General features: G+C 41.3%; 1 long non-coding RNA gene across 2 annotated transcripts; it reads left to right on the top strand.

The window, feature by feature from the left end:
- The first annotated feature begins 8940 nt into the window (after positions 1 to 8940).
- Positions 8941 to 15303, top strand: LOC118885271. Of its 2 annotated transcripts, none has more exons than XR_005017478.1 (3): positions 8941 to 9127; positions 12902 to 12976; positions 15267 to 15303. It is a non-coding gene; the product is annotated as an uncharacterized LOC118885271 (long non-coding RNA). The 2 variants fall into 2 exon arrangements; XR_005017477.1 differs by lacking the exon at positions 15267 to 15303 and adding an exon at positions 15155 to 15264.
- Positions 15304 to 69053: the final 53750 nt, after the last annotated feature.

The following is a 69053-nucleotide window of genomic DNA, read 5'->3' as shown; positions in this document are numbered from 1 at the left end:
GGACCAGCCTAGTTGGAACCCCGAGCTCCACTGCCCACAGGATTCCCATTTACGTTGAGGAATCTTAGGAGAAGTTGACTCTCATTGTTACCGAGTCCAAGCTCGTTCTGCTCGCCGCATGACAGGCTAATAAATCAAGAGAGGAGGTGTTGGGGCAAGGAATAACAACTTTATTTGGAAAGCTGGGAGTCTGAGAAGATGGCAGACTAGGGTCCTAGAGAACCGTCTTGCAAGGGGTCTGGATGCTAGTTTCTTCTTTTTTTTTTTTAATTTATTTATTTTTGGCTGAGTTGGGTCTTTGTTGCTGCGCGCGGGCGGGCTTTCTCTAGTTGTGGCGAGCGGGGGCTACTCTACCTTGCAGTGCTTGGGCTTCTCATTGCAGTGGCTTCTCTTGTGGCGGAGCATGGGCTCTAGGCGTGCGGGCTCAGTAGTTGTGGCTCGCGGGCTCTAAAGCGCAGGCTCAGTAGTTGTGGCGCATGGGCTTAGTTGCTCCGCGGCATGTGGGATCTTCCCAGACCAGGGCTTGAACCCGTGTCCCCTGCATTGGCAGGCGGATTCTTAACCACTGCGTCACCAGGGAAGCCTTGGATGCTAGTTTCTTTCATAGAACAGAGAGGGAGTTAAGTGAAGAGGTAAAGTAAAATGCCCATACGTTTTGCAAATATCTTCTGGTTTCACCAGACTCAAGGAGGGGATATGTTAATTTCTTCTTTCCTGCAGTCATTCACAGGTGGCTTGGGTCAGGATGTTTCCCTGTGAGCTGAAAAAAGGTATTTTAGTTTAACATTCAGGCAGAGGGGGCAGGGTTACCTGAGACGGGCCATTATGTATGCTTCAAGCTATAGGCAACATCCTTTTAGTGATTAACTTGTAACAAAAGCAACAGAAATCAAAGGTTAAAGTAAAAGAAACAGATCTAATATGGAGTCAGATTTGTTATTCCCTATTACAATTCCCCACTGTCAATGGCCATTCCACAATCTTATGGGAAAAGGGGCAATGACCCCCCCTGGCTACTTCCTGCTAAATAGGGGTGATGTGGGTGATTGTAGAATGGAATTGATCACCCTTGGGCTGATAAGAATATTCTATTCTAGTCTAAGAATAGTCCTTAGAATCTTTGGTAGATAGGACAATTCTCAATTATTTGAACCCGATGAAATCCCTCAGTCCTTCTGTTGTCTAATTTGTAATTGGACTTGGGGGTTTTGGTTCCAGTTTCTATACATATCTATTAATTTTGACTTTCCGACTGTGTCATAATTACACTAGATTGCTGTGTTGTTCAGTTGAACAAGATTAAACTAGTAGGTTGACCCACCCTTCTCCAGCTATAATGAAATTGCAATCTCAATATTTATCTTTTTTGAAGAGCAAACTTAAGTCTTCTAAGGGTTCACAAACCCATTGCTCTCTAGGCCTTTCAGGAGTTGGGCCATTTTCTGATGACAGTGGTGCTGCTTTAATCCGAGTGTGATAAATCCGTGGCTTTTCTCCAGCTAACTTGACAGATGAATGCATGGTAAGTAATACCATACGTGGTCCTGTCCACCTTGCAGTCAGCTGAGCTTCAGGCCCTTGTTCTCTTCAGGTTTTAAGGAAGACTCAGACTCTGGGTCAGAAAGGATGTAAGGCTACTTCAGTTGGATAGGCAGACCTGTTGGAGGCAAACTCATGAAGAGAGGTCAGTATAGTGCCCAAAGTTTTAACCTAATTAGCAACAGCTAGGTCTTTCAGAGCGTTTACAGATTCCCTGGTCCAGGTAGACACCTGTAATGGCCTACCATAAAATATTTCAAAGGGGCTTAATTTAAGCCTGCTTCTGGGAGCCTCTGATCCGTAGCAGGGCAGTTGGCAGAGCCTTATCCCCAGTTGAATTATTCTCTTGACCTACTTTAGCAATGCTTCTTTTTAATGTATGATTCATTTTCTCATTTTTTTCCTGTTGATTGTGGTCCCAGGATGAATGTAACTGCCCATTAATTTGTTGTGCTTTAGACGTCTATTTGTTGGATTATGCTAGAGACAAAAGCATATCCTGTTATCACTTTGAAGGGTGTTAGGCAGTCCAAACCCGGGGATAATTTCCTTAAGGAGGGCTTGAACCACTTCAGAGACTTTTCCTGTCCTGGTGGGTTATGCTTCCACCCATCCTGAAAAAGTGTCCACAAACACTAGCAGATATCTGAAATTTCCTGCAGCTCAAGGCATTTGAGTTAAGTTTATTTGCCTGTCCTCAGTGGGGCAGGTTCCTCTGTGTTGGGTTCCCATCCGGGGAGGCCTGACAGCAGCCTTTGGATTATTTTTAGCCCAAATCATGCAATTCTAAGTGACTCACTGGATGGTTTTTTGTAGGTTAGGCCCCATTATATACTTTTGAATCCATCGTAAGGTGGCATCTCTCCCGTGATGGGTACTATTATGAATGTGCTACAGCACAGTGTCCAGGAGTATCTCAAGAATCAGAACAATTCCTTGTGCACTACATTTCCAGCCAGGTGATGTGTGGTCAAGAGTGAAACCCCACTCTTCGGCCCTCTCCTTGTCCTCTTCTGAAAACACTGCCTGGTATTTTGACAAGTCAGTCTGTGGGAGAAGTGATCCTATCATGGCTTGATTGTTGCCTTCTTTGCAGCTTGGTCAGCTAACCAGTTGCCCTCTATTATATGAGTTTCACCCTTTTGGTGGCCTGGGCAGTGCATTATGGCCAACTGGGAGGGCTTATGGACTGCTTCTAACAGTGAAACCACTAGGTGGCCTTTTGGGGGGCTCCAAGGAGCTCCGGTTCTTTATGTCTCAGCACAGAAAGAATTAAGCGAGAGGCAAAGAGATAAGAAGTGATTTATTAGAATAGGACACTTGTGAGGCTTACAAGTGGGTGGGTGAGAGGGTGCTGGACCCTGAGAACTTAGTGGGCTACAGTTTTATAATCAGAGGAAAAGTGGGGAGGGGGAGAAGACCACCTTCTTCCTCATTCTTGAGTAGACGTCACGGTTCCATTATCAGGTCATCCTCCAGGTTGGGCAGGGGAGTTTTGTTGTCCCTACATGGTCAAGCCAGGACTGTCATGGCACTATGGAAAAATGATTTCAGCTCTCAGTACAATGAGGGTCTTTCACTTTGAAATGTCACCTTTCCATAAATTATTGTTTTTTATGTGTGCAGAGAGCATGTCCTAGGGGTCATTAACTTACTGAGCTCACTGGGCAGGATATGGGTCTCATGCCACCATTGTTTTATTGTTTTGGGGCATTTCTCATGCTTCTGTTCCATGGTTTTATTGCTAAGCAAGCCTGCTTGGTTTTGTGGTTAAGCAAACCTGCTTTCTGGAGTGATCATTAACTTACAGGGGTCTCCCACCCCTTTTTCTTTACCTACAATACCCTAGTGGGATTAACTATTTAATTACCTACTTTGTCCCTTTACTCTGTCTCTATCAATAGTGACGGGATTTCAGAAGAATGTTTTATGTCTTTATTGTTCGAAGTAAGGAGCCCCTTTTCCTTCCAGATTGCCCCGTGAGCATGCACCACGGAGAACACATAGCCAAGAGTCTGTGTATATATTTACTCCCTTGCCTTCAGTGGGAGTAGGGCTCTTGTCAGTGCAATGATTTCCGCCTTCTGAGCTGAGCTCCCTGGGGGGCAGGGCTTTTGCTTCAACAATCTTTTTAAGGTTTACCACCACATACCCAGCGTGTCGGCTACCTTGGTCCATGCAGCTGCTTCCATTGGTGAACAGTTCCATATCTGGCTGAGCTGAGGGTTGGTCCGTTAAGTCTGGTCTGCTAGAGTACACTAGCTCAATGAAGTGTAGGCAGTTTTGCTGGATTGTGCAGCATCAGTCGGGAGCAGTGTGGCTGGATTTAGGGCTGAAGTGACCTGAAGTCTTACGTCGGAATTGTCTAAGAGAATGGCTTGGTACTTTCCCATTCTCCCAGAACTCAGCCAATAGCCCCCTTTTTGTTCCAGTAAAGAAAGGACATGGCGAGGGACATACACAGTGGTGGGTTGCCCCAGGGTAAACTTCTCAGCTTCCTGAAGTCTGTCACATGTAGTGGCTACAGCTTGAAGGCAAGGTGGCCATCCCTTAACAGTCTCTTCTAGTTATTTTGAGAAGTAGGCAGTGGGTGGAGGGATATTCCCCAGAGCTTGAATTAACACCCCAAGACTTATGCCTTGTCTTTCATGGACATACAATTTGAAAGGTTTCTTTCAGTCTGGTAATCCCAAAGTCGGGGCTGAGACTAACTTTGTTTTTATTGTTTCAAAGGCTGTTTGGCACTCTTCAGTCCAAGTAAGGGGCTCAAGATCATGTCCCTTTAAAGCCTCATAGAGGGGTTTTCCTGTGAGATCCAAATCCGACAGAACCCTGCCATTCCCAGGAACCCTTTCAGTTGCCTGTGGGTCTTGGGTATCCCCAAGCCTGCAATTGCCTGTTTTCTATCAGGCAAAAGATCCCGCTGTCCTTGGGAGAGGAAAAAGCCCAGATAGGTGACTTGCTTACATATCTGGGCCTCTTTCTGGGAGACCTTATATCCACAATTGGCCAAATAGTTCAGGGTTCTGATGGTATTTTATAGACATTTATCGTATGTAGGACTTGCTATGAGCAAATTGTCCACATATTGGAGTTAAAGTCCTTCGGCCAATATTACGTTTCTGAGGTCCCTAGCCAACATTTCCCCAAACAAAGTAGCGTCGCCGAATGAATCAGGTCCTGCTGCTCGCAGCTCACAAAATCAATACTCACAAATGTTGGTAGAAAGAAAAGGTGCCTTTAATCAGAATGCCAGCAATCTGGGAAGATGGTGGACTCAGCCCAAAACCACCTCCAAAGATTCTGCTCAGCCATCAAAGTTCTGGAAGGGAAATAGAGAAGTAATCTGAGTTAATCACTGAGATGGGGGTCAGAGTCATGGCCATCCCCCACTGTGTGCAGGCTTGTCGACTCCTCCTGGTCTTACTCTAGACATTATCTTGTTCACACAGTTTGGTCACACAGTTTGTTCCAGAGATTACTGAAGGGGAAGCTAGGGAAGAGATCTGGTCATCTGTTAATTACTTATTCTTCATTTTTACTGCTTTGATCTATGGAAAGAACCGAAAAGTTAGGTAAGGTATTGTTTGATTAAAAGATTTGAAAGGTGTGCTTGGGTCAGATATGAGTAGAGCATGGGGCTGCTTGGTTTAAAAGTTAGTTACAATATAGCCTTGCTAAAGTGACAAGGAAAGGGGCTTCCTGCTGAGGGCGGTTTCCTCAAAGAGCAGCTTACAGTAGGGGAATTCTTAAATCCTTGAGGCAGGACAATCCAACAATACTGTTGGACTACCTGTGTTTCTGGGTCCTGCCATGTAAAAGCAAATAGCCGCTGTGATTCTTCTGCAATAGGAATGCAGAAAAAAGCATCTTTCAAGTCCCAAACCGAGAACCAGCCGTATTCTCCAGCAATAGTTGTGAGCAGAGTGTATGGATTAGGTACCACAGGGTGCAAATCTTGGACTGTTTCATTAATAGGCCTCAAGTCTTGGACAAAGCAATACTCTGCTGAGTTTGGCTTTGACCGGGAGAATAGGGGTGTTGTTCAGGGACTTGCAAGGTTTAATCAGTCCTGTTTTCAAAAACTTTTCGAGAATTGGCTGAATTCCCTTTTGGGCCTCTTGACTCAGAGGGTATTGTTTTAGATTAGGTGTCCCAGCATTCCTTTTTTTTTTTTTTTTTTTAATTTAATAGCTACTCTTTTTATTTATTTATTTATTTTTAGCTGTGTTAGGTCTTCGTTTCGTGCGAGGGCTTTCTCTAGTTGCGGCAAGCGGGGGCCACTCTTCATCGTGGTGCGGGAGCCACGCTTCATCGCGGTGCGCGGGCCTCTCACTAACGCAGCCCCTCCCGTTGCGGGGCACAGGCTCCAGACGCGCAGGCTCAGCAGTTGTGGCTCACGGGCCCAGTTGCTCCGCGGCATGTGGGATCCTCCCAGACCAGGGCTCGAACCCGTGTCCCCTGCATTAGCAGGCAGATTCTCAACCACTGCGCCACCAGGGAAGCCCCCCAGCATTCCTTTTTAATGGGATTCATATTGGCCATGCATTTTTGGCTTTCCCTGGGGTGCTGTCAGCCTACACTTCTGGCCTTACCTTTTCGTAGACTTCAGGGGGAAAAGAGCTCTGTCTCCTTTTCTGGGGTTTCCATGAGCCCCATCTGTAGGCTCAAAGCGTGCTCTGGTGGGTCCTTGATGTCAAGCTATTCTGTCAAAAATGTTACTTGAGCTTTTAATTTACAAAGGAGGTCCTGTCCCAAAAGAGGGATTGGACACTCTGGCATATATAAGAAAATGTGTTTCAGGGTGAGGTCCCCTAGTTGACATTCTAGAGGTTGTAAGAACGAACGATTTTGTCCTTCTCCAGAGACTCCCATGACCGGGATGGATTGAGATGTTTTCTGTGCCACCTTGGTGTTTACCACAGAATATGTTGCACCCATATCTATTACAAAGTCAATCAACTTGTTCTGCACTGTCAAAGTTGCCCGGGACTCCTGTGGGGAGATTGGAATTTGATGCATCAAGTCCAAGGGAGCCCCCGGACCTCTTCATTTACCATGAGCGTTCCTCTCTTTGTACCATACAAGAGAGCCTCCCTGCTTCCTTGTATGGTTTTTGTTCCTATGCTTTAGCCTAGGGCAATCTTTTTTCTAGTGCCCTTCCTCCTTACAGTAAGCGTATCGTTCTTTCCCCAGTGGTAGCTTACCTCTCTTTGGGTTACTCACCTTCTGGGAATCCAGTGCTGCTGCCAGGAAAGTGGTGTTCTGTTTTGCATCTTCTTTCTTCTGTCGTCATTCCCTGTTGTTGAACACGTTAAAAGCAACACCTACCAATTGAGAAGGGTCCATTCCAAATGCACCATCTAACTTTTATACTTTTCTTCTTACATCTGGGGCGCTTTGCCCAATGAAGGTCATATTTGCCATCCTTATATTCTCAGGGGCCTCAGGATCTGCATCCCTGTAGCGCCTATGAGCTTGATAAATTCTATAAACTCTGATGGATTCTCATTGGGTTTTTGTTCTGTCTCCTGAATTTTGTTTAAGCTCCCTTGCCTAGGTACCCCCTTTTGAAGACCCGCTACACTTTCTATGGATATAATGCTCTAGGTGTGGCATGCGTCCATTTTTAGGATTCCAATTAGGCTCAGCAATAGGAACTGCCAGATTTGCTTCTGGAGCTTCACCTGGATCCGCTAGATGGAGCTGGTGTGCTTCCTGTCTAGCCTTGTCAACAACCTCCTTTCATCCCCAGTAAGCATCCTATTCATAAAAGTGTGAATGTCCGCCCAAGTGGGACGGTGAGTGGCAAAGACAGAAATAAAAAGTTCAGTCATGCAGAGGGGGTCCTCTCGGTAAGCAAGGTTATGGTCTTTCCAGTTAAGCAAATATGAAGTTGAGAATGGATTGTGCATCCATAGAAACCTAGCTGGTTGGCCATTTGCATTAAAGCCTCCTATGGGATATCAGCACAAGGGAAATTTCCCAGCCCTGGAAGTGGCTCCAGGTCCAAACTGAGTGCCCTGTTGGGTTTTAAATGGTGATACCAAACCAGGTCTCCGTGCCCCAGCGGTTAACATAGAAACTTCTACTTGATCCCCATTAAGTAGGGGAAACAGGAGGCGGTAAAAGGGGTGAATATATTGGCTGCATGGGGACGGTCAGCACAGCTGCTGGTACAGTTGGCTCTGCCGGTGGGGGAAGCGGATAGGGTAGAGTTCCAGGGTAAGTTTTGAAATAACACGTCCCCGCTCCCATTTCCTCTCTCTCCCTCTTGTAGAACAGGTTTTCCCTTGGGTTCCTTTTAGACCGATGCACCATAAGGCGTTAGCCCTCTGACTCCTTTTCCTCCTGATGTAATAGTCTAAATGCTTCACTGTGTGGCATCTTGTCATTTTCCTTTGCTCTTTCACAAAACAATTCTAACTGCAGGATCATATAATAATTGAGTGAGTTATTCTGGGGCCATCGCTCTTCTGATCCTAACATATATTGTGGCCACACACTATTACAATAGAATATCATCTCTTTCTTAGTTCTAGGCTTGTTATCGAGTCCAAGCTCATTCTCCTTGACGCGTGACAGGCCAATAAATCGGGAGCGAAGGTGTTGGGGCATGGAATGACCACTTTGGAATGCCGGGAGTCCGAGTAAATGGCAGACCAGTGTCCTAGAGAAGCATCTTACTAGGGTCTGGATGCTAGTTTCTTTTAGAGAACACATAAAGGGGGAGGTGAGGAGGTAAAATAAAAAGGCCATGAGTTGTTGCAAACATCTCCTGGCTTCATCCAGACTCCTGGAGGGGATGTGTTAATTTCTTGCCGCCTGCAGCCATTCACAGGTGGGCTGGGTCAGGATGTTTCCTGTGCGCTGAACAAAGGTATTTTAGTTTAACATTCAGGCATGGGGCTGGGGGTGCGGCAGGGTTCTCAGAGAAGACAGGCCATTATGGATATTTTAAGCTATAGGCAACATTCCTTGAGATTATCTTGTAGTAAAAATAGAAAACAAAAGTTAAAATAAAAAGAAAGATGTAATACGAAACCAGATTAGTTCTTCCCTATTACAGGGCCTGATGTAAGGCGGGGCACGTTACAGAAAGCCAGGCTCTTGACACAAAGCCAGACTCTTGACGAAAAGCAGGGTTAGGAAAGTTAAACCAGGATAAGACGGGTAAAGCCAGATCACCTGACGCAAAGCCTGAAAACCTGAGGTCACGTCAGGCAGGAGAAATGCCATAAAGCAGGGTCAGGTGAGGTAAAGCAAAGTCAGCTGATGTAAAGCCTGGAAGTGCCGTAAAGCATTGTCAAGTGACGTAAAACGGTACGGTGACGTAAAGCCTGGGAAATTAATGTAAACAAAGCCTGGTAGTGCCGTAAAGCATTGTCAACTGACGTAGAGCAGGGTAAAGTGTCAAAGCAGGGTCAGGTGACGTAAATGCCAGGAAACAGGTAAAGTCTGGGGACCCTTGTGTTTAGTTCCAGTTATGTTACGAAAGCTGAGCACATGACGTTCAGCCCGAGGACCAGACATAAAGAGGGAACGTGAAGTAAAGCTGTGGCACCAGCTATAAAGCCGGGAACCTGAGGTAAGGGTGGGCACGTGACGTACAGCCGGGGCACCTGACCTAAGGCCGGGGGATAAACGTCAGGAAGAAAACATCCTGGATTTCATCCTAGGCGTCTGCCTCCATTCTCTTTGATGCTGTGCCTTGTGGAAACTTGTCACAAGCCTCTAGTGTCTGTGTGTCATCCACATTATATTGACATAGTAGTGTTGGTGGTGATGTCAGCAAGGTTACTGATAATACACTCTTCATGAGTTCAACGTTAGGCAGGTATATCCTTCAATGTTTCCTCCTACTTGTAGCCCCAGAACCCTTCACCCCCCACCCCGCCCCCCACCCCAGTCTCCTGTAGCTGAGGGAGCCAGGTGGGTCTCAGGCCTCCAACAGGTCCTGTTGAAAGAACAAGACTCTGGCCCTTCATCCCACAGAAACTCTTCTGTCCCATGTCATTCCTTTTCTCCTCGTAGATGACCAAAAGCTTCGTGAGGACATTTGCTGTCTTCTAATTAGCTACGTCATTGATGCTGCGTGAGAACAGCCATGAGGCTGGAGTCCCAAGCAGAGATTTCCTCATGTGGGCTTCGTGACCCACGCCAATCTCCTTGCCCTGCACGATTCCCTGTAGCTGGGTCTCAGACACGGACCTGGCCACACAGAACCTCTCACGTAAGGTCTTCTGCCCTCTGAGTTGTTTCCAGGACACTGTGCTGCAGAACGGGGAGTCCTAGAGGATTCTTCAGCTGCATCAGCGTCCTCTGAGCTTCTGGAACTGACCCCTGTGAACCACAACGTGTCCTTTTATGGAGCTATCTGGACACATTTTTCTGGCTCTAATGTTGTACCGTGTGTTCCCTCAAAGTTATCTGTATAACAGGTTATCTGAGTCAGAATATTTGCCATACGGATTCCTGGATGGTGCTGCGTTTTGAGCAAAACCAGGTTTCCTGGTACACAGCAGGTGGGATGAAACGGCATCACAAGCAGCTGACCCTGCAGCTTGTTTTCCCTCCATGTTCCCTACTGCTTCTCCGTGTTCCTTGTTCTCTGCTTTTTCTTCTCCTTCCCTGCCTGCACTCACTGACCCTGCTCTCCTTCCTCCTCCCCAATGCCTGTCCCTGTTCCCAACTCCTTTACCACGTTCCCCGAGCCCTCTCTTCCTACCTTCTGATCCCGTTGCTGTTCTCCGTGTGAGCTGGTCTCTGTTTTTTCTCCCCGTTCCCTTCCCCCTCACTCTCAACCTGTCTCCATCGCTCTGCTCCGTGGCTTCACCAAGACTCCGTTTCCTCTTCTCAGATATTTGATTCACTTCTCTTCTCTAATTGGGGTAGACTGCAGTAATGGAGAGCAGACGGGGACTGACTTTGCTGTACTTTGAACGCTGTAGATAGATCTCGAAACAAATATGGGTTGATGCTTTCCTGAATTCCTGTCCCACGAAGAAGCCCCATTTGCATGAAAACATTGAGTTCAATCCACTTGTTGGTGACCGGCTCCTGATGCCCTCTCTGCTTGCTCACTGTCAATGAAACTACATAAATAAGAGCCTCCTGCATTTCACTACACCTCACCCAGTTGGTTAGTTGTCTTAATCTCTAAGCTCGTAAATCTCCCCAAGCCTGTCAATGTTCCCAAACACCTGAAGACTCCCAGGCTCACCAGTCATCCCAAACACACCTTTCTTGCTAATCCCATCACCCCTCCTCCAAGACCTCAAAGCTCACTAAGCACATGAATTCTTATCTGCATGTGGGCACTTGTTTTGTTTTGTAAGAGTTCACGGATTTGTACACTTATGATGTTCACACAACAGTATAATAGAATAAATAATTATACCCAAATTGTCATCTCCTCTCTGCGTCTTCATTCCGTGTACTTTGCTATTTGAATTCTTCCTCACCTGAAAGTCACTCCTGGCACTGTTTTTTCCTCAATCTCAAGTATAGTCTGCGTCTTTACCCCACTGAGAGTATAAAACCTCAAGCTAGAGAGGGTGCTAGATCCAGAGTGTTTTGGGGGTAAGAAAACTTCTTTCATCTTGTGAACCTCTCTTAAAGATCATGGAAGCCATGAGTCATCTGGGATAGGGAGACAGGGAGAACATCTGGCCTGTTTGGAGGGTTGAGTGTTACATTTGACTGGTAAATCCCACAAGGTCTTAGACACGCACAGGAGATGGTCTTGAGATGTGGGTGTAGTTTAAAGAGTAGGGCCGTGCCTCATGGATGCCATTGGCAGCTTGACCCTTTTCCTCTGATGAGCCTGGAAACCTGGCTCCCAGTCCAAGGCAGGGACAGGGCTCTGGCTCATGGGGTAAAGGACAGGTCTGTGGAAAAGGGCATGGTGCATGGGGAGAGGTTCCTGTGCTGCCTGTGACCTCCTCCTATCTACAGTCTGGTTTTCCTCTGAATCCCAGCGGCCCTATATCCCTCTTCCTGGTCTCTTGTTTTCAGAGGGTCTTTGGGGGACTACACGGCTCGAGGCAGGAAGCACTCACATTGGGAGTTCAGGCGTCATCATGGCAGGCTAGATGAGCTAGTCAAGGCCCATCCTGCCAAACCCTGTCTCCTCCATGATACCCTGGGGACTTGGAGAGGTCCAGAGTGTGCCTGATCAAATGGACTTAATTCTGAAGTGAGTGATCTCCTGCTGTTACAGAGAAGATCTTGGAGAATGGTTATGACCTGGGGTCACAGTCCAAGAGGAGAGCCCTGGAGGAGAACAGTGCCACCAGAGCCTGACCTGCCTGTGTCCTCTAGCCAAACACCTGCTTGGCCCTGGGCCTTGCCAGGACTGGGAAGGAGCTGATGGTCTGGTTACAGACCAGTGTGTATCCAGAATTTATGAAGGCATGGTGACTGCTTTCTGACCCGTAATTGCCCTCTCACTCAGTCCTTGATTCAATCTGCACATTTCCTTGCTTGACTTGTGCTCTCCTATGATTGCTGCACATAGGGTCTCCAGGGGTCAAGGAGACCTGAGACCTTTTAGGAAGTCAACAAGCTGTAGTGCAGACCAGATGAGCTGGTTGAGGCCTCAAAGACTTAGATAAGAGGAAGCCTGCTTCTCTCCCTGTGCCATAACGAGGCATGGACTGGCCTTAGTAATGGCTTGGGCATGGTCAGCCCTGTAGATTGGGGTGGGAGCCACGAGCATTGATTATTGACCTGTGCATCTCCTTCCACTGAGGGCCTGACAGGTCTTGGACATTCTTAGGCTGAAGATGAAGCCATTAATGTTGCATATAATTAGCCCAGTCTAGGACCTGGGAGCTTCATAACTGGCCTCAGATCTTTGTGTGACCTTCCACGAGATCTAGCCAGGGACTTCCCAGGGCCTAATGTATGGCTACATAAGTACTTGAGATCTCTGTTCCCTTCCATGAAATGGGATGATTCTAGTAATTTGCAAAAGGAAATACACCAGAGGTGTCTCACCCATATCTGGACCTGATCTAGATGATAAGATTCCAGATTTTTTAGCTTATACTTTAACGGGAATTTGGGAGTCCTTGGGAGGGGATGAGAGTATTTTGCCTGTGGAAGTGTTGTGAATTTTAGGTGCCAGAGGGTGAACTGCAGTAAACAGCCTCTAAGATATCCTTCGATTATTCCTGCCTCTTGTTGCTCATACTTGTGTGTAAACCCTTCCATCTGAGTGTGCACTCGATTTAATGACACAGTTCTGAGGCATAGAATGTTACAGAGTAATGGGATGCCATTTGCTGACTAGGTTATAAAGACTGCATCTTCCTTCTGGGACAAACTCTTTTGATCTCCCTTATCTCTCTTGCTCTAGGGGAAGCCAGCTGCCATGACATGAGGCAGGTGAAGAGGGTCTCAAGGCAAAAAACTGAGTTCTGCCAAGAGCCAAGTAAGTAACCTGAGAGGCATACCCTCCTACACTCGAGTCTTGAGATACCTGTGGTTCTGATTTTCATCTTGATCATAGTCTCACAAATCACCCTGAACCACAATCACCAAAGCTGAAAAAAGAACCTTTTGAAACACTGGACTTCATTAAACTTTAAATTATGCTAATTGAAAGATGTTGTTAAAAGAATAAAAGGCAAGCCACAGATTAGGGGAAAATCACATAGCTAATAAAGGACTGTATCTTGAATACATAAAGAACTCTCAAATTTCAACAAGAATATGAATAACCAAATACAAAATTGGCAAAAAATTGAACAACTACTTTACAAAAGAAGTTCTACATATGGTAAATAAACATATAAAAAGGGCTGAACTAATTAGTCATTGGAGAACTGCAAATTAAAATCACAAAGAGATACCACTGCATACTTAATAAAATGTCTAACATAAAAAAGTAATGAAATTTTTAAAAATCAAGAGGATAAACAATAGCATCAACACCACAAAACAGTTAGTGGGAATTTTAGCAAAATATGTGCAAGACCTGTATCCAGGTAACTACAGAATTTTGCTGCAAGAAACCAAGAAGATGTAAATACGTTGGGATGTATACTATGATCATTGATTGGAAAACTCCACAGAAGTTTCATTTTTTAATATAATAGTAATGAAAACCATAATGTGCATTTTTGAGGAAACTTATGAGATTATTTTAATATTTACATGAAAATGCAAATATTTCAGAGTAGTTAAAACCATTTAAAAAATGAGGGAAGACCTACACTAGCAGTTTTAATCACATACTCAGGTTATATTAAAGAAATATATATGATAGTGAGAAAGTTTACACATATAGATCAATGGACCAGACTAGAGAACTCATCCCCCGGACCCCCCACCTCTATGGTGCAACAAAAATGACAAGATAATTCAGTGGGGGAAATGATAGTCTTGCCAACAAATGGAGTTGGAACAGTAAATATTCATACAGAAAAAAAATAACCCTAAATTAACACCATACAATGAATTAATATAAAATACGTCAATCACCTAAGCATAAAAGTTAGAATTATACATTTCTAGAAGAAAACATAGAAGAAAAATTTTCTCAGTCTTGGGTTAGGAACGTTTTTTTCACTTATGTCTCCAAAAGCATCAATCATGCAAAAAAAAAAAAAAAAGATGAATTGGACTTCAAAATACACCACAAAAATAAAAACAACACAGACAGAGAGAGAGAATATGATAGATAGATAGATAGATAGATAGATAGATAGATAGATAGATAGATAGATAGATAGATAGGTAGGTAATTGACAAAGAAATTTTACCAAAGGAAGTGTGCATTTGGTAAATAAGCACATACAAGATGATCAACATCATTAAGGATTGGAGAAATGCAATTTAAAACCACAGTGAGATACCACTGCACATTTAAAAATTTTTAAATGTCTCAAATTCTCAGACAAAGAATTTATGGAAAGAACTCTTAATAAGAAGAATACAATCCAATAAAAATGAGCAAAGGATTTTAATAGATACTTTTTAAACTAAGGTATGCACATGACTAATCAGTACATGACAAATGCTGAATATCATAAACCAAACTGGGAATTCAGATTTAATCCAGAATTATCTGGTATTTGTGGCCAGTCCCCTCAGTGTCACTGCAGTCTCCACAGGAAAACAGATTGTCCTTCATTTTCAACCCCCATCAAATCTCCCAGATTGCACAGGCCCAGCGATTCATGTTAGGGGAGCCTGGGAAGGGTCTCTGCACACTTTCTCCTCCAAAGGTTTGGGTGTATGTGTAAGCATAAATTCTTTAGTCTCCTCATAGCAGGGAATTCCTGAATTGTAACTCCTTTCTTACCCTGGCCAGCCTCCTGTGTTAAATTCCAGCATCCTGGCCATATTAGCAGGAATATGCCTTTTCATGAAATCAACATTTAAACAAATGAACTTTTCCAACCTCCATGTCCCCACCAAAATACAAGGTCTTTAAAAACAGCTCTGGGTGAATGGGGTTGGGTGAATTCCTAGAGCCCAACAAATTCTCTTGAAATATTAGGACTCTGGATTCCCACAGATTCCCTTGTATTAATCACCTCTTGCTGCTTTAACAACTTATCACAACTTTAGTGGCTTAAAACAATACAAATGTGTCTTATTACAGTTCTATAGGTTAGAAACCCAACATGGATCTCACTCACCAGGCTAAAAATCAGGATGTCATTGGGGGGGCTTCCCTGATGGCGCAGTGGTTAAGAATCCGCCTGCCAATGCAGGGGACACGGGTTCGAGTCCTGGTCCGGGAAGATCCCACATGCCATGGAGCAACTAAGCCAGTGCGCCTCAACTACTGAGCCTACGCTCTAGAGCCTGTGAGCCACAACTGCTGAGCCCATGTGCCACAACTACTGAAGCCTGCAAGCCTAGAGCCTGTGCTCCACAACAAGAGAAGCCACCGCAATGAGAAGCCTGCGCACCACAACGAAGAGTAGCCCCCACTCGCCACAACTAGAGAAAGCCTGCACATAGCAACAAAAACCCAACTCAGCCAAAAAAACAAACAAATAAATAAATTAATTAATTAAAAAAAAAAGATCATTGGGGATGTGTTCTTTTCTGGAGGTGCTAGAGGAGAACCTGTTTCCTTGCTTTTTCTAGCTTCTACAATCTTCCTATATTCCTTGGGTCATGGTCTCCTGCCTTCATATCCAAAGCTGACAGTGTTGCATCTCTCCGACTACTCTTCTGTTGCCAAATTTACTTTTCTGACTGAGGACTAGGAAAGGTTCTCTACTTTTCAATATTCACACAATTAAATCGGGTCCACCCAGATAATCCAGAATAATGTCCCCAACTCAATGTCCTTAAATTTAATCAAGCCAACAAACTCCCTTTTGCTATGTAAGGTAACATAATCACAGGTTCTTGGGATTAATACACAGACATATTGGGGGGGGGCATTATTCTGCTATGGATTGAATTATGTCCACCCAAATCCATATGTTAAAGCCTTAACCCCCAGTGTGATAGTATTTGGAGAGAGGGCCTTTGGGAGGTAATTAGGTTTAGACAGCCATGAGGATGGGTCTTCATCATGGAATTAGTGGCCTTATAAGAAGAGACCAGAGAGCTTGCTTGCTCTCCACCATGTGAGAATACAGTAAGAAGGCAGTGATCTGCAAACCAGAAAGTGGGCCCTCACCAGAAACCAAATCTGTCATCACCTTGGTTTTAGACTTCCCAGGCTGCAGAACTGTGAGAAATAAATGTCTGTTGTTTAAGCCACCCAGTCTATGCTATTTTATTATAGCCGCTTAAGCTGACTAAAGCACTTCCATACTCTTCAGGCCCTTGCCACACTCCTATTTTTCATTACAGATGATCAAGGCAACTGAGAGAGTATTTTAGTTCATTTGTATAACTTCTAAGGAGGATAACTGTATTTACATCCAGAAGTGGACACTGCAGGAGAAGTTGAACTTCTCAGGAGGCGCTTACCTTGGTTCCTCATCTAGGCTAAGTTGACCATTGTCCAGACTTCTACCCCTAACCCTTGGTATGCGTTCCTGAAAAGTGTACCCAACCCATCTTCCCAGGGCAAAAGGTCCCACTCCCTGCACATTATTCTTCATGAGCCTCCCAGGACTGACCAGCCATGTCCATTCTATACCTGCCTCAGGGTGCCCTGAGTCTCTGGAACAGACTATTTGTAAACCACAACGTGTTCTTGTCTGTGGATATCTACACACACTGAGGTGGCTCCAGGCTATGACCTCTGTTCCCATGAGACTTTCTGAATCACAAGAAATTAAAACTGAATATATGCAGCAGGAATTACTAGGGAAGATTTCTAGCTGGGAGTAGCAGCAAGGCAAACTATGGGTCTACAAGGGAGAATGCAACTATGCTATTTTAGACTGTGTCTTGGGCTTGTTGAATATTATATGACATGGTTCCTTTTATTTATTTATTATTTATTATTTATTTATTTTATGGTGTTGCATTTGCTTTTTTTTCCTTCCAGTTGTATTGAGATGTAATTGACATACAGCACTGTATAAATTTAAGATGTACAGCATAATGATTTGACTTATATACATCATGAAATGATTACCACAATAACTTTAGCGAACATCCATCATTTTATATAGACAAAATTAAAGAAATAGAAAAAGATTTTTTTTCCTTGTGATTAGAACTCTTAAGGTTTACTCTTGTAACAACTTTAATATATAACATATATATGAGCACTGTATAAGATAGTGGTAATTATATTTGTTCATATCGTACATTACATCCCCGGTACTTATTTATCTTATAACTGGAAGTTTGTGCTTTTGGCAGCCTTCTTCCAATTTCCCCTTCCCCCAACGATTGCCTCAGGTAACCTGATCTCTCTTTCTATGAGTTTGTTTGTTTGTTTGTTTGTACATGGTTCCTTTGAAAATCTTCCATTTTAGTAAGTGATCAATCTGTTTTGGTTTGGAACGCATATTCTGGCCTGCTTTTATGGGCTGTAGCTCAGCTATGAATTTAGCTTTCAAAGCCTTTGCAGTGTGACTCTTGTCTCCCTCAAGTGTGTGCTACCCAGAGGCCAATTTTGAAACCTGTTTGGTTTTCTATATTGTAATTCACTTCTCAAGGCTTCTTCTGTATCGGTTATAGCCACTTTCATACATACATTTCTTAAGGGTTTACCAGGACATCAAATATGGATTTAGCGAATCCCTTTCTCCTCCATCATTTCCATAAAGCTCCCCATACTCTCTAGTTGGGATAGGGGAAAATGCCATCTTGTTATTGTAGGGAAGCAATGAGGATGTAGGAATGGAATTTCAAGCTCTAGGCAACAAGATGACAGCAGTCACACACACACTGAGGGAGAAGCAGACTCTACAGAATTAGTCCAGGGAAGTCACTAAACAGACAAATAAAAATCCATCAACTACAACCACCCACAAGGCAGCAACAGAATTTAAAGTTAGTATAATATACTATCTAAAATGCCAGTTTTTCAAGAATGCATGCAAAGAAGTAGGAAAGTGTGCCTTATACACAGGAAAAAGAAAATCTGTCAATAGAAATCTTTTCTGAGGGGGCTAAGATGTTGGACTTAGTAGAAAAGGACTTCAAAACAGGTATTATAAATATGGTTTAAAAACTAAAGAATTAAAGAAAATACAATTACATGACTCATAAAATTGATAACATGAATAAGTACATTGAAATCATACATATGAACCAGTAGGAATATCTGGAGTTAAATAAGTACAATAACTGGTATGGGTAATTCACTGGAGAGGTTCAACGGCAGATATGAGCTAGCAGAAGGAAAAATCCGCAAAACTGAAGATAGATCAATACAGATTGTCCAATTGATGGACATAAAAGAATGTATTCAAAGAAAAATAAGAGAATCTTAAGAGACCGTTGGGAAACCATTAAACATATTACATTAAACATGCACTGCTATCCCAGAGAGAGAAGGAAGGAAGAAGGAAAGGAGGAAGGGAGGGAGCGAGGAGGGAAGGAAGGAAGGAAGGAAGGGAGGAAGGGAGGGAGGGAGGAAGGAAGGGAGGGGTCAAAAAGAGACATTTAATGGCTGAAAGCTCAAATTTGAGGAAAAGTATTAATATGTGCGTTTAAGAAGTTCAACAAATTCAGAATAGGTTAAACACAAAGATATCTACACCTAGATGCTGTGGACGACATATACCTAGCCTAGGCCACTGTTCTAAAGTGCTGCCCCTTTGGCGTTCTTGGCTGAGACACTCCACAGAGTTTCTGCAGGGCTCTCAAGCTCCTTAGGAGATAAATAGTCAACTGTATTTTATTTTCGTCTTTTGGGCATACCTGTGAGAGAAATACAGGCTGTTGATGGGTTCACAAATCAATTGGAATCATTCTTCTTAGGTTACTTAATACAAGTCACCAACTCCACCTGCCCTAGACTCCTTTAGTTTATTTTGTTTATTCTTAGGAAGGGCCTTTTCACAATTTTGTTTTTATATTTTAAATTGTTAAATGAACTTTAATTTTGGAAATTTAGTATGGAGAGTTCCTGTATACCTTTCATCCGGTTTCCGCAAGGAAAGTACATAAAATGCATGGTATGCAACCATTGTACATTTGTTAAAACTATGAAATTAACATTGGTACAATATTATGAGCTAAACTATAAACTTTATTCATGTTTAATCAGTCTTGCCACCCACATCCTTTTTCACTTCCTTGGTCAAATTCTGGATAACAGATGACATTGACTCCTTAAGTGCCATTAGTCTTCTACAATATGTGGCAGTTTTCAACCTTTCCTAGTTTTTCATGACCGTGAGAGTTTTGAAGAGTACTAGTCAGGTATTTTATAGAATGTCCCTCATTGTTGTCTGTCTGGTGTTTTCTCTTGTTTAGATTTGGGTTATGTGTTTTCAAGAAGAATACCATAGAGGTGTATTCCCCTTCTCATTGTATCATGTCAGGTGATACATGATGTCAGTATGAATCATCACTGGTGATATTCACCTTGATCACTTGGTTGAAGGTGTCTGTCAGGTTTCTCCACTGTAAAGTTGCTAATTTTACCTTTCCATACTTTTTTCTTTGGAAGTGAGTGAGTCATTAAGTCCAGTCTGCACTCAAAGAAGGAATTGAAGTCCTCTAGGGCAGTGGTCCCCAACCCCCAGGCTGTGGACCTGTACCGGGCTGCGGCCTGTTAGGAACCAGGCCGCACAGCAGGAGGTGAGCGGCGGGCAAGGGAGCGAAGCTTCATCTGCTGCTCCCCATCGCTCCCCATCGCTCGCATTACCGCCTGAACCATCGCTTGCATTACCGCCTGATCTATTCCCCACCACTCCTCATCTGTGGAAAAATTGTCTCCCATAAAACCGGTCCCTGGTGCCAAAAAGTTGTGGACCACTGCTCTAGGGGTCTCTGCGTATGTTATTTGGAAAACTTTTGTAGGAAGGATTTGCCTCTTTTCCTCATTTATTTCTTTATTCAATCTTTAATTTATAGCCATATAGTTATTGATATTTATTTTGTTCTTTTTGGGCATAATCCTATACTATCACTATATATTTTGGGCAAATAATTCCAGCTTTAGCCATTGAGATCTCTTTGAGATCAACTCCTGTTTCCTTTTGGGATATCTGTAACTCTTACGTATTTATTTAAAAATTGTGCTTTCTTCTCGGCCATGGTCACCAAGGGGTGGAGAAAATGGAGGAGAGGTGGGTTCAAGGGTTACAGACTTTCAGTTATAAGATAAATAAGTTCTGGGGATTGAGGGTACAGCATGGTGCCATAGTTAATGATACTGTACTGTATACTTGAAACTTGCTAAGAGAGTATATTAAGGTTCTCATAGCACTGAAATAATTTTTTAAAGAAAATACAACTATATGAGATGATAGATGTATTAATTTAGCTTGACTGTGGTCATCATTTCACAACGTATACATATATCAAACCATCATGTTAACTACTTTAAATATATACAGTTTTATCAATTATACCTCAATAAATCTGGAAAAATCTGTACATAAAGCTGGAAAAATCTGTACATCCTTGATTTGTGGCACAAGATGATGCCCTGGGATCATTTTGCATTGTCCCTGCTTCCGTCCTGGAATCAGCCATTTCTCCCTGGTGCTGCACTCTTTGTCACATTCTACCAAATATTTTCCTAACTCAGAGCCTTCCAAGGGCTTCCCACTAAGTCAATACCTATGAAAAGGTCATAATGTATCCCAGTGAGGGACACGTCGAGCCTGCTAGGAAAATAGAGACAATATCTCAGTATAATGACAGTACATAGATGTCATGTACTGGCAAGAGCCATGGAGTGGACGTGGAACCAGACTCTGGGGTTGCTCTCCAGGTGGTATTGAAGATTCCATTTGGATTGTAGCACCAAGGATACAGGATTTAACACCAAGGCAGGAACTGTTTTAGGTGGTGTCAACCTGTCTCTAGGATGGCTCCTAGCAATGTGTAATAACTAAAGTACTTGATGGAGAAAAACCAGAAATGCCATAGCAGACAGAAAAAGTAGGTAACATAGACCCACAGAAGTAGGCGTGTTGGAGTGGATAAACTATTTTAAGACCAGAAAAACTATCAGACAACTCAGTTCTTTAAGAGGGCCCATGAGATAACCATTTATATCATCAATAAGTAATGCACTGGGGAGAAAGGCATCAGAATTATAGAAAGTTCTTTGGTGGCTTCCCTTGAAGCTCAGTACTGAAGATAGGAAATACCATTCAGATCTGAGATCGCTAATAGCATTGGAAATGGTAGGTAACCAAGAATATAGGTACTAAGTATAGGACTTAACCGTCAAAAGCCTGGTGACACAATTATCTTCATGAGCTACAAGGTGGGAATGGAAGACAAAGGGGCCTGAATGGCTGAAAGTAATCGAGATAAGTAATAGAAAAGAGTCCCCCTCAAGCAGAATAGATGGGCAGCCATCATGGTAGTTCTCAATCTGTACAATCAAATGAAGTCAAAGAGGGATGGGAGGCTCAGGGAAGCTGTCCAACTGAACACTTCCCCAGTCCTGAGCCACTGTCTTTACTGGGAACGCACGAAATGCTGGAGAGGATTGGTCCACAGAAGGGAAGACGCTATAACACCATGCAGTAAACATTTTCCTGGTCCTCCAATGGGACTATGGACCTTTGGTAACTATATACTGGGACAAGGAGTCTAACTGAGCATTTCCATCGTGGTTCGGCACAGGTCTGAGTTCACATTGCTTTGCAGAGAAACAAGTTTGATTGGGATCATATGAGATCCAGGTAATTAATAGAATCCTGGCCCAAATACAGCTCACTCTGAGTTGACCAGGTCCACATAGACTGTGCTTGCACTGGATCTTTCCCAGGTGACAACTTAGGATCCTCTCAGGTCTCTTCTGAGCATGTGCCTTGTCCTGGGCCTGTGCATAACCTTCTAACTTCCCTGTCTATGTGAGTGCTTTTGAATGCGTGATTTCCCAGAGAAACTCTTCCCAGATTTTGCTCTGAAGTTTTGCTCTCTGGCCTTAAGCAATCTATTGAATGTTTTGAAGGTAATATTTTTGCCCCAGGCATCTGAGGGTAGTTAATAGGCCTTGTAGTGTTTCTGAGGAATGCCTGTTACTTTTCTGCTCTGTTGTCCTGTGCTGGCTTCCAAGTTAGATGAAACAGAGATGAGGAACTTTTATTAGTTTTATAGGTAGCCCCCAGACAGATCTGAACAGATATACAGTAATTTGAAAAAAAGATCTACTCAGTTCCTTCCTGATCCAGGCAGCAGCGTTCCTTTCAGGGAATGCAGGTTGCTACTGCTTTAAAACTGCTGCTTGGCTGGGGAGAGAGGTGGAATAAGGGCAAATAAAATAACCACAAAACTTTTCTACAATTTTGAAGATTCATTTTTTTCTTGATTCAGCATTGGCTTGGTTGCTGTACATTGTTGATTGTTCTGGAGAGTTCTGATAAAATTGGTTCTGATATTTTCTGTTTTTTGATGTGTCTGTGGGGAGACAAGAGCTTAGAGCTGCCATTTTACTGACATTACTCCTCCAGATACTGGCTTTTAAATACCATTCTTTGATTTTAAAAAATATGGGGTTTGCAAATGGGTACAGAAGCCAACGTGAAATTGCCCCCAATAAGCAAAGCTGGAACAATTTGAGCAAATACGTAGATAATACTAGTACTGGATTATATAACCCAAGAAACTAAATATCCACGAGTCTATGATAATGTGAATGAATCATTGAATGCATAAATAGTTGGGGGGAAAGGAGGTCGATCTTCCTTACAGAACAATTTGAATTGATTCCAATTACTTTCCCTTCCCTGGAGTGTAGGCTGGACTTGTGGCTCACTTCCAAATGTTAGGGTATGGAGGGAATTCCCTGGAAGTCCAGTGGTTAGGACTCTGCACTTTCACCGCTGAGGGCACAGGTTCAATCCCTGGTTGGGGAACTGAGATCCCACAAGCCTTGCGGTGCGGTCAAAAAAAAAAAAAAGATAGGGTATGGAGAGGGAAAAGAAAAAGTGGCTTTACAGTGGAGAAGACGTGGTAGAAACCACCTTAACCAAATGATCACGATTAACATCATCAGAGATACCATGGGCATATAACGTACTCCTGTTATGATTTCATGAGAAGGGTACTTGCTCTTCGGGGATTTTTTCTCCCATAAAAAACATAACCTTAGTCTAATAATGAGAATACAGGAGACAGAAATCGAGGGATATAGTACAAAATACGTGATCAATACTCTACATTTTCTAAGTTGTACAAAAAAGGACTAAGAAACTGTCGCAGATCAGAGGAGACTAAGGAAACATGGTGACTAAATGCTGTGATGTTCTGGATTAGATCCTGGCACAGAAAACGACATTAGTGGGGAAACTGGTGAAATCTGAACAGAATCTGTCATTTAGTTAATAGTACTGTGCCCATATTAATTTTTCAGTTTTGACAAATATACCCTGGTTATGTAAGGTATTCTCCTTAGGGCAAACTAGGTTAAGGCTGTAAACAATTCTGTGTACCATCTTAGAATCTTTTCTGCAAATCTAAATGTATTCTAAAGTCTAAAAGTGAATAGAACAAAAAAAAAATAGAGAATGCGCTGTCTTTGAAGGACTCTAGAAAAGTTTGGTGTTGTGAAATTATGTTAAAAGGAGACATTTAATCAGTTCCCAAAATATGAACTGTTCAGACTCATATCTGCCATACATCTTCTACAACTCTAACTGTGTCTGCACCTTACTGTGTTGTCATAGTGTTGGCTGTGCTTTATTTTATTTTTGGAAACATGTTTTACTTAAAAGTAGTCAAACTTACTAACAATTTCCTGCATATTTTATGCCTTTTGTATCTTGAAGTCCTAAAGATATTCTCCTTTGTGTTATGATAAAATTTTAAAAGTTTTATTCTGTGGGAGCTAGAATACCCTCCCTTCTTTTGCCCAATGATTCTTGGGTTCAGCAAATCATCTAGGGAAGGTTCAGGGCATGTCAGGTGGAGTTTGACTCCAGATCCCTCTGGATCTATTTCTTTGTCCAGGCTGTGTTTTGCTTTGGATGGAGTGAGAAGATGGCAGGAATTTTGGAATGGGAAGGGTTAGGGTCAGGCATGAGTTTGCTGAATGAATAAGAGATAAAAGGTAAATGAAGAATACAGAGGATCAAGGGGATTTTTTATCAGCATGGAGTTTGTCATCCTGAGATTTATTTTCATAAATTTTATTAATGCATATGTTACTTATAGAAAGTAAACAAAACTTAAGGGTACAACTCAGTGAACTTTCACAAAATCACCCCAGCTTGTCCCCATTTCCCACATCAAGGAACCAAACATTATAACCCTACAGTGAGAGGACAGGCTGAAGTACTGCTTGGACTATTTCAAGTAGTTTAAATGAGCTGGAGGAGTTTTTGCATTCCATGTAGTTGTTAGTGGTCTGGATGGAAGGGTCATAGGATTAACAGTTGGATGAGCTGGTGGGGTCCCTGGGTGGAACGGTAGAGTTGTGTCCAGAAAAGTTATCATGTGTGCTGGGGAATTGTTGGGATTCAGGCTATAAGTGGGCAGGTGTACCTCAGGATTCTTCTTTGGAGGGGAAGGATTGGGCGCCACGTCAACTTGGGTCCATTCACAGCCACCAGTCATGGAGGGCACACACTTGGAGTGCAAGGACTGGTTTCCTACCCATAAGCGGCAGCCTACATCCAGTGACTGGTCTCGATGGGATATAAAAGTCCACAGACAACCCATTACTGAAAATATAAACCCCATTCTGTGAGCCCACAGATCGATACTCACTACCCCACATATGTCCATCAGCGTCTCAATACACCACCGTCATCAACCCCTAAAGCCCTGTCACTTATCCCACAAACCCAGTTCACACTCCACAGTTCCAGTGAGGTTTGTGGGCAAGGCCCCGGGTAGGCCAAGAAAGAAGAGAAGCATCAAGACCCTGCCATCTCTGCTCACATAAAGACTATGGTCCTTCTCAAAAATGACCAGTAGATGGCAGAAAAATATATGATTTGGATATGTAGACATGTGCTCCAAAAATTATGGAGCTTTGGCAGTCTAGAGTTTTTCTGAGGACACCAGCTCATCTGCCTGGTGAATACTGAGAATTACAGATCATTGTGATATCATCAAATTTTCCATCAAGACGTTTTGTTCTCAGCCCACCACTTATAACCCTGCCCACCCTACTTCTATGTCACTTGTCCAAATCTGTACCTGTCAGAAGAGTGTTGTGGTTAATCTCACCTTTCTCTTCATTAAAACCCATTAGGAGGAAATAATCTACTTTTTTTTTTTAAGGGATTTAAAAAATTTTTATTTATTTATTGTTTTGGTTGCGTTGGGTCTTCGTTGCTGTGCGCGGGCTTTCTCTAGTTGTGGTGAGCAGGGGCTACTCTTTGTTGCGGTGCGCGGGCTTCTCATTGCAGTGGCTTCTTTTGTTGTGGAGCCCGGGCTCTAGGTGCATGGGCTTCAGTAGTTGTGGCTCATGGGCTCTAGAGCACAGGCTCAGTAATTGTGGCGTGCAGGCTCAGTAGTTGTGGCTCACGGGCTTAGTTGCTCCGCAGCATGTGGGATCTTCCCAGACCAGGGATGGAACCTGGGCCTCCTTCATTGGGAGCGCGAGTCTTAACCACTGGACCGCCAGAGGAGTCCCATGACCCTCTTTTAGTATGATGGAGTGGTTAAATCACACATCCTAGCCGCCAAGGACCATCTTGAGTCTATCTTCTCCCTCCTGCACAGGCAGAACATCACTCAACTCTTCCCATCTGATGTGTTTCTCTGGTGGTCTAGTTTGATGCTCATAGGCTTTGTGGAACAGATCAGCCTCAGCACCCCTGGGACTGAGTGAGTTTTGTCAGAGGTGTGTTGTGTTGTGCCACGGTCCTGTGCCTAGAAAACAGCCTCCCTACTCACTGGCCCATCTCCTAACACTTGCTATAGTGGTTAGGATGCTGGGTTGAAAGTAAGAGAACCCAACTCTGGTGAGCTCATTAAATGTGAGGTAAGGAATCAGAGGGTAACTCATGGCACATTGGATGGAAAGCAGCTGAACTTCAGGAGGGATGGAATCAGAAACTGGAAATCCTGAGATTTCTTTCTCTGCCCTCTGCCTATACCTCTCTCCAAACATCCTTATACCTCTCTCCACACCTCTCTCTATGTCTTTGTTATTTACTTCTGAGCCCCCAGCTTTCCTTGTTTCTGAATAAAAATCCTAGCCGCACAAAGCTCTCAGATTCCCATGGTTTGTGTTCAGCCACATAGGAAAATCTGCCTTGTTGGCCCCAATTCCAAGTTCCTCAGCAAATATCTGATGAGTTCAGTTCCGAGACTTGCCTTTTACCAATCAGCTGTGGGTAGAGCAAGATCACGTGGTACACACATGGCTTCTGGGAGCCTGTCCCTACTGTGTGAGAGAGAGGGGCTCCAGATGGAGTGCACAGATCCACAAGGCTACAGCAGACAGAGAAGCGTCTCTCCATAGTTGTGCTTGGCTAGACCTTGCTCAGAACAGTAACGGGGTAGTGGATGGCGTATGAGGCCCCCTCTGGGGCGTTCTCTTAGGCCCTGGTGGATGATTGCCATATGATCACAGGTGTCTCTGGTCAGAGAACACTTTCGCTTGAGAGAGCTGTAGGGGCTGTGATTTCCCTCCCCTGTTTTCTGAAAGCGGTGCTCCTCTTCTCTTTTAGGAACTTCTCCTCCCTCACCCATGTGACCCTTTGGTCCATGAGTCACCTGGCCCCACCCTTCCCTGGACAGAGGAGCCAAGACTTGGGCCAAGCCTGTCCAATCGGAGTACCCCAGCCCAGACCTTAGTGATTGGTCAGTGAAGGGCACATGACCCCGGGGTGGTCTCCTTGGAAATTTTCAGGCCTGAAAAGAGAAAAGACTGCCTTTTTTCAGTGGGGTGGCTGAGCTGGCAGATGGGAGCCCATCTGAGGAAAGATGCCAAAAGAATCAAGTAGAGTGTGAGGTGGAGAGGCAGATCAGGAGGCCTAAAGGTACTGAGTCTTTGCGTCAAGCCAGGTCTGAAGCCAGAGACAGTTGTGTATTTCCTAACTGTGAGATCCCGTAAATTCTTCCTCTTTTGCTTAAGTTACTTTGAGCTAGTTTTCTGTCACTTACAACCTAATGTACTCTCTTGTTTGCCTAAACCCACAACAGTCTCTGAAGGTCTTCACAGGCCCTATATAATCATTTCACTCACGGTTGTTTATTTTATTTGTAAGTCTCTTCAAAGGAGAGCATCTAACTAATCAGCAACAGAGCCCCAGAATGTCACCCTTCATCACCCTTCAAAGTAGCCTCACATCTGGTGCTGGGATTAGTAACATTTGGTGTTGCATCATGAATGAATTCACAGGCTTAGTGATGTTATCTTGTTATCTGTTTTCTCTTAGATGAATCATTTAGGGACAAGATCATGAAATAATTTTTAGAAAATTGCCTAACTTGAGGGGAAAATCCACTAAATTTTTTTCACCCTTAATGTTAGGCATTCCTAAAGCCTAAATACAGAATCATATGTGGAAAGGAGGGATAGTTTCATCCACATAGAAATGTTTTGGTGTCAAGAGCATGCATTAACCACACACCCAGATCACTTCAATTAGTAGAAGATCTGATCCTTATCATTTGTTTGCCTTACTTACCTCCCTGACAAGCAATGGTGGTGTCAACCAAATGTTATACAGATCCCTAAATTTCCCTTAGCCTGCAAAAATAAAAACTGAGCTCAGAGTTTGTGAAAGAAATTTGGAACGTGCTTGTAAGAAGATCTGGAAATTACTAAGAACATTATCTTTTAACATATATATACCAAGCATCATGAAGGTTAAGACATCTCCATCTTCTGTCATTAACAACATGAGTTGCAGTCTCATAGGGAAGGACCTCATTTGAGTCACATTCTCAGCAAACATCCTGAAAGACCAGAAGGCAAGACCCCTACACTCCAGTAGTCAAATTTTGAGATTAAATTTTTGCATTAACTTAGTGGATCCTAGATGAGAAAATTCAACACGAAAAAAAAAATGAGGGCAAATCTGTAATGGTCAGTATTTAATTTTTTTGCATTAGTTTAAAGTCAGTGGTTATAGATATAGTCATATAAATTTAGTATGTTATAACAGAGGCTTACAAAGGAATTGTAATTTAAATATAATGCATTCATTACATATTTAAGTAAATTTCACTTTGAAAAGAGAAAAAGTATATTTCTAAAATATACTCAAAGGTAGAGTGTGTTTCTCATTGCATCATGTCAGGGGGTATATGATATCAGTAAAAGTTATCACTGCTGAAATTAGCCTTGATCGCTTGGTTAAGGTGTTTCTTCACTACTTCTCTATTATAAAATCATGATTTTCCTCTTTCCATATTCTGTTCTTTGGGATATGGCAAGTCCTCCCCATACTTAAGGGGAAGGAAATGAATTTCCACTTCTTAGGAGGCAGGTATCTCAACATGTTATTTGAAATTCTTCCATAAGGAAGATTTGTTCCCTCCATTTATTTATTCAATATTTTATAAATATTGGTATGGGCTGATGGATATTTATTTTGTTCTTTGGGGTATAATTCAATATTATACATTTATTTTGCTAGGAAAATTGTCCCATGTTTTAATTGTTCCAATTGTTACACAGTTTTCTAGGAAAATGGTTCCAGCCTTTTCTATTGGGCATTCTTTCATATTGATTCATGTGTCCTTATAACATAGATGGGATCATCTTGTGTTTTACCTGGCCCAGCCCTGTATTCAGCCCTTTTTCCAAAGGGCTCTGGTTTCCCTTTAATGGATAATGGTGTTTAGAAACCAAGATCTGTGCACTAAATGTGCTCATTGCTTTCAAGGTGTCAGTGCTTCGAGGTCTGCTCAGGAGACAGAGCCAAGAAACAGACAAAGAAACAAATGAATAAATAAATATTCAGTAAATATCTATTCAATAAATAGATTATATATATATACTGCTAATTTTGTATATAAGCATATCTATAATTATTTCTGCATCTGTGTATCTGAATATATAGTAAAATAGACATGAGTACTCACTGCACTGATATCTCTGACTATTCTGTCACCACAAAATACAATGTATTCAATAGCATTTCTCTCTCTTGCTTATGCAGGGGGGCTGGATGAGTTCATTGGTGGCACCGAGAGGCCCTAGAAGAGGGCATGGGGACAAGAAACTGATCCTTGACCTATTTGTGACCTCCTCCTGAGGCAAAAGGCAGGGTGTGTGATTATAAAGTCAGGGCTTATAGCCTCAAAAAGATTGTATGTTGTTTGTTGGGGTATGTTGTGGCTGTGTGCTTGCCTGGACTTGGGCATTCTCAGAGGAGGGGGGAGACTAGGCATGGCCTCACTCTGGTGAGTGGCCAGCATGGGGTGAGGGTGTAGGGACATGGCTATGTCCAAGAAAATTCATGGCCAACTTAGAAGGAAAATGGGGGGTAACGACTGTGGGGACTAATCTCTGAGCAGTTGTTGATATCCTACAGAGTTCTTTCATATCCCGGGACCTTTATAACCAGGGCCAAGAAAGTAGTCATAAGAATGTTGGCATTCTCTTTGGGAATATTGATTTCCCTTTAGGAAATGGGGATGATTTTGGTACACTGTTAATTTACATTAATATAACATTATAACCATGATTAATACTACCCTGGTGAATCCTGTTGTTGGCTCTTAATCTATACAAAATTGGGATAGTTATGATGCATCGTTGATATTACTTTTGCCTTTATAATTGAAATTAATACTGTAATTAGGAATGAAGAGATACTTGTAAATTAGGGGGATAAATCTATATTTTTATGAGTATTTGTGAGGTGTAAAAGAGGTAGGTCCTTACTTATTAAAGCTATGTTAGTAACAGTAACTACTAACCATAGAGTATACAATACAAATCCAAATTTTTTGAATGTTCACTTGGTTTCAGGTCATACCTCAAGTGTATTCCGTGCATTAAATATGTAACCTTGTCGGTAATCCTGTAAGAGAAGTTCTGTGATTATCTGCATTTCATAGTTGAGGAATCTGCGGCAAAAAGCTGTTGAATGACTTGTGCTGAGGTACTTCAGCCGGGAGTTCATGCAACTTGGTTTTTAACCCAAGCACCTTGAGTCCATGCTCCATTTATTTAACCTCTATGTTTCTCATGGTGATTAAAAGAACACTTATCATAAGTCGCTAGTATTATTTATCTGCATCCTGTCAATATTACGTCATTAAAGACAGGGAGACTGCAAGAAGGTCTTTTCCTAAATCTTTCCTTGTTCCCCATTCTCCCATCTGGCTCTCACCTTCCTGGTGGTCGCTGCATCTTCCTGCGTCTCATCACCATGCCTGGGCAGGCCTGCTCTTGTGCACTATTACACCACTGGATTGTTACTTAGAAGTTGGGGAGTCTGTTAAGAATGCAAGGTCCTGGGGACTTCCCTCGCGGTCCAGTGGTTAAGACTTCGCCTTCCAATGCAGGGGGTGCAGGTTCGATCCCTGGTTGGGAAGCTAAGATCCCACATGCCTCATGGGCAAAAAACTAAAACATAAAACAGAAGCAGTATTATAACAAATTCAATAAAGACTTTAAAAAAAAAAAAGGTCCACATCAAAAAAAAAATCTTAAAAAAAAAAAGAATGCAAGGTCCTTTGCTGTGGTGTTCCAACATTTGGTTCTAAGGGGTGAGAGTTCACCCTGCTCAGGTGGTTGAGGGAAGGATCCCAGGTATGAGGGCAGTGGGGCTGCACATTTTGTGTTTTGAGTCTTGGCTGGAGGCACATGAGTGGGATCTTGAATACCTAGGCATGAGGGGTCCCATTCATACTCTTTCCACCCTCTCAATCATTGCTGCTTTATTCTAGGGCTTGGCCATGTCAACAGGAAAATGTAGCCCTATGAGAGCGCATTACCAGGGAAACCCTACCAATTCCTCCCCATAGGTGCCTCCCCTCGAGAACAGAAGATTTTGGCCAACAGAAGATTCTGACTGAGAGAATGTGCAGGGTGTCTGGAGTCTAACAGGTCTGGGTTACACACAAACACCACAGTCACCCCACCCCACACATATTCCTGAGTGCCATATCATTCTTTCTCTTTCCTCCGCAGGTGATCAGATCTCCTGAGGAGAAATTTGAATTTATCTATGCAAGTGGTAAGGAAAATTATCATGGTTACATTCCTGAGTGGAGTTTTCAGCAAAAATACCTAATCTAGGATGAGTCACACACCCCCTAGCCTTTTGCCTTCTCTCACCCGCTGGCATGGAACCCTCAGTTTTGGCCAACAGACCAGAAATATAGTCATAGTCTCTCTTTAGTAACTTAGAACGTTGTGTTCCCTCCGGGACTGCTCATCCATAGCTGATTTGTTTCCCTGCCCAGGGTTTCCTGGGGCCATTAGGTCTAGATTCACTTAAACCACAGAGTGGACACAGTGTGCTGACCTTCCAAATTTGACTTCTGTCTTCATGAGCAGTTTTGAGTAACAGTAAATCAAAATTGAATAGACGTAGCATGAAATACGGAAAAGAGTATAACTAAGATACCTTCTCAATATCTACAGGACAGGTCATTCTACCATGAATGACCCATCCGCTGTTCTTTCAGCCCAGGACCTGGTGCCTACTCTCTTTGTGCCTTGCTCGCTCTCCCTCTTCCTTTCCCCCTCTCCTCTCTATCCTCTTGGCCATTCCGTAATTCCTTTTTTTAAATCCGTTTTTGTCCTTTCTGTTTGATGAGCTCCGGATCTTCCCTGTTCTCTATTGTCACTACCTGCTTTACTTGCTGCTATTTGCTCCACCTGCTGTCTTTCTGTTCCTTCCCTCTCCTCCCAGGACTCTGCCAACCCTTCATCTTCTGTTCCACCTTTTTTCTATCGTCTGCATTGAACAGGGCACAGAATTAAGACGTGGTAAACTTTGCTCTGCTTTCTGCACCCTCCAGAGAGATTTCCATAGGGATAGTGGTCACTGCTTACTCATACTCATACAGTCATATAGGCAAGATTTCTCCTGCCCTGTGTTCAGGGTGTACAGTTTACCAAACCAAGCACCTGTCTAAACTCTGTGAACAGTTGTTCTGAAATAACTTGAATAAGACCCTCACAGATGGCATGCCAACCTCCTCAAATCTAATAACACTTAAGTGGTTTGTGTTTTCTTTCTTGATCCAGATTCTGGTAAGAGGAATACTAGGAGCTGTTGAATTTGATAGAGCGGTGTCCATAGGAAACACACACATTTCTCCTTGGAGTTTTTTTTTTTTTTAAATTGAAGTATAGTTGATTTATAATATTGTGTTAGTTTCAGGTGTAAAGTGATCAAGTTACATATATATATTCAGATTATTTTCCACTATAGGTTATTATGGGATATTGAATATAGTTTCCTGTGTTATACAGTAAATCCTTGATGCTTATATATTTTATGTATAGTAGCGTGTATCTGTTAATCCCATACTCCTAATTTATCCCTCCCTGCACTCCCTTTCCCCTTTGGTACCATAAGTTTGTTTTCTATGTCTGCGAGTCTGTTTCTGTTTTGTATATAGATTCATTTATATTATTTCTTAGATTCCACATATAAGTCATATCATATGATATTTGTCTTTTTTTCATAAATTTATTTATTTTGTTTATTTATTTATTTATTTATTAAGAAAGCTGCGTTTTATAGCTACTTTATTTATTTATTTATTTATTTTTGGCTGTGTTGGGTCTTCGGTTTGTGCGAGGGCTTTCTCCAGTTGCGGCAAGCGGGGGCCACTCCTCATCGCGGTGCGGGGACCGCTCTTCATCGCGGTGCGCGGGCCCTTCACCATCGCGGCCCCTCCCGCTACGGGGCACAGGCTCCAGACGCGCAGGCTCAGTAGTTGTGGCTCACGGGCCCAGCCACTCCGTGGCATGTGGGATCCTCCCAGACCAGGGCTCGAACCCGTGTCCCCTGCACTAGCAGGCAGACCCTCAACCACTGTGCCACCAGGGAAGCCCCTATTTTGTTTATTTTTGGCTGTGTTGGGTCTTCATTGCTGCGCGTGGGCTTTCTCTAGTTGCAGCGATTGGGGTCTACTCTTTGTTGTGGTGCGTGGGCTTCTCATTGCAGTGGCTTCTCTTGTTGCGGAGCACGGGCTCTAGGTGCTTGGGCTTCAGTAGTTGCAGCACGCGGGCTCAGTAGTTGTGGCTCGCAGGCTCTAGAGCACAGGCTCAGTAGTTATGGCACATGGGCTTAGTTGCTTTGTGGCATGTGGGATCTTCCTGGACCAGGGATCGAACCCATGTCCCCTGCATTGGCAGGAGGATTCTCAACCACTGTGCCACTAGGGAAGCCCCTGATATTTGTCTTTGTCTGACTTACTTAGTATGATAATCTCTAGGTACATCCATGTTGCTGCAAATGACAATATTTCACTCCTTTTTATGGCTGAGTAATAGTCCATTGTATATATATGCCATATCTTCTTAAACCAGTTGTCTGTTGATCGGCACTTGGGTTGTTTCCATGTCTTCGCTATTGTAAATAGTGCTGCTATGAACATTGGGGTGCATGTGTCATTTCGAATTAGAGTTTTCATCTTTTCCAGGTATATGTTCAGGAGTGGGATTGCTGGATTGTAATGCAGGTCTATTTTTAGATATTTAGGGAACCTCCATACTGTTTTCCATAGTGGCTGCACCAATTTACATTCCCACCAACAGTGTAGGAGAGTTCCCTTTTCTCCACACCCTCTCCAACATTTATTATTTTTAGACTTTTTGGTGATAACCATTCTGTCCAGTGTGAGGTGATACCTCACTGTGGTTTTGATTTGCATTTCTCTAATAATTAGCAATGGTGAGTGTCTTTTCATGTGCCGGTTGGCCATCTGTATGTCTTTTTTGGAGAAACGTCTATTTAGGTCTTCTGCCCATTTTTCGATTGGTTGTTTGTTTTTCTGATATTGAGTTGTATGACCTGTTTGTAAATTTTGGAAATTAAGCCCTGTTGGTCACATCATTTGTAAATATATTCTCCTTTCAGTAGGTTGTCTTTTCATTTTCTTGATGATTTCCTTTGCTGTGCAAAAACTTTTAAGTTGGAATAGGCCCCATTTATTTATTTTTGCTTTTATTTCTTTTTGCCTTGGGAGCTGGATCTAAGAAAATATTGCCACAATTTGTCTGAGAATGTTTTGCCTATGTTCCTTTCTAGGAGTTGTATGGTGTCATGATTTATATTTAGGTCTTTAAATCATTTTGAGTTTATTTTTGTATATGGTGTGAGGAAGTGTTCTGATTTCACTGATTTACATGAGGCTGTCCAGCTTTCCCAGCACCACTTGCTGAAGAGACTGTCTTTTCTCCACTGTCTATTCTTGCCTCCTTTACTGTAGATTAATTAACCCTAGAGGTATGGGTTTATTTCTGGGCTCTCTATTCTGTTCCATTGATCCATATATCTGTTTTTGTGCCAGTATCACACTGTTTTGATTACTATAGCTTTGTAATATTGTCTGAAGTCTAGGAGGGTTATGCCTCCAGCTTTGTTCTTTTTCCTCAAAATTACTTTGGCAATTCTGGGTCTTTTGTGGTCCCATATAACTTTTAGGATTATTTGTTCTAGTTCCATGAAAAATGTCATGGGTATTTTGATAGGAATCACATTAAATCTGTAGATTGCTTTGGGTAGTATGGCCGTTTTAACAATATTAATTCTTCCAATCCAAGAGAATGGAATATCTTTACATTTCTTTGAACCATCATCAATTTCCTTTATCAGTGTTTTATGATTTTCAGCATATATTTCTTTCACCTCCTTGGTCAGGTTTATTCCTAGGTATTTTATTTTTTTGATGTGATTTTAAACGGGACTGGTTCTTTACTTTCTCTTTCTGATATTTCACTGTTAGTGTAAAGAAATTCAACAGATTTCTGTATATTAATCATATCTTGCTACCTTGCTGAATTCATTTATTAGTTCTCATAGTTTTTGTGTGGCATCTTTAGGGTTTTCTATATATAGTATCGTTTTTGTGTGGCATCTTTAGGGTTTTCTATATATAGTATCATGTCATCTGCATATAATGACAATTTTACCTCTTCCCTTCCAATTTGGATACCTTTTATTTCTTTTTCTTGTCTGATTGCTCTGGCTAGAACTTCCAATACTGTGTTGAATAGAAGTGGTGAGAGTGGGCATCCTTGTCTTTTTCCAGAATTTAGCAGAAAGGCTTTCAGCTTTTCACCAATGAGTATTATGTTGGCTGTGGGTTTGTTACAAGTGGCTTTTGTTATGCTGAGATATGTTCTCTCTGTGCCCACTTTGGTGAGAGTTTTTATCATGAATGGGTGTTGAATTTTATCAAATGCTTTTTTCTGCATCTGTTGAGATGATCATGTGGTTTTTGTCTTTTTTGTTGTTGTTGTTAATGTGGTGTATCTTGCTGATTGATTTGCATATGTTGAACCAGCCATGTGACCCTGGAATTAATCCAACTTGATCATGATGTGTGATCCTTCTCCTGTACTGTTGGATTCAGTTTGCTAATGTTTTGTTGAGCAATTTTGCATCTAATTTCATCAAAGATATTGACCTGTAATTTTCTTTTTTTGTAGTGTCTTTGTCTGGTTTTGGTATCAGAGTGGTGGTGGCTTCATAGAATGACTTTGGGAGTGTTCCCTCCTCTTCAGTCTTTTGGAATAATTTGAGAAGGATAGGTATAAATTCTTCTTTGTATGTTTGGTAGAATTCCCCAGTGAAGCCATCTGGCCTTGGACTTTTGTTTGCAGGGAGGTTTTTTTGTTTGTTTGTTTGTTTGTTTGTTTTATTACAGGTTTTACTTCATTTCTAGCGATCAGTCTGTTCAAATTATCTGTTTCTTCATGACTCAGTTTTGGCAGACTGTATGTTTCTAGAAATTTGTCCATTTCTTCTAGGTTTTTCAATTCGTTGGCATATAACCATTCATAGTATTTTCTTATGATTAAAAATATTTTTTAAATTTTATATTGGAGTATAGTTGATTTGCAATGTAGTATTAGTTTCAGGTATACAGCAAAGTGATTCAGTTACACACATACATATATCCATTCTTTTCCAGATTCTTTTCCCATATAGGTTATTAAAGAATATTGAGTAGAGTTCCCTGTGCTATAGCAGGTCCTTGTTGATTATCTATTTTACATATAGTGGTGTGTATATGTTAATTCCAAACTCCTGATTTATCCCTTTCCCCTTCGTTTCCCCTTTGGTAACCATAAGTTTGTTTTCGAAGTTTGTGTCTCTGGGGTATCAGTTGTTATTTCTTCTCTTTCATTTTTTTTTTTTATTTGGGTCCTCTCTCTTATCTTCTTGGTGAGCCTGGCTAGAGGTTTGTTGATTTTGTTTATCCTTTCAAAAAAGGAGCGCTTGGTTTTATTGATCTTTTGTATTAACTTTCTGATCTCTATTTTATTTATTACCTCTCTGATCTTCATTATTTCCTTCCTTTTGCTGACTTTGGATTTTGTTTTTCTTTTTCTAATTCTTTTAGGTGGTAGGTTAGGTTGTTTATTTCATATTCTTCTTGTTTCATGGAGTTTTTTTTTTAATTGATAAATTTAAAAGACTTCAAGGACCATAGTAAGCATCTTTATCTTCACTTTAAGTGCAATAGGAAACAACCAACGTGTTTGGTTAATGAAGGCAAGGCTGAACACCTTTCCCCCTGCCATCCCCTCCCACCCCCAAAATACAGTCTTCAGTATTGACCATGAAATGTATGAGAAAATCCTCTTAAAACTGTCAAGGTATCTATAGGAGGGAAGAAGCCCTCAGGTAGTAAGTGTTAGGAAGTAACATTCTTAAGAACCTCATCCTAGACCTTGGACCAAAAATTCGAAGAGGAATGAGTCCTCACTACCAAGACCGTGAACTTGAACCTCGCAGAATCACCTCTTGTCCAGACTCATTTTCTCTGCATTTGACCTTTTTGTTAAGATGAGTTTCCTCCCTGACTAATCTGAGTCCTCACTGTCCCTGGCAGGGACTTGGAAATAGTAACTCATCATGTAGAATTATTGTGTAAGTCTGCATTGGGCCCTGGTTTGGGGTTCACAGCAAAGGTGAAAAGGAGCAAAATCTGTTGAAGGAGAGCCACTATCAATCAAACTAAAGGTAGGAAAGGAAAAGCACTAAAGATAAAAGAGAAAAATATAGCCACCACTACTGGGAATAAAGAGAAGGCTTAGAGTAATTGTGAAATGATTAAAACTTATCCAAGTGTTCCTGAAAGCCGTTGTTCATAGCATTGTCAACTGAGATAAGAGTACATCTCAACCTTGTTAGCATCTCACATAATCTTCACTTCAGTGATGTTAGGCCCACAGTAGTAAGTATTCTGGAGTAAATTGAAGCCATTGGTAAACTGAGGGCTTGGGTAATTAACTTACGCTCTGACCAGAACAGGACATTATTTATTTTTTCTACCATTAAAGCTCCTCTAGTATGTACATCAAACATGACCTACTGAGAATATTTCCACACTTGAAACTGTAGGAAAAAAATGGCATACAATACACTATGTTGTACACATTTAAAAAATTAATTAAAAAAAGTGTGCCCCAAAATACATATACATCCAGTTTCTGAGTTTTCCAGGAGACTGACTTCACCCTCTGATTACTGTTTATATAGGAAAAGAGGTGAAAATGAATGGGAATATAGGACCAAGGACAAGTACAATGGCATGAACAGCAGTGAGCTCAACACATGAATGAGTCTTTGAATATCCTGAACTCAGGCCAGCATGAACCTTGGGTCTCTAGAATCCACTGCCCTGGGCCATGGACACTTGGGATGGGATATCTGGGTTGAGGCACTCAAAAGTCTTAAGACAGCAGATTCCCCATGACCTTATGATCCTACAGAATTGGTCCACTCTTTCTTATTAAGGGATAGTATTTTCCCTTTCCTTGAAGATGATACAGAGGTCACACCAGCCCTGAGCCAGTATCTGTACCTGGAATTGAATGCATAAAAAGATTGGTCCACAGGTGAGAGGACCTGACAACCCTGGGGTAAGTTTATATGATAATGATTTCACCAGTCCTTCCTCAGGAGGACTTAGTGCTTTTTTAAAAAATAACTATACACTGGGGCAAGGAGAGTAACTAAGTATTTTAAAAACTGTCAGACACAGGTCAAAATTGACTTTGATGTCTGGAATACCCAAGTGTCATTTGGAATCCCTGTTTGATTGGAATCATACAGGATCTAGGTAATTAAGGGAGTCCTGGCCTTAAAACAGATCATGCAGTGTCTACTAGGGCTACAGACAGTCAGTGGTTGGTTGGCATAACATTGGGCTTTTCACCTCTGATGTAAGCACTGTCTTAATAAGTAAGACCAGATCGAAGACTCTGAAATTGAGCCCCTGGCCAAGGTAATAAAACAACATCATAATTTGGGTATAATGACAGAAATTGGTGCCACTATTAACATCCTAAAGAAAGAATGAGTTAAGTTCCCCAATATACCTATATATTTAAATTCTCAATATGACCCTTAGAAATATAGATCACGGGAGGCTGTTGCACCATGGTATAGACAGATCCAAGTGCTTTCTGGCCAGAAGTGGGTTTGGTCAAATCTCTAAATCGTAAGTTCAAGCCATCTCAGCAAAAATTTACTGAATGATGGAAGTGCTACACCCAGGACTGAGCATGAACAGATTTTGGGGGCAAAAAAAGCTGCAAAGCAGGTAGCCCAGAACCCATATCATCCAGTAGTATTGTACCAAAGCCTTTGTCTACACTTACAACTTTTGGCAACCTGATAGACAAAGATAGATCCAGACTGGTTAATAGATGGGTTGGCTTGGTATGTTGATACAAGCTGAAAATGCATGGCTACCATATACTGTGCCCACTCAAGGGTGATCTTGAAGGAAAGAGGTGAGAGAAAAATTCTCCCAGTATAGAGAATACAAAGAAGTGCTCCTGGTCACATTTTTTCGGTGAAAAGAGAAGTGACCTAAAGTTAAAAGATACATGTATTAGTTTGCTGGGACTCCCATAACAAAGTTCCACAGACTGGGTAGCTTAAACTACAGAAATTTATTTTCTCACAATTGCGGAGACGAAAAGTCAAGATCAAGCTGTTGGTAAGGTTGGTTTCTTCTGAAGGCCTGTCTCCTTGGCTTGTAGATGGTTGTCTTCTCCTTGTGTCTTCACCTGGTCTTCCCTCTGTGTGTGTCTGTGTCCTAATCTCCCTTTTTTTTTAAAATAAATTTATTTATTTTATTTATTTATTTTTGGCTGCGTTGGGTCTTTGTTGCTGTGCGCAGGCTTTCTCTACTTGTGGCGAGAGGGGGCTACTCTACGTTGTGGTGCGCGGGCTTCTCATTGCGGCAGCTTCTCCTGTTGCAGAGCACGGGCTCTAGGCGCGCGGGCTTTAGTAGTTGTGGCACGCGGGCTCAGTAGTTGTGGTTTGTGGGCTCTAGAACGTAGGCTCAGTAGTTGTGGCGCACGGGCTTAGTTGCTCCGCGGCATGTGGGATCCTCCTGGACCAGGGCTCGAACCCGTGTCCCCTGCATTGGCAGGCGGATTCTTAGCCACTGCACCACCAGGGAAGCCCCTAGTCTCCCTTTTAAAATAAGAATACCAGTCATGTTGGATTAAGGCCCACTCTAATGACCTCATTTTACCTTAATTCCCTTTTAAAAGACCTTCTCTCTAAATACTCATTCTGAGATTCCGGGGGTTAGGACTTCAACATACGAATTTTGGGGGAACACAATTCAGTGCATAACAATATGTGAACTCTTGGGCAGTGGCAAATGGATATTTCAGCCCATTTCCATCTGCAGTTGATTGTAGCCATAGCTGGCATCACACGGAGGGGAAAAAATCCCCCCAGCCAATCCATGGACTCACAAGAAGTAATAAAATGATGGTTACCAGTTTAATCAAATATGTTAAAGAAATGGACACACAACATGACATGCACATTTCAATCACACAGTCTAAAGAATTTTTATGAATAAGCACACTATGTAACAATACCTCGGTCAAGATGTAGAACAATAGCATAAATACTCCAATTCCCTCATATCCCTTTGGAGTTAATCATTCACCCATGCCAGCTTTGGACAAACATTGACCTAATTTCTATAAATATTGATTAATTTTGCATATTTTAGAATTTAATATAAATAGGTTAGTATAGCATAATCTCTTTGGTAAATGGCTTCTTCCTCTCAACACAGTCCTTTTAAGGTTTATCCATGTTGTTGCCTGTGCTAATAGTTCATTCCCTTTCTTACTAGTCACTGTTACATTGTATGAATAAACCAAAATTTGTTTATTCAGTCAATTTCTGATGGAAAATTGTTTTTTCTCAAGATTTTGGCCATTATGAATAAAGCTGTTATATACAGTCCTTACCAGTCTCTGTTGTCATATGTTTTCATTATTTGTGTAGATTCTAAGGCTGTAATCTGTTGATCATATGATAATTTTATCATTAGCTTCATAAGAAACTGTTGGGCTTTTTCCAAATTGGTTGTCATATTTTGTACTCCCAAGAGCAATTTAGAAGTGTTCCAGGGGCTTCCCTGGGTGGCGCAGTGGTTAAGAATCCGCCTGCCAATGCAGGGGACATGGGTTCGAGCCCTGGTCCAGGAAGATCCCACATGCTGCAGAGCAACTAAGCCTGTGCACCACAACTACTGAGCCTGTGCTCTACAGCCCACGAGCCACAACTACTGAGCCTGTGTGCCGCAACTACTGAAGCCCATGCACCTAGAACCTGTGCTCCGCCACAAGAGAAGCCACCACAATGAGAAGCCCGCACACCACAAGGAAGAGTAGCCCCTGCTCACCTCAACTAGAGAAAGCCCACGTGCAGCAACGAAGACCCAACACAGCCAAAAATAAATAAATAAAATAAATAAATTAAAAAAAAAAAAAGAAGAGTTCCAGGTACTTCAAATCCTTGTCAACACTTGGTATTACCAGTCATTAATTTAGCCACTGTAGTGGATGTGAAGTTGTATCTTGCAGAGGTTTTACATATATTTTTCCAATAAATATTGTAAGGGACCATTAGACATTCATGTACCATGTTTTATAAAATATCTATTCAAATACTTTGCCCATTTATATTGTTTCTCTTTTTATTATTAAGTGGTAAGAGGTTTTTTTATTTTCTTTAATGTATCCTGGATACAGGTTGTTTGTCAGATAATATATATTTTGCATATAACTCTTCTTTCCGAAGCTTATTCTTTTATTTTTGGAGTTACAGCTTTTGAAGGGTGGGAGTCTTTCATTTTAATGAGGCACAATTTATCCGTTTGTCTTTTATAGATTTTTGCTTTTTGTGCTGTATCTGTTGCCTGTGCTACTGACAAATTTTATTTCACTTAGTCACTCACCACACTAAGCTAGGAAATATATGTTATCAATGTATACACAAATATTTTAAAACATTTTTTGTAACTCTGTGTGTGTGTGTGTGTGTGTATGTGTGCATCTATGTGTGTGTGTGTGTGGCCTTGTAGCCACAGAAAACCTCCTTGTGCCCATTTGGTTCCCCCAATCTGTGACAGGTATGCCATCTGTCCCATAATTGCTCTATTTTCTGAATCATCCTTTGATTCCAGGGTTGATTGTTGAACTCCAGGGAGGATGAGATCACAGACAATTGGTCTGTGGATTTTGCAGCCTCCCATTATGCTTATTAACCATAACTATACCCACTCAGATTCTTAATTCTTTTTCCAGGAGCTCTATCTTATTCTGAGAGCTTTAAATGGGAGGACCTGCTTCTTGGAAGCTTGAAATTGGGAGTCTGGATAAATTAGGTGGATTGTAGAGGTGTAATTACCAGGCAGTGCCTTTATTCCTGACACCGCATGTAAGTCTGCACAGATTTCTGAGTCTGGGCCAGGAACACCATCTCCCCTGCAGGGCTTCCTCTCCCAGAATGGACACAGATGCTTCGGGAAGCTTTGTGCCCAAGGGTAGGGACCATAAATCTGAGTAGATGTATGTAAAAACTACGTAAACCTGATAACTCTAGTTGATAAAATTATTTTCACAGGTGTATATGTTGAAAATTCTGCAACTATTTTATATGTATACTAGAGACGAACAAATAAGTAAATAAATTGTATAAAATGGGAATCAGGTTTCTTATTGTCAGAGAAAAAAGGTACAAATAATCAAGGGGTGAGGGCTAGAATTAACCCTGTATTACTCTATAGTTGGAGATAGTATGAACTCATGTTTATTTTAATATATATTGAGGGAGATATAGAAATAGTTATGTCTATGTGTATATACATGAATTAGTATGCATACATTTATTTTCTAGCTCTGTTTACTGAGAGGGCCTGGAAGCAGTGACCCCAGTGACAATGAACAACCCAGCGCCCAGGTATGGGTTTCTAAATTCCATTGTTCAGTTATAGAAAAAAAAATAACCACGGGCATGGTCAATAGAGCGTAGAAAAGGAAAAATCATGGCTTTACAGTGGAGAACCCTGGCAGACACCACCTTAACCAAGTAGTCATTGTTAATGTCATGAGTGATGTAGTGTCAATGCTATGTACTTGTGATATGGTGCAATGAAAAAAAAACTTCCTCTTTGTGGTCCTCTTCCCCAAAATTGATAGCCCCAGTTTAATCATGAAAACCCATCAGCCAAACCCAAATTGAGGAACAGCCTGTGAAACACCTGACCAGAAAAATTGCAAGGTCATCAAAAACAAAGTTAAACTAAAAAGCTATCACAGACCAGAGAAGACCGAGGAGGCAGGATGACTAATTTCTGCAGTATCCAGGATTGGGTTCTGGCACAGGTGAAAAGAAAAGGTGTGGAAGTCTGAACAGAGTGTCATTCAGTTCATAGTATTGTATTCATGTTAATTACTTAGTTTTGACAAATGTATCATCATTACATAAGATGCTATCATTAGGGCAAACTAGGTAAAGGGTACATATGAATTCTCTGTAATCATTTTGGTACTGTTTTTTTGTAAATCCAAAATTATTTCAAAATTGAAAAAAATTAATTGAATAATATGAATAAAGAGAGAAGACACTGTTTTCAGAAGGACTGTGGAAAATTTTCAAGGCAAAAAATTGTGTTCAAAGGAAAACTTCAATTAATTCCTTAAAACATTCATTGTTGAGACCTCATTTTTACCATAATGCTGTAAGTCTGCTATAATTCCAATCTATGTCTGCATCTTATATTTTTATAGTGTTCATGGTGCTTTATTTTACTTTTGGAAAGATGTTTTATTTTTAAAGTACTCAAATTTATTAATATTTTTCTTCATATTGTGTGCCTTTTGAGTTTGAAGTCCTAAAAATATTCCTCTTTTTGTTCTCGTAAAAGTCTGAGTTTCATATTTTATTCTCAGGACTTTACTCTGACAAAGAATGATTTTTATATTTGCAAAGGAGTCTTGATTCAGTGGGAATAAGGTATATTTTTTTCTCCCTGGCCCAGTAATTCTTGCTTCTGCATATCATGTGGGAAAGGGTCAGGGCATGTCAGGTGGAGACTGACTCCAGTCTCTCTGGATTTATCCCTTTGTGTGAGCCCAGGGCTCTTGCTTTTTGTAGGTTGAAGAAATGTCAGGAACTCTGGAATGAGAGGGATTAGGGTCAGGCATGCTGTTGCTGGATGAAATAAGAGATAAGAGATGATTGAAGAATTGAGAAGATAAAAGGAATTTGTTACCAGGGCTGGGTTTGTCAGCTTGGGATTTATTTTATTATTATTATTTTTTAATAAATTTATTTATTTATTTATTTTTGGCTGTGTTGGGTCTTCGTTGCTGTGCGCGGGCTTTCTCTAGTTGCGGTGAGTGGGGGCTGCTCTTCGTTGTGGTGCGGGGACTTCTCATTGTCGTGGCTTCTCTTGTTGCGGAGCACGGGCTCTAGGCACGCAGGCTTCAGTAGTTGTGGCACGTGGGCTCAGTAATGTGGCTTGCAGGCTCTAGGGCTCCGGCTCTGTAGTTGTGGACACAGGCTTAGTTGCTCCACGGCATGTGGGATCTTCCTGGGCCAGAGCTCGAACCCATGTTCCTTGCATTGGCAGGCAGATTCTTAACCACTGCACCACCAGGGAAGCCCTTGGGATTTATTTTTATAAATTTTATTGATGCATACACTACTTGCAGAAAGTAAACAGAACTTAAGTGTTCATCTCAATGAATGTATACAAAACTAACTCAATTCTGTTAAGAATAGCCAAGTCAAAAAACAGAATATTAAAACCCTAGAGTGTAAAAGGTAGCATCTCAGGAATTGTTTCTGGAGCAGTGGTTTCGGGTTGATAATTATGGGTCTGGATTCTGGTCCATTCACAGTGACCATAGCGCGTGAGGGCACACATGGAGTACAAGGACTGGTTTCCTTCCCGTATGTGGTAGTCACAGGCTCTGTGCTGCCACACACAGTCTTTGACATCAGGTTGGGGGCAAGGGCGCCAGCAGAGGAGGCATGGCTGAACCTAGAGGTGGAGGGAGATCCAGGGCTTGTTGCCGCCCCCTACCCACTCCTGTTCACAACCCCACCCTAGAAAGACAAGGGTCTGAATACAGGTAGAGGCTAAAGGGAAGAGTGAGGGGGGCGGGGAACAGGAGGGAAACTGGGGCAGAAGGCGGCCAGGGAATAGGAAGAAGGTGAGAGAGCAGGGGTCATCCATAGAGGGAGGTAGACGGGAGAGAGCTCTGGGCACAAGGGCGTGGGACAACCACCAGTGCCTGGGCTGCAGGGAAAAAAGGCTTAGGAGGCCACTCACGTGACATTTGCATCCTTTTTTGTACAGTGCCTTGAAACCTAATCTCTGCTCCCTGGTGAGCCGGTACCAGAAGTACACCGGGTGGCATTTTGTGAAGTACAGTGCCCCCTCCTCAGATACCCTGTGGTGATCAGAGAGCACGCCCTGAGAGTCAACACAGCTTGTGTGGGTGACCCCAGGGAAGGACACGCTCTGGCCCCTAGGTAGTTGGCCCCAGAGGGTCTGGAAACCCTGAGGCTGGTATGGAGTCAGCCATGAATGATGGTCCAGCATTCTTCCCTGGGAAGAATCTGGCAGGTCATGGAGAAGGGGCCCTTGGTGCTCGGTGGTGCTGCAGTTGCAGAAGTAGAGTGGGCAGCAAGGCGGCGGGGCTGTGTGTGGACAGGGTGCTCACCTGCAATAGGTAATTGTGATGGTTGAGAAGTCCTCACCTCATAACCACAGCTATCCCAATCCTTGGGTGTGTAAACATAATTGATTTTGGGGACCTTCCTGGGAAACTTGAGTACCTGTGATGGGAGGGATAGAAAGAGTAGGACCTCAGTTTTTCATAGAAGTTGCTGGTTTCTAGAAAACATCTAATTCCCTCGGCAAGAGCAGATTGGACAGCTTGTGATTTTGAGGGAAGCGGGTAAGAAGGAAGTGTTGGGTTTACCTCAGTGATGTTGATTCTGTAACTTCGTTTTAATACGGTGTCATTTCCTTGTTCTAGTATATCAGCTATTACAACTGGGAGGAGAAAGAAATGGGTCATTGACTTAAGATTCCCCCATCCTAAGTTTCCTGGAGACATTTTTCACATCACCAGGGCTCCCCCACCTCTGCATTTCTACACCCTATGGTGAGACCTCCTCCTTGGTGGTTGCTTCTCTGGTGTCTCCCTAGACTCACTGACGTCTGACATGCAGTAAAATGTCTGAGGATGCTGAATTTTACAAGTACAAGCATTGCAAGGTGTTGACAGAGCTAGGAGCAAAGGAAAGGCCAGCAGGAATGAAGGATCCATGGTGGGCCCTGGGGGACATGGGGCATGAGTTAAAGCATGAATTTTTTTTAGCCCAGCTCCCCCATCCACCTTGAGACAGAAACCAGGCTGGCTTTGGAAGACTGTCTGCCTCCCTTAATGTCTAGGACATGAAGAAGATTGGTCCAGCTCCCATGATCTTGTGGACGAGATGCACAAAGTCCATGCCCCACATCTAGAATGCCTTACCTGCGTCAGTCTGCGCCGAGGTGTGCCACAGCTTCTGTAGAACGGCTGGCACCATGAAGCATGAATAGTCGCCTGCCTTTCCTTTCACCCTGGGGTGTATCCATCAGAGAGGTACAATATGATTACTGGGTGTACTAGTCCTGTGGAACCATTTTTCTCTCATCTGCATTTCATTTTCATCCTTCAGCCATATCAGCCAGGCTGGTACGGTCTGATTATTGGGTGCCCTTGTCATTTGGAATCCTCTGTATGGCTCTTCAAAGAGCTGCCAACTCCACCCATTCCTGGGCAGTATTATGGGCTGCTGAGCTGTGTCCCCCTAAAATTCACATGTTGAAGTGCTAACACCCAGTCCCTTAGAATGTGACTGTATTTAGAGATTGGGTCTTTAAAGAGAGAATTAAGGTGAAATGAGGTCATTTGGGTGGGCCCTAATCTGATATGGTATCCTTGTAAGAAGAGGAGATTAGGACACAAACACGCATAGACAATGTGAAGATACAAGAAGATGACCATCCATAAGCTCAGGAGATACTATGAGAAGAAAATAATCCTGCTGACACTTTGATCTCGGACCTCTAGCCTCCAGAACTGTGAGGAACTAAATTGCTATTGTTCAAGCCACCCAGTCTGTGGTACTTTGATATGGCAGCCCTAAAAAACTAAAAGCCTCTTTGGTTTTATTTTTTAAAAAATATATACTTAGGGCCTTTTTACAATTTAAATTTGTGTTAGGATTTTGGAAAGACAAAATCACCTCCAACACCAGATCTACCAAACAAGATTTACTGAGTCACCCAACTTCTGTTTTTACCCACATTTCTATTCTCTGCCCCACCCCCACAGGCTTTCAATCACTGTAGTATGTTTTATCCTCCCATTGCTCTTTTAATTGAAATATTTATAAGCACAGACATAAGTACATTCATACCCTCTCTTAGGTAAAATTGTAGCACTATATATATATATATATGTAGTTTTTGTCATCTTGCCATTTTTGTTTAATGGCATATCCTAAGATGACCCCATAGTAGTATATATTTCTCATTTGTTATACAGTTGTATAATACTCCATGTTGATGTGTTCTGCATTATCCAACCAGTTCCTGATGATTGGTCCTTTCAGTAGTCTTCTGTTGTTCTTTCTTACAGATAGTACTTCAGTGAATAGGCATGTTAATATGTTTTATATTTGAAAATGTATCTTTAGAAGTGACTTCTAGAAATAATATTGAGATTAAGAGCCATTTGGATTTTTTTCTGTGACTTGTCTGTATCTTGTCTTATTTTTTTCTATAGGGTTGCTTGACTTTTCCTCTGGTTTTAGAAACTGTATGTTAAACATGTTAACTTCACAGTATGATTGCAAATATTTTTTCATATAATGTTTTACTCCTCTTGAGTTTAAAAATTTTATTTAATATAATCAGTTTAACGATGTTTTGATTAACTGCTTCTGGAATTTTGAGTCATTGTTAGCAACAATTTCCCCTACTAAGAGGGATTAGAGGATTTTACCCATGATTTCTTCTATCTTTTGCATAATTTCACTTTTTATATTAAGATCTCTAACCATTTGGAATTTCTCTTAGTATGATGCATGAACACAATTTTATCTTTGTCCTTATTGGATAGATATCCAGTTAACCCAGTACCTTTATTACAAAGATAAATTTCTCCATACTTAATTGAGATGTCACCTTTATCATATACCATATTTCCATAGGCATTTGAGACTCTCATGATTTTCTATTCTATTCAGTTTATCTATGTGTCCATTCCTTCATCAGTACCAGATTATGGAGACCTTAAAACATAATTGTAAATGTTCTAAATGCGTTAATACTCTTCTAGAGAGATTTTTTTTTCTCTTTTTTTCTTTTTCCATCTGCTAGAGGTTGCCCACATTCTTTGGCTCATGGTGCCTTTCCATCTTCAAAGCCAGCAATGGCTAGTCAAGTCTTTCTCACATCACAATACATGACACTGACTCTTCTGCCTTCTTCTTCCACATTTAAAGGATCTTTGTGATTACATCAGCTCTACTCTGATGAGCCAGGATAACCTCTTTGTTTTTATCTTATTTATTTTATTTTATTTTTTGGCTGTGCCACGTGGCATGTGGGATCTTAGTTCCCTGACCAGGGATTGAACCTGTGCCTCCTGCAGTGGAAGTATGGTGTCTTAACCATTGGACTGCCAGGGAAGTTCCACCTCTTTATTTTTAACTCAGTTGATTAGCAAACTTGACTCCATCTGCAACATTAATCCCCCCTTGTCATTTAACATTACATTTATAGGTTCCAAGGATGAGGATGTGGTTATCTTTGGAGGGGCATTATTTTGACTACCAAAGAGGTGGGTGTGTGCATGCACACAAAACACACACACACATATTCTTCGTATCCAGGGACATAGAAAGTCAGAGCTCCACCAGATACACTCCATCCCTTTTAAACTTTGTGAGACTCTTTATTGGAATATCATCTTCAGGCAAATGGAGCCACATAGCTGTATTTCAAGAAAAAGATAATCAGTTAATTGTTTTATTTTTCAACTTTATTGCATATTCACTATTTTCTTTTAGTCTTGTTTGTTTCTTTGCACAGTGTCTTTTGAATAACTGAAGTATTTTCTTTTAATTAAATAAAAGTTATTTTTGAGATACTTCATGCCTTTTTTGGTCCAGTATAGAAATTCTTTGCCTGTGCCAAGGTTGCAAAAATGTTGCGTTTTCCTCTAGAAGTTGTAGGCACAAACTCTTACACTTAGGTCTATGATCCATTTCAAGTTAATTTTCATGTGTGGTCTGAGGACAGAATTTTAGTTAATTATTTTCATATAACATCAATTGTTCTGGCATAATTTCTTTTCTTTAATAAATATATTTATTTACTTATTTATTTTGGCTGTGTTGGGTCTTCGTTGCTGTGCACGGTTGCAGCAAGTGAGGGCTACTCTTCGTTGTGGTGCGCGGGCTTCTCATTATGGTGGCTTCTCTTGTTGTGGAGCACGGGCTCTAGGCGCACAGGCTTCAGTCGTTGTGGCACACAGGCTCGGTAGTTGTGGCACACGGGCTCTAGAGTGCAGGCTCAGTAGTTGTGGCGCACGGGCTTAATTGCTCTGCGGCATGTGGGATCTTCCTGGACCAGGGCTTGAACCCGTGTCCCCTGCATTGGCAGGCAGATTCTTAACCACTGCACCACCAGGGAAGTCCCTGGCATAATTTCTTGAGAAGACCCATTTTCTCCGTAGTTTTACCCTGGCCTCTTCCTTGAAAATCCACTCACCCTATGTGTGTGGGTTGTTTTCCTGGATATTTTCTTCCATTGTCTATATATCTATTCTCATGCTAATACTGTCTTGTTACTGTAGCTTTATGAAACACTTGAAATTTGGTAGTGTAATTCTTTCAAGTGTGTTCTTTTTCAAAGCTATCTTGGCTATTTCCATTGCATATAAAGCCTATTGCATATACACTTTAGATACTGCTTGTCAGTATCTACAAAAATACCTGTTGGACTTTCGATTGGGATTGATTTGAATCAAGAGATGATTTTAAGAAAAACTGACACTAATGTTGAGTTTTCCGATCCATGAGCATTTTATATCTCTACATTTATTATACCATTTAAAATTTCTCTCTGCAGTGTTTTGTACTTACAGTGTTATGAATCTAGCACATATTTTGTTAAATTTGTTCTTAACTATTTCTTATTTTTATGCTACGGTAGCAGGTATCACTTTTTAATTTCCATTTGTAATTGTTCCTGTCATAAAGAAGTACAGGTAAATTTTGTACATTGTTCTGGTTCCCACACCTAGCTAAATTCACTTATCAGTTATAGTAGCTTTTAAAAAAAAAGATTTCGTAAGAAATTTTACATGTAAGATTGTGTCATCTGTGAATAAAGACAGTTTTTCTTATTCATTTCCATTAACTATGACTTTTAGTCTTTTGAGTTGCCTTGTATACTGACTAGAACTTTTGTTACAATGAAGAATGGAAGGGATAAAACCAGAAATCTTTACCCTATTGCTGATCTTAAGAGGAAATCATTCAGTTTTTCACAATTAAGTATGATGTTAGTTGTAGGGTATTATTATACATTCTTAAATCGGTTAATGATGTTCTCTTCTATTGGTATGTTACTGAGAGTTATTACCAGGAATGATTGTTGAATTTTGTCAGATTTTTTTTTTGGCATCTACTTATGTAATTAAATAGGTTTTCTTTAATCATTTATTTGGTTAATGTAGTAAATTATATTATTTACTTTTCCTAAAGATAAACCAACTTTGCTTTTGGTGCCTAAATGCCAGTTAGTCACATATTGCTGGATTTGGTTTGCGAATATTTTCTTGTAGAATTTGTGTGTTATGAGGAATGTTCATGAGGAATATTGATGTTAGAGGGTTTTTTTTATTTTTGGTATTTTCTTTGATTTTAGTATCAGGATAATTTTTCACTGATAAAATAATTTTTAAAAAGATTTATTTTGCTTCTATTTTCCTAAAGAGTTTGTGAATGAATGCATTATTTTTTCTTTAGTGTTTGTTAGAATTAACCAGTGAAACAAAGTTTATTTGGATTGTAAGAAAAATTTAGTATACAAAGTCAATTTAATTAGTGCTATTGAAGTTTACTATTTATTCTTGCATGTATTTTGGATATTTTATCTTTCAAGGAGTTTGTCCAATTCACCTAAGCATCCAGTTCTTCATAATATTTCCTTGTTCTACTTTTACTAAGGTAAGGTCTATAGTGGTGTTCCTTTATCATTCCAGATAATGGTAATCAACACATTTTCTCATTTTCCCTTGATTAATATACTTACTGGGTTGTCAGTTTGATTGCCTTTTTACAAAAACAACCTTTGGTTTAACTTATATTCTCTATTTTTCTATTTATTTTCTTTCATATGTATTTCCTTTCATCTCTTGAGTTTTAATAAAATATGTCCTTCTTTTCCAACATCTTAAGGTGAAAGCTTAGGTTGTTGATATAAGACCTTTCTTCTTTTTCTAGTATAAGCATTTAAAGATATAAGTTACACTCTAAGCACTCTTCTAGCTGTCCCACAAAATTTGAAATGTTTTGGTTTAATTTTTATTCAGTTCAAAATATATTCCCTCTGCGATTTTTTTTTTTTTTTGACCATGGGTTGTTTGAAAGTGTCCTTTCAAATATCTGGAGATTTCCAAATAACTTCTGTTATAAATGCAATCCTCTGTGGTCAGAGAACACAGTCTGTCTGATTTGAATCTTTTAAAATAATTAAGATTTATTTGATGTGACAGCTTATCATCTGTATTAGAGAATGTTCCATTTGCATTTGAAAAAAAATAGTATTCTGCTGTTGTTTGGCAGAATAATCTGTGATTGTCCAGTAGGTCATGTTAGTTGATAGTATTGCCTATGTCTTCTAAATACTCATGATTTTTATTTTTACTTATAAGATGCCAAAGGGGGGAGCTAAATAGCTAATATATATAATTCATGTAATATCATAGTATATGATTCAGTGAAATCATGTTAGTAGCTTGAAATTGGCGATGGAATGATGAAAGTATTTATACCATGGAAACTGGCAAATGTTAAAAATCAAGGCTTTCTTCTCCCACAAGTGCTGGTTATTAATTATTTCCTACTGCAGCACTGGACAATTACTACAGAAAAGAAGAGACTTCATTTCTGATCTCCCCATCTGACCTAGAAAAAAATGCTCCTTCTTGCTTGGTCAGTGTGTATATAAGACCTGGCAGATGGGGATTGGGACTGGGCCTTTCACAGGAGAGGAGAGAGCAGTAGCATTAATAGGTATTTACTGAGTACTCACTATGTTGCCTGCCCGTGATATTAATAATAGGGTTAGGCTGGCTTCTTGCTATTTCAACTCTCTAGTATCTTTCAGTTCTCATTACAGCAATATGAGATTGCCCAGTGGTTTAAGTATTACTCCTGACTCACCTAATGATCCTTGGTCCTTGAACAGCTCATAGACATAGCAAGTGTTATCTAACTATGATCTATCATTACGTATATCTATTCCATTTACCATGTATCTTGGAGCAAAGATGGACAGGGCTACACAGGGACACACGGGCTGGGCAACACACACCTGCTTGTCACTGTGGCATCTAATATTTTATCCACTAGTTTGGGTATCAAGAATTAGTTTCGGGCTTCCCTGGTGGGGCAGTGGTTGAGAATCTGCCTGCCAATGAACGGGACGCAGGTTCGAGCCCTGGTCTGGGAAGATCCCACATGCCGCGGAGCAACTCGGCCCGTGAGCCACAATTACTGAGCCTGCGCATCTGGAGCCTGTGCTCGGCAACGAGAGGCCGCGATAGTGAGAGGCCCGCGCGCACCGCGATGAAGAGTGGCCCCGGCTTGCCACAACTAGAGAAAGCCCTCCCACAGAAACGAAGACCCAACAAGGCCATACATACATACATACATAAGTAAAAAGAATGTAAGCAGACAAGAATAGCATTAAAAAAAAAAAAAAGTTTCACCGCAAATTGCTTTATGATAAGAAACTCTTTTTTTTATTTATTTATTTATTTATTTATTTATGGCTGTGTTGGGTCTTCGTTTCTGTGCGAGGGCTTTCTCTAGTTGTGGCAAGCGGGGGCCACTCTTCATCGCGGTGCGCGGGCCTCTCGCTATCACGGCCTCTCTTGTTGTGGAGCACAGGCTCCAGACACGCAGGCTCAGTAATTGTGGCTCATAGGCCTAGTTGCTCCGCGGCATGTGGGATCTTCCCAGACCAGGGCCCGAACCCGTGTCCCCTGCATTGGCAGGCAGACTCTCAACAACTGTGCCACCAGGGAAGCCCCAGAAACTCTTTTTGATTCAGTTCTTTTCTAAAAAAATTAAAATGCTGTACTAAATGGTTTTAGCTCTGAGAGGGGAAAAATCCCTTTCATAGCTGTTGACTATAGAGCAAAATTAAATCCCTGTTAACATTCAGTAAAGCTGGTTATGAACAGCTAAGCTCAATTTTGAGTTGAGAAACTCAGAATTTGACCATCTTGCTATGTCACCTAAAGAGTAAATGGTCTGAGAGAGTGGCATGGACATATATACACTACCAAACGTAAAATAGATAGCTAGTGGGAAGCAGCCGCATAGCACAGGGAGATCAACTCAGTGCTTTGTGATCACCTAGAGGAGTGGGATAGGGAGGGTGAGAGGGAGGGAGATGCAAGAGGGAAGAGATATGGGAACATGTGTATATGTATAACTGATTCACTTTGTTATAAAGCAGAAACTAACACACCATTGTAAAGCAGTTATACTCCAATAAAGATGTTAAAAAAAAAAAGAGTAAATGGTCTAAGTAAAGGCGAAAGTATTAATTAAAACATAAAAAGATGGAGAGTTTTACGATGTTTAAGTTGAGTGACAAAGTTTGGTAGAATGACTAAAACAAAACTATGGCGTCAGGGCAGGGAGAAGAGGAAGGAAGTTTTGAATTAATTTTTAATATTTATTTTCACATTTGCTTCATTGACCATAAGAATAGTATCCATACCTCATTCCTTGATTCAAGTATTATTTATTGAGTGCCTAGTATAAGCCAGGACCTGAGGAAATGGGACAAAGACAGTCTTTGCCCTTAAAGATTCCAAGTTAATAGGAGGGTATGTTGGTGGTGGTAGGTAGCTAAGAAGTGTGTCATAATAGTGTGACAAGTGCATTAGGACACATAAGAGACAGCTTATATGGTCTTGAGGGTGGGATAGAGCATGAGAGGGATTTATTGTAAGCTTGAAACTTAGAGAAATGTGCAAAAAGTAACAATAGAACAGGAATCTTAATAGTTAATCACTATGTTTTGATGGAATCAGCTCTACAATGGGAGATAGAATTGACCTGGCTGGTGACAAGGAACCAGTCTCACTGTTGTCGTTTTATGTATCTATAAGATTAAAAAGAGCAAGTGAAGGTAACTTAAGATCTTGTTTCTTTATAAAAGTTATAGATACAATGAAATATATATTATGAATAATATGTGTGTGTATATATATATATATATATATAAAATGAAAGACATGAAAAGGAAATCAAAGACAGGTGAAAAGATTTTGAGTCAAATGATAATAGGGACATATGACTTTAACAAACAAGAGCAAGCTTAAATAACTATTAAGAATAATACTAATATTTATTCTTATAATTAATATTCTTGACATGTACACACTGCTGTATTTAAAATGGATAACCAACAAGGACCTACTGTATAGCACAGGCAGCTCTGCTCAGTATTATGTAACGACCTAATCAGGAAAAGAATTTGAAAAAGAAAAAAAAAATTAACATCCACAATTTTGAAATAAAGCAAGAGATGACAGCATGTCCTTTCAAAGTCGTACTAGGTCATCGGTGAAAGGTCTCATCCAAGGATTATTTAATTATCTAAGCGAATGCATCTGTGTTTAACTTTGTTCCTTATTATTTGACGGGAGCATTGAAACTCTGATTTTAGACGTTAAATTTTAGATTTCTGTCCAATCAGAAATCTAACCTCCAAAGATTTCAGTTTATGGCCCTGAAGGGCATTAACCAATTTTGCATCTATTAGCAAATTTGTTTCAGCATCCCATTGAATGACTATTTAAATTTCTGTTCCTTGAATTCTACTTTGAACCAGGTGTACCATCTAAGTGATTTCTTCATTTATTAAATATATATTGAATTAAATAGTTGACATGTGCTTATCGTATGTTTACATGAGTCAAATTTTTACCTTTTTGAAATTATCCTTCAGTAAAAGTCATTACTTTTCTGGGGAAGTCCAGCAGGAAATACTGATGTTTTGAGACATTATTTGATAATGGACAACGCACGACCACTCGGTTAGAGTAATTCGAAAGCCTAATTTGCTATTGGCCTGCAAACTGGGTCAAAAGTCTGAAGTTCCCCATGGGCTCCATCCCAGAGATAAGGCCCTAGAGATAAAATGGTCCTCCAGCCCATCCAGGTCCAGTCTTACTGTTGAGTGAAGAATCCATTATTTTGTTCTAGCACGATTTTTATATGTGTACAGAAACAAATTTGAAAGAATAATCACCATATCTCAGAGCAGGAAGGTATAAAATTATAAGGGATTTTCACTTCCCGCTTTATACAATTGCATCATTTAAACATTTGAAAATGAGCATATATTAGCTTTAATAAAACAATAAAAATACCCTGCATTGAAAAATGTCAATTTCGTATTACTTATTTATGTAATCCTTTGCAATCATCATGGATAATTTGAGATGGACTCTCCTACTTAAATGTTTTCCTCCATTGGATGAATATTTAAAGTTCAATAATAATGCTGTTACTGGCAGTGTGCTCCTCCCCCCCAATTGAACCTATTCCCTGAACCAATACTGTCTATCATGTACAAGAGATATTTGATATATGTTATCTCATTTAATCCTCAGTACTTTTTTTGGAGTGGATGTAACTATCACATTTTAGGGATAAGGTAAACAGAGGCCTTAAAAGGTTAAATTATTTAGTCAAGCCAAGTTGGGATTTCATGGTACCCAATTCCATGCCTCTTCTGCTATTCCACACCACCTCTGTTCTACTGTGTAGTGTTCATATTAAAATGCAAAAACATGAGCAAATTTCCAGAATGCAAGGCCACAATCATTTCATTATTCATTTGAGATAAATCTAATCTGGTCACAAAAAACTCAGAAGGTGTAAATTGCATAATGATGATGGGTGAGGGCCACTGTTTTCACAAGTCTCTCCATCCCAGATTCGTTTCCCTGTAGAAGTAGTAAAGCCAGTCGGCATCATCACTCTTCAAAGAATTAGAAAACAAGAAGGAGCACAAAATCATTTCCAAGTCACCTGCTGCCAGAAAATAAGATTTGAATGGATTTTCTAATGTTTCAAAGTACTTCCTTGCAGATAGATAAGAAATTCATAAAACCAGCCATGAGAGTTATATTGCCTGTAAGTGTAAACAGTTATGATAGAAGAATGACTGCATACACCCAGAGAGCCTTTTAAGAGGAGACGGATAATAGTTTATGTATCTCAGAGAGGAAGAAAAGGGCCCCTTTGATCATTCTCATGCAAATCCCCAATAGCTGACAGAAAGCTGCTTTAGGTTGTGCCATACTTTCTTTTTAAAATGCGTATGGAACAACTAGCTTAGAAGTAATGATGTCCTTTTGAAGACGTTTTTTCTTAAATTGGAAACAATTATGGGAGTTAGACTCTTCCTTTTTTAAAATAGAAATTTCTCTGTAACTCATCCTCTGGAAAATTCCTTTAGAGGCGAAGAGAACACAACAATGCAATTAGCTTCTGGATTTGTTTATCACAGTGGCTTAGAGTCTCCTCTCCTTTCTCTCCATCTTGTATGTAATCAGAAAAAAGAAGCACAAAACATCAGCACCAGCTGCCTCATTTCCTATTCCTTGGATTTCAATAGAGGCACACCAAATGATCTCCTGACTCAGCTGAATGAGGTAGAACGTTGCAGTTAAGAACCTTTTTTTGTTTGTCTGTTTAATTTGCTGCAACCTATTTCTCCAAACACAATTCCTTCCTGGTGCCCTTGACTTCTCTGGCCACTGTGATGGGTCACCGGTTGTCAGATCACGTGGGATCCCTTATTGGTTGCTTCCCTCTGGCTCTCTTCCAGTTGTTTGGAACAGTGATATAATTCTGCAGAGTGTAGTGGCACTGCCCAGTCAGATGGGGAGGTAGGAGCATCTTTGCCGAAGTCCTTCTGCCAGCCTAGAATGCCCTACTCCCCTTCCTCCACCTGTATCGTCAAGGTACAGCTTCAGTGCCACCTCTCCCACCAGCAGACTCCTTCCCACCATCAGGCATTGCAGAACTTTTCAGAACTTTCCCAAACTTAATCACCAGACCCACAGAAGAGACCAGGACTTAATTATTCTCTAATTATTTTTGGGTAATGTAGCTTAGAGTTATTTGTTTCTTCATTAATTGAACACCATCCTTGGGGTCTTCTGGGGGATGGGTTGAAGATGAAGAACACACAGTCCATACCCTTAAGGACCTGCCAGTTTCCTGGCAGTGGCAGACAGGTCAACAGCTTTTGCAGCCGGGTAGGAAAATTCACCTCAAATTTGAATTGTTCCAAACTGAACCTTGTCTCCTTCCCGCAAACTTAATGGCAACAGCAATCTTTCCTGAAGTGACTCAAGTCCATCCCTTTGGGGTCACCCTTGCCTCTGCCTTCTCCCCATTCCCAGGTCTGGTTATTAATGACCAAGTCAACAACCCCAGAACCTGATGAGCATTCCTGGGCCTTCACCCACACTGTGCCTTCTGCCTGAATATTCTCCTTTAGTCTGGTGAGATCAAAAGAAAGGAGTCTGTGAAGACTAACGCAAAGTCTAGGAAAAGTTTGCATGGGACCTATATGAGTTATGACTATTATTATTTGAAAAGGCAGAAAACTCAACTCAAGCTGCCTTAAATAATCAATGAACTTTACTGGCCAATAGGGAAAGGGTGAGACTTGATCCAGGGCTCCAGTGATCTGACCAGGATTCAGTTTCTTTCTCCATTTCTTTTTTTCTTTGGTGCTTACTCCAATTTCTAGTAGTCTCTCCCCTCTGGTTCCAAGACAGTACCAGCAACTTCTTTGGCTACATATGTCCTGCTTCTGTCCAGAGGGATTGGAGAGAGTCTGTTTCTCAGAAGCCTGCAGAAATTTCATTGATCATTGACTCAGGTTGGATTATGTGTCCACCCTGAAGCGACCACTGTGGCCAGGAGAAGGGTCATTTAGAGTGGCCTATGGCAATACAGATTCACTCTAGACTTGGAAGTGAGGTTAAGACTACTCAAGCCATAGCAGGGAATAATTTTTCGAAGAAAGTTCAGGTGCTGCAGCCGGTGGGGAGGTGGGGAGGCTGAGGAAGCAGTAAACAAATGTCCCTTCTAGGGCCCAATCCATGAATGCTTTGATGGCATGATGCAGGTTTGGACTGAGTGATGACAGCTATGGGGAGCCAGCGGGATCTTAAGGAGTCAATTATTTTCAGATTTCTCCCTCTTAATTATTGGAAAGAATAGTGATGAAGGGAAAGGAGAGATTTTAGAAGCCAGTAGAATGTTAGAGAGTATGATAATGTGTAAAGAGTATGGCAGTCCTTTTGGGGAAGAATTAAACCAATCTGTGTCATGACAAATGGAAAAATCAAGGTTAAATAAATCCAACAAATGAATAAATGACTGGGTATTAAAGCCTTTCTGTCATTCATCAAGGAAGAGCTGAGTATTAGAAACAAGTCACTTGTTCACTGCTCTTTGCATTTTACGTATGGGCTTGAGAGTAAATGAATCCGTTTCGTACAATCTCTATAAGGCAGTTAAGAAGAAAGATCTCCCCCAAGTGGCAGATGATGTAGAAACATGGTGGTCGCCCACCTTACCACTCTGTTGTCCTAGAGACTAGTAAATTAGTTAACTGTCTAAATGTTATAATTTCTCCTCAATTTAGTTTTATTTTAAAAATTTTTTAAATTTTTTTTTTTAAAGATTTATTTATTTATTTTTGGTTGCATCGGGTCTTAGTTGCAGCACGTGGGATCTTCGTTGAGGCACACGGGATCTTTCCTTGTGGCATGAGCTCTCTTTGCTGCGGCACGCGGGGTTCTCTCTAGTTGTGGTGTGCGGGTTTTCTCTTCTCTAGTTGTGGCGCGCGGGCTCCAGAGAGCATGGGCTCTGTAGTTTGCGGCTCACAGGCTCTCTCGTTGAGGCGTGTGAGCTCAGTAGTTGTGGCGCGTGGGCTCAGTTGCCCCGCGGCATGTGGGATCTTAGTTCCCTGACCAGGGATGGAACCCGCATCCCCTGCCTTGGAAGGCGGATTGTTTACCACTGGACCACCAAGGAAGTCCCTCAATTTAGTTTTATTAATGAAGGAAGTATAGATATGATTCTTTAAACAAAGATTTACAATCTGAGGGGACCCTAGAACATCAGAGTATTAGAGCTAGCAGGGACCAGCCAGGGTGACTTATCTGCTAGATGAGAAAACAGATTGGGAGAGAGAAGTGACAGGCTGATGCCATGTGGAGAATCAGTGGCTAAGCTATTGGTCTTTGAATAGCCAGTCTGGGGCTTGAGCCTCCTTGCGGACTCAGGCCTTTGTTTTTCTTCCCCCCTCATGTAAGATCTCAGGGGCAGCTCCTGGAAAGTGTAAGCCGGAAAAGATACCTGGGGGCCAGTGAGTTCTTCTTCTTCTTCTTTTTTAATGGCTTTATTAAACTATAATTGATATGCAAAACCTGCACATATTTAATGTACATTAAATTTGATGTGTTTGGACATATACGTACACCTGTGAAATTATGATTCCACTTATGCGAGGTACTTAAAATTGCCCAGGGTGGGACGCCTTTTATGCGGGCATAAAGGCTGTTGTCCTCAAAAATGGCCAATAGATGGCAGAAAAAATCCATGTACCTGGTAAGGAGGCACCTGTCCTAAAAGTTCGAAGCTCTGAGTATCTGTTTTATCAGGAGGTCAGCTCTCTGCCTGGTGAGTATAGAGACTTAGGGAGCATTGTGATACCAGCCCACCCCCGTGTCAGTCCTCCAGATCTTTACCTCTTTCAAGAGTCTGATGGTTAATCTCATTCTTCTTTTCATTAAAACATATTAGGAGGGGCTTCCCTGGTGGTGCAGTGGTTGGGAATCTGCCTGCCAATGCAGGGGACACGGGTTCGAGCCCTGGTCTGGGAAGATCCCACATGCCGCGGAGCAACTGGGCCCGTGAGCCACAATTACTGAGCCTGCGCGTCTGGAGCCTGTGCTCCGCAACAAGAGAGGCCGCGATAGTGAGAGGCCCGCGCACCGCGATGAAGAGTGGCCCCCGCTTGCCGCAACTAGAGAGGGCCCTTGCACAGAGGCGAAGACCCAACACAGCCAAAAATAAAATAAATAAATAAATAAATAATTTTAAAAAAAAGGAATTCCTTTTAAAAAAAACATATTAGGAAATAATCCACTTGGACAACTATTTTATAAAAGGCTTGAATGACCATTAGGTGGTATTTCTTATTTCCTACTAGAATTTTCTTGCGTTACAGTAGAGATTATTTGACAACCCAAAGTGATGAATCTCTGATGGCCTGAGTGGTGTCTGAAATATTTTTGGATGAGGCAAAGTTCACCTGCCACTGAAATCGAGTCAGTGGAGGCAGCCGGGTACTTCTAGTAATAATAATAACGTATATTTAGTCAGCATTTATCATGGGCCAGGTACTATACTAAGCACTTTGTATTAGTAAACTTATTTAATATTCACAATAATCATGTGAAGAAATGCATATTAAAGCTGTTTTACAGAAAAGTATACAGAAGCCCAGAGAGTTTAAGCAATTTGCTCAAGGTCATATAATTAGAAAAAATGTAAGTGATTTTAGAAAATATATTTCTACTACACGGAATTCACAACATTGGTGCTTGATGTCAGCATCGTGAGGGCTTCATGAATGCAGATGAAAAGTGATTGTCTCTTTGGCCCTGTGATGCATGTGTTAAAATCTTCTGCTCATCACAGGACCACTGGAAAGAATGAATCTGGGAAACTGATTTAGCTGGGTTATCCTGAGTAAGGATGAGCATAAATTCTTAAGGGAGGATGGTGGCAATGTCAAGGCTGATGTTAGCAGAGTATTTTAAAGTGGGACTTTCCTGCCAGCTCCAGGTTACATGGCCTTCCTTAGTGCAATGGAATAGTTAAATCACACATCCTAGCTGCTTTGAGATGCCCGCTGAAGTCTACCCTCCATCTCCTTTGCAGACAGAACACATCCAATGTGATGTGTTTCTCTGTTGTATAACCTGATATTCAAGAACTTTATGCGGGATGTCAGCACCCCTGGAACAGAGTGAGTTTTGTCAGTGATGTCGTGTGTTGTGTCACAGCCCTGTGCCTCGAAAACAGCCTCCCTATTCACTGGCCCATCTCCTAACACTTGCTGTAGTTGTTAGGATTCTGGATTGAAAGTAAGAGAACGCACCTCGAGGCAGCTCATTCAAAAAGTGGCTACAAAATCAGTTCAAGTGTACCTCATGGCACATAGGGTGGGAAGGAGCTAGACTTCAAGAGTGATGGAATCCAAACCTGAAAAGATCCTGAGATCTCTTTCTCTGTCCATCTCCTGCCCCTGCTTATGCTTCTCTCTGTACATATTCATTAATCTTATTTCTTAGACCTGAACTTTTCCTGCATCTTCATAAATATCCTGGCCACCCACAACTCTAAAATCCTCATGTTATGTGTTCTGCCACACAAGAAAATCTGACTTGTTGGTCCCCAAACCAAGTTCCTCACAGAAATATATGATGGGCTTATTCTGAGACATTATTATGCAAACACCTTAATTTTTCTTCGTCTCAGGCCATGGCATGTTTTAGAAGTTTGTTTTGCTTTTTCATCATAGTGGGGCTTTTCTTGCTCACTTTTAGATAAGGCTGTGGCAGTTCTTGCAATATAACCTGTTAATTTCAAAGGACTTCCTGAGTTGGCTGTAATTCACATTCTCAGAATTAGGAAAATCTGTGTCCTTTGCGATAGAAGAGTTCCTTTTTCTTTTTCCTTTTATTTTTTTCCCCCTAAAATATGAGAATGCTATTTTTCCAGGTGCCATGCGGCTCTTTGACAACATACAGGCTGCTTTAGTTGTTTTTAATGAACATTATCGCCAGCTGCTCAGCTGTGAGAATGCTGCTTTTTTTTTTTTTAATTTACGGGGATGATGGAGAGCCGCCTGTAAGCTGTGCACCCTGAAGCTCGCAGAATCACTGATGACCTCCTGGGTACCAGGGACGCCCCTTGCGTCCTGCAGGGGGCGCAAGCACTCCTCGTTTCTTTAAGCACGTGAGCAGGTTGAAGGCTCCGGTGAAAGCGTCAAGTGGGCACCATCCAAGTTTGGACCGCAGTTTCCTCGTTGCATTGCCCTTTCTCCCCTGCATGCCCACGCTGGTGTGATGGGAGGTTGATCTGTGGAACTTGTCCAGTTGCCAGTTCCTCACAGAAGTCTCCAAGCTGTCTCTGGTGCCTCAGTCGTCATCCCAGTCACCCTCCCTGCCAAGCTGATATACACGGAAGATTAGGAAGATGGGTTGGGGCGCGCCATGGCTCTTCCCACTGCGATTCTCCACCTGCACTCCAGCCTTTTAGAGATTTTCCAAGACCATCCTTTAGGAAGAACGCAGGCTTCCAGAAGACAGAGAGGCAGTGTCTTTCCCTAACTAGATGTGTCTGCTTATATAGGAAACTGGCTTGAAGAGTAGGAAAGAGAGTTGATACCGGCTGCAAGGAGAAAGGAAGATAGAGTGTGGTGGAACCCCAGTAATTCTGGAGGATCGAGGTCCTGAATCGAGAAGAGTCTACTGAAGAATAAGCTGGTCTTGAGTATACTCACTGGCTTTATCTTATAATCAATAGTTATTATAAATTCCCTTTCTCATACCATAAACAAAAATCAATTCCAGGTGGGCTGCAGACCTAAATATGAGATGTAAAACAATAACGGTTCTAGAGTGTAATTTAGGAGAATATCCTCATGACTTGGTGGCTGGCAACAGTCTCTTGAACAGGATACACCCACACACCCACGTGCCGTGTGCCAACTCTGTGCAGGGCCAGGTGTTTTACAAAGTTTGTTTGCCACTCACACAATCCATTGAGGTAAAAACAACTCTCCACTTTTGAGTCTCGGGAACTTAAAATTCCACATCTGACAGGTTGCCGGTTTTGCAAAGCTGATGAGTGTGTGACGAGAAGTCTGATTGGAGTTCTCCTCCAAGCTCTCACCCCAACCCACAAGTTGGCTGCAATGATATCTGTAGTTAAAATCAGGGCTCTTTTCAAACAGAAGTGTTAGTCTCAAATTATAAGAAAAAAAATCGAATGTTCATTAATCACCTGTCATGCCAGGGACTAAGCGAGCTCATTCATACACATGACCTTGCTCAATCCTTATGGTGGTCCTACGAGGCAAATATAATTACGCCCATTTTTATAGCTGATGAAACGAATTGATAGAAAAGTGAAACGTCCTCCCCAAGGTCACAAAGCTAGCAACCGGAGGAGCCAGGATCGGATGCAGATAGTCATCTTCATTTACTATCCGTGAAGCAAAAAGGGTAGGGGATTATTTGGATTAGAAATTTTCCAGAACATATACTACCCACTGCTGGCCTCCACTGTAGGATGATCTCAGTTTTCCTTCCATGGAACCATAGGGTTTCTATGTACCTTCTACTCAATAGCCAGGCGAGTGTTTATTTTCCAGTTAGACTGAGATGTGTTTGGGGCCAGATTCATTTGGCTTTTGGAAATGTTTGCTGAGTGATTTTAAATGGCACGTCTAGCCACGGGGGTATAGGTGTTCTGTGCTTGATATTTCAGAGTAGTGATCAGTGCTTCCTTGTTTCTCTTTCTTTCTTTTTGTTTTTTTGGCCGCGCAGCATGGGGGATCTTAGTCCCCCCACCAGGGACCAAACCTGCGCCCCCTGCATTGGAAGCACGGCGTCTTAACCACTGGACTGCCAGGGAAGTCCCGATCAGTGCTTCCTTTGGAAACATTTAAATTTTCAATTTTATCAGATGCATAGAATTGGAATACATATGGAAGAGTACAGTGGGGCAGAGTATAATATTTATTTGTTGTTTCAGGAAATATTTCTTTATTGTCCAAAAACATAAAAAAATAAATGTTCAGAAGCAGAGAGAATATCATTGATGAAGATCATTTATCCTACTCTTTGACTCAATCGTTTTTATTTTTTGCCTTCCCCTATTCCCCTCCAAGATTATACACAGACTTTTCTGTGAAATCTGTTTTTCATTCAGTCTCTCTCCCTCTCCCTCCTTCCCTTCTCTCTCTCTCTCTCTCTCTCTCACTGTAAGGGCCCAACACTCAAGACGAGAAGTAGATGCAGATTTGACACTAGCTTGAGGATGGAGGGGGCCATGTGAAAGTTGTGAGAAGGAAATGAATTCGGCTGCCTCTTCCCCTCCTGTAATCAAGAATTGTAGAAAAGATGCTTCCCTAACATCTGGGAGTAGACTTGGTGGGCAGTGATTGCCACCTCTGTGGGACAGCCTCAAATACAATAACATAAACTAACCTCAGAGAGAGATGTTGAAACAGCAGGTGGAACCAGAAACACCCAGCCTTGGAGCTGATAAACCCACTGGTGACTTTATTAGGAAACAGCCACATATTATAATAGGATAAACCCATCCATGAGTTTTTTTAAGGAAATAATGGTATCACCTTATGTTGTATTTTAAATTATTTTAGGTGTTTTGTTGAAAGTCACGAGTGAGTACAGCTCCTTTGAGAAGCGGTTTATCCTGGATGGAGAGTTAGAGAATAATAAAGTTATGCAGCTGCTAAAGTACTTATTTAGAAGGATGGGATCTAGATGTGAGACGTTTAGGAACTTGGGACTGCAGGTTTGGGGGAGGGTGCTTACCTGTAGAATTAATAAGATTCTTTCAATTTCAGCTTACCTCAGGGAGAAACCTGCAGGCAAAGTACGTTCAGATCTTACCTGTGAGGAAAGACAGCCAACAAGTCACAGAATGCCCGAAGCGGGCAGTGTCCCTGGATCCAGAAACTTCAAGCAGTAGGACCTGGGAGAATACGCAAAGTCTATGGAGTCTGTAGCAGATAAAAGACAATGAATTTCTAACATCAGACAGCTTCAGTCTGATGGGTGGGTACCAGAGTTAAGTTTAAAGAGTGGTGCCTAAAATACCACTTTCTGGTTCCGTGTATCCATCCTCGATGCAGGGTCTGTTTCTTTAACTCTTATTTCACATCTTATTTAAGGGCTAACATAAGAAACCAGTTATGTTAGTTCAGAGTTGAGTTCTATTTTTTTTACTAAAATGAATTTTATTAAACAGCAACAACAATTGCAATGAAACAGGAAGATTTGATGGAAGGAATTAGGTTTGAAATTAGATATCACTGGAGTTTAAAACCTTAAAATTTTTTTTTCCAATTTTATTGCGATATAATTGGCATACATCACTGTATATGTTTTAAGGTGTACAGCACGATGATTTGACTTACGTGTGTCATGAAGTGATGACCACAGTAAGTTCAGTGAACATCCATCACCTCATAAAGATACAAAATTAGGGAAAGAGAAAAACATTTTTTTTCCTTGAGGAGAAGTCTTTGGATTTACTCTCTTAATTTTCATACGTAATATACAGTAGTGTTAATTACATTCATCATGTTGCATATTACATCCCTAGTACTTATTTATCTTATGACTTGTGCCTTTAGAATGCCTTCATCTAATTATCCCTTCCCCCACCCCCTGCCTCTGGTAACCTCAAATCTGATCTCTTTTTCCATGAGTTTGTTTGTTTTTGAAGTATATTGACCTACAAAGTGCTGAACACTTCCTGGTGAACAGTACAGTGATTCCATGTTATTATACATTTCAAAATGTTCACCATGATAAGCCTAGTTACCATCTGTCACCATACAAAGATATCACATGATCATTGACTATATTCCCCACACTGTACATTTCAAACTGTGACCTTTATTTTGTAACTGGTGGTTTACACCTCTTGATCCCCTTCACCTGTCTCTCTCCTCCCCTCACTACCCTGTCCTCTGGCAACCACCTGTTTGTTCTCTGTATCTATGACTCTGTTTTTGTTATGTTGTGTTTGTTCATTTGTTTTGTTTTTCAGATTCCACATATAAGTGAAGTCACACAGTGTTTGTCTTTCTCTTTCTGACTTATTTCACTGAGCATAATACCCTCTAAGTCCACCTATGTTATCACAGATGGCAAGATTTCATTCTTTTTATGGCTGAGTAATATTCTGTGTGTGTGTGTGTGTGTGTGTGTGTGTGTGTGTGTGTGTGTGTGTATCACATCTTCTTTATCCATTAATTTATCAATGGGCACTTAGGTTGCTTAAATATCTTGGCTATTGTAAATAATGCTGCAATGAACCAATGGGTGCGTATATATTTTTTCAATCAGTGTTTTCATTTTCTTCAGATAAATACCCTGGAGTGGAATTGCTGGATCATATGGTAGTTCTCTTTTTAATCTTTTGTGGAATCTCCATACTGTTTTTCATAGTGGCTGCACCAACTTACATTCCCACCAACAGTGCACGAGGGTTCCTCCTTTTCCACATTCTCGTCAACACTTGCTATTTGTTGTCTTTTTGATGATAGCCATTCTGATAGGTGTGAGGTCATATCTCATTGTGGTTTTGATTTGCATTTCCCTGATGCTTAGTGACGTTGAGCATCTTTTCATATGCCTATTGGCCATCTGTATGTCTCCTTTGAAAAAATGTCTATCTACTTCGGGTCCATCCCATTTCTCAATTGGGTTTTTTTAAATGTTGAGTTGTGTGAGTTCTTTGTATATTTTTGATATTAGTACTCCTCTCTGTTTGTGGGTTGTCTACCTGGGGGTGTAGGTCTTGATTGTATCACATCACGCTCCTCCTACCCATCTTGTTATGGTTCCTTTTTTCTATCTTTAGTGATAGAAGATCTTTTATGCTAGTCTTCTCGTCAATAGTTGTTGTGTAAATAGCTATTACTTTGGTGTGCCGTGGGAGGGGGTGAGCTCAGCGTCTTCCTACTCCACCATCTTGGCTGCCCCTTCTGGGGTTTGACACCTTGCTTTGCCATTTCTTAGCTGAGTGACCTTAGTCAGATGACTTAATTATTCTGGTTTTCAGCCTTCTCAGTTCTAAAATTGGGTAATTGATATGTAACCTTCAGGGTTGTTGTGATAAACAAGTGAAATCCCTACTTCAGTGCCTGAAAGTTTGTATGCAGTCAATAAACAATTGTGTGTAAGTGAATATTACTTCAGTCTCTTGGTTACACACATGAAGGGAGTTATATTTACCCCTACTCCTTTGTCTCTGGCTGGCACTAACCTTTCTAATAAATACGTAACTTACAGGTATAGAGTTCATGAAGAAACAACCAATTTTTTGTTAACTTACTTTGCAGATGCAAAGCATTTTAGGAATAGTAAATTCAGTGCTTACAGCTGCAAAACTTGCATTAAGTTTTATGTATCGTCGTCTCCTCTTCCCATGATGAAATAAAATGCTAGAGATAGGTATATTGAGTAACAATTAGAATTAGTGAGAGACCATGACCAAGTCTTTAAAACTCTCAAGTAAGAGGAAAGTTGGCCATCCTTTGGGAGGAAAGAAAGCCCTCCTTTACCTCAATTAACGGGTGAAACCACCAGGATTCTGCCTGAATGACAAAAGTAATTGAAGTTGCATTTATATGTCACAAGAGAATAGATGGATCTTTTTTTTTTAAACATCTTTATTGGCGTATAATTGCTTTACAATGGTGTGTTAGTCTCTGCTGTATAACAAAGTGATTCAGCTATATGTATACATATATCCCCATATCCCCTCCCTCCTGCGGCTCCCTCCCACCCTCCCTATCCCACCCTCCCTATCCCACTCCTCTAGGTGGAAACAAAGCACCTAGCTGATCTCCCTGTGCTATGCGGCTGCTTCCCACTAGCTATCTATTTTATATTTGCTAGTGTATATATGTCCATGCCACTCTCTCACTTCGTCCCAGCTTACCCTTCCCCCTCCCCATATCCTCAAGTCCATTCTCAACGTCTGCATCTTTATTTCTGTCCTTCCCCTAGGTTCTTCATAACCTTTTTTTAAAAAATTCCTCATATATGTGTTAGCATATGGTATTTGTTTTTCTCTTTCTGACTGACTTCACTCTGTATGACAGATTCTAGGTCCATCTACCTCATTACAAATAACTCAATTTCGTTTCTTTTATGGCTCAGTAATATTCCATTGTATATATGTGCCTCATCTTCTTTATCCGTTCATCTGTTGATGGACACTTAGGTTGCTTCCATGTCCTGGCTATTGTAAATACAGTTGCAATGAACATTGTGGTACATGACTCTTTTTGAATTATGGTTTTCTCAGGGTATATGCCCAGTAGTGGGATTGCTAGGTCATATGGTAGTTCTATTTTTAGTCTTTTGAGGAACCTCCATACTGTTCTCCATAGTGGCTGTATCAATTTACATTCCCACCAACAGTGCAAGAGGGTTCCCTTTTCTCCACACCCTCTCCGGCATTTATTGTTTGTAGATTTTTTGATGATGACCATTCTGACTGGTGTGAGGTGATACCTCATTGTAGTTTTGATTTGCATTTCTCTAATGATTAGTGATGTTGAGCATCCTTTCATGGGTTTGTTGGCAATCTGTATATCTTCTTTGGAGAAATGTCTATTTAGGTCTTCTGCCCATTTTTGCATTGGGTTGTTTGCTTTTTTGATACTGAGCTGCATGAGCTGCTTGTATATTTTGGAGATTAATCCTTTGTCCGTTGCTTCGTTTGCAAATATTTTCTCCCATTCTCAGGGTTGTCTTTTCATCTTGTTTATGGTTTCCTTTGCTGTGCAAAAGCTTTTAAGTTACATTAGGTCCCATTTGTTTATTTTGTTTTTATTTCCATTTCTCTAGGAGGTGGGTCAAAAGGATCTTGCTATGATTTATGTCATAGACTGTTCTGCCTATGTTTTCCTCTGAGAGTTTTATAGTGTCTGGCCTTACATTTAGGTCTTTAATCCATTTGGAGTCTATTTTTGCATATGGTGTTAGGGAGTGTTTTAATTTCATTCTTTTACATATAGCTGAGAATAGATGCATCTTTGAGGACAAAATTTAAGGTGTACTTTGAAGATAACTCAGAGATATTAGACACAACATCAAAACTTGATTTCCTGTGGGACAGCTTGAGTGAGAACTCACTGTAGTAGTGTTTAAAAAGTGAAAGCTTAGGAAAATCCAGGCCATCTGCTTCCTCTTAACTCCTTTTTCCCAGAGCTCAGCCCTCTGGTATGGAGGTAAGACCTTCAAGGCAGTGGTAAATTTCAGCTCTGTGTTTAACTGAACTAGCTGGGAACCAGGTCAATTGTAG

The sequence above is a fragment of the Balaenoptera musculus genome, chromosome 19, assembly GCF_009873245.2.
Source record: "Balaenoptera musculus isolate JJ_BM4_2016_0621 chromosome 19, mBalMus1.pri.v3, whole genome shotgun sequence".
Taxonomy (NCBI): Eukaryota; Metazoa; Chordata; class Mammalia; order Artiodactyla; family Balaenopteridae; genus Balaenoptera; species Balaenoptera musculus.
This window is presented reverse-complemented; position numbering and strand designations above follow the sequence as displayed.